General features: G+C 36.0%; 2 protein-coding genes across 16 annotated transcripts; both read right to left on the bottom strand.

The window, feature by feature from the left end:
* Nucleotides 1-5667: 5667 nt before the first annotated feature.
* On the bottom strand, nt 5668-9785 carry LOC146945514 (isoflavone 3'-hydroxylase). Its single transcript, XM_085743851.1, has 2 exons — nt 8845-9785; nt 5668-6648 (listed from the first exon to the last, which is right to left on the bottom strand). Exons 1-2 carry the CDS (start codon nt 9748-9750, stop codon nt 6034-6036), a joined length of 1521 nt encoding a protein of 506 aa, XP_085599977.1. The 5' UTR covers nt 9751-9785; the 3' UTR covers nt 5668-6033.
* Nucleotides 9786-24026: 14241 nt separating this feature from the next.
* Nucleotides 24027-30086, bottom strand: LOC146945513 (sulfite exporter TauE/SafE family protein 4-like). Of its 15 annotated transcripts, none has more exons than XM_085743845.1 (11): nt 29038-30086; nt 28305-28355; nt 28165-28215; nt 27742-27981; nt 27453-27584; nt 27243-27317; nt 27011-27131; nt 25548-26598; nt 25355-25469; nt 24806-24854; nt 24027-24414 (listed from the first exon to the last, which is right to left on the bottom strand). In XM_085743845.1, the coding sequence occupies exons 1-4, from the start codon at nt 29155-29157 to the stop codon at nt 27745-27747; spliced, it is 459 nt and encodes a 152-aa protein (XP_085599971.1). In that variant the 5' UTR covers nt 29158-30086; the 3' UTR covers nt 24027-24414; nt 24806-24854; nt 25355-25469; nt 25548-26598; nt 27011-27131; nt 27243-27317; nt 27453-27584; nt 27742-27744. The 15 variants fall into 15 exon arrangements, 12 of the variants coding, with proteins under 12 accessions (XP_085599971.1, XP_085599972.1, XP_085599966.1 ...); XM_085743846.1 differs by having other exon boundaries at nt 25576-26598; XM_085743840.1 differs by having other exon boundaries at nt 25355-26598; nt 29038-29157; nt 29785-30086.
* Between the last annotated feature and the right edge of the window lie 35681 nt (nt 30087-65767).

Genomic DNA, 65767 nt, shown 5'->3' with positions numbered 1-65767 from the left:
TTGGGTCAGTGAGGGGAGCCCAGGGGACGGTCCACATCGAGGCCAGAACAACCACACTAATGAGAGAGACGCCACACTCTTACCCAAAACCTTAAGGCAATGGGTTTATGGGTCCTCTTACTTATACCTCTTACTTATAAGTTGTTCAACCTTTACTTTTCTATCCAATGTGGGACATATAACTCACACTTGCACATAACAACACTCCCCCTCAAGTGTGAGTCCATCACTTTATCGTGCTCCCCCCCAGAGCGGAAGCTTTTTACTTGCTTGTATCATTGTTGCTGCACAAGGAGCCACTTGCTGCTTGTACTGTCGTTGCTGCTTTCTACGCAACTGACCGGTGGCCTCGGTCGTACCCGTCATCGAACTAGGGCTCTGATACCACTGTTGGATCAGTGAGGGGAGCCTAGGGGGCAATGGGTTTATGGGTCCTCTTACTTATAAAGTGTTCAACCTTTACTTTTCTATCCGATGTGGGACATATAACTCACACTTGCACACAACACTTTTATCCTTAATCATACAACTTCATAGGTGTTTTGAGTATTTTTGTTGTAAAATCATGTAATTCGGCAAATCAAGACACCACATGATTATCAAGGGATTTGAAGAATGAATATCAATGGCTATTAGAATATTTTTGAAGACAATACAAGTTGGAGAAAATTCATCTCAAGTTCCAAGACATTTGAAGACGGAAGAACGCTAAAAAAAGGACGAAAAAACTGCATAATTCGACACGAGGGGCTGTCTAATGCGCCCCTTCACATTGCACCATGTGCTTTGTTGCGGGAAGAAATCACAGTTTGCTTTGTTTTTAAGTTGGTCCAGTGAAAAAGCCTATATACCATATCTTAACCGAATTACATGAGTTATCAATAAACAGACTCAAAACACCAATTTAGTTGTCTAGTTAGGGGATAAATAAAATTAAAACGACTCAAATCAAAACAATATAAAATGTCCTTTAGAACACGAGTAACTCATCTGAAACTTCTCTAAATTTTCTTCAAATGCTTATTACAAAGCATACATAAAAAATCATATGATGTGTCATCAAATATCCAGTTCGTGAGGAACAAATATGGCTATGTTATGACGAATTTGCATGACCACCTATCATAATCAAATCGATTGAATGCAATGAGGAGAAGATGATTTAAGTAAGAAGAAGGATTTCATGTTTCAAATTGAAGAAGAAGAATGTGGTTTCACAATTTAGCAATTTAAAGATTTAAAAGCAATGATCCTCGATGCCACATCATCTTGCCACTTGCCTATGAAATAATTATTCCTTCCAGATCGGTCTTTTTAGATATGTGCAAAACCTCAATGACCAAAATAACTAACCAATTTTTGTGTCATGAACTTTTTTGGAGTTTTCTTTTGAGTCAGGGAGTAGTCTCACAACGAGGTGCACATTCGATGACCAAAATGGTTGTTTGTCCAAATTTAAATTAATACATATTATTTTAAAAAATCAAAATACAAAAATATTTTTTCAAAAATACTACACACATAGTTTGTCATTACTTGTTTCCTGACTCAAAGTATGAAAATATCCTTTTTGACATACGCTCGTTGGGCAAACATTTTGCCAAATAAGCTCTGAGACGGAATTGATGCCCTATTAGAATTTTTTTTAACAGTAATTAATTGTTAGATTGTTTGAGGTCATAAATTTTGTAAAGTTCCGGTGTTTAATTTAGCGTTAAATATGTTTTCGGTCCCTATAAATATACCAATTTTTCGTATTAGTCTTTTTAAAAAAATTCTTCAACTTTTAGTCCCTAAAAGTTTTTCATCTTCACTTTTGGTCATTCATTTAAAGTAAACTCATGTAGAATGCAAATTTTTGTATAAAATTTAGCAGAAAAATCTTAATATTATAAGAATCTCTCAAAAAAAAAAAAGAATTTTTTTTTAACAAAACATGAATTAAATATGATTTTTTTTTTGCAGTTAAAAAAATCATATTTAATTCATGGTTTGTTAGGAAATTCTAATTTTTTTTTGGGAGAGTTTTTTACAATATTCTACACATTTCTGCACAATTTCATTAAAACATACAAATGCTACACGTAAAAATAAGGATCAAAAGTTGTGATTGAAAATTTTATAGGGACTAAAAATTGAAGAATTTTTTTAAAGAGATTAAAACGAAAAGTTGGTATATTTATAGGAATCAAAAATATATTTAATACTTCAATTTATACCTAAACATTGTGAGTATGGGGCCAGATGGTTATAATTTTGCGTTTGTTAAGGAGTTTTGGTATTTGATCAAAGATGAGGTGCGGATCATGTTCAACCAATTTTATGCAAATGAGGTACTCCCGAATGGTTTGTTGGCTTATTTTGTGGCTCTCATCCCAAAAGTGTCTTCTCCTTTGGAATTAAAGGATTACCGACCTATTTCATTACTTGGAAGTCTTTACAAGCTACTTGCAAAAGTGTTGGCTAGAAGGTTAACAAGTGTGATGAGCTCTATTATTTCACCAACTCAATCGGCGTCCCTTAAAGGAAGGTACTTGGTTGATGGAGTATTGGTGGTAAATGAATTGGTGGACTATGCTAAAAAAGCAAAGAAATATTGTTTGATTTTCAAGGTGGATTTTGAGAAGGCCTATGACTCGGTGGAGTGGAGTTTTTTGGAGTATATGATGGGAAGAGTGGGAATGTGTGGTAAGTGGGTGGCTTGGATGAAGGCTTGTGTGTTTGGGGGGAGTATGTCTATTCTTGTTAATGGAACACCCACGGAGGAAATAAGCATTCAAAGAGGGCTTAAACAAGGGGATCCGCTAGCCCCGTTTTTATTCTTGTTGGTAGCGGAAGGATTTAGTGGGTTGATGAGAAATGCGGTGGATTTGAATTTGTTTGAGGGTTTCCTGGTTGGTGGGAATGGTTTGGTGGTGTCTCACTTGCAATATGCCGATGATACTCTTTGTATAGGAAAGGCTACGGTGGATAATCTTTGGGCAATGAAAGCTCTTTTGAGAGGCTTTGAGATGGTATCCGGGTTGAAGATTAATTTTCTAAAAATCTCTCTTATATGAGTTAATATTCCGGATGTTTTTATGGATATGGCGTGTACTTTTTTGAATTGTAGTAGAGGTAGTCTCCCGTTTAAATATTTGGGGCTACCGGTGGGAGCAAATCCCAAGAGCTTGTCAACTTGGGAACCTATGTTGGAGACTTTGCGAGGGAGGTTGAACTCTTGGGGGCATAAGTACATTAGCTTTGGAGGTCGAATTGTTCTTCTTAATTCGGTCCTTAATTCTATTCCCATCTTTTATTTATCCTTGTTAAAGTTGCCGGTACATGTTTGGAAGAGGATTGTTAGGATCCAAAGAGAATTCCTTTGGGGAGGGGTGGGTGGGGGGAAGAAGATTAATTGGGTTAGGTGGAAAACGGTGTGTCAACAAAAGGAAAATGGAGGTATAGGGATTAAAGATGTTCGAGTGATGAATGTGAGTTTGTTGGCTAAATGGAGGTGGAGACTCTTAGAGGGAGAAATAGCGTTGTGGAAGGATGTACTTGAGGATAAATATGGTCATTGTAAGGAGTGTGTTTTGGGTGGTGGAGCTAATTCTTGGCCGAGATACAGGTCGGCATGGTTGAAGGAAGTGGTAAAATTAGATGATTTTGGTGGTCTTGGTTGGTTTAATGGTGAGATTCGCCGAAAGGTGGGGAATGGAATGAAGACGAGTTTTTGGCATGTTCAATGGTGTGAAGGTGGGAGTTTTGCTCACAAATATCCAAGACTTTTTTCTATTTCTAGTCAAAAGGAGGCGTTGGTGGGGGAAATAAGGGTGGTGTCGGAGGCGGGATGGACTTGGAATTTCATTTGGAGAAGGAGGCTCTTTGTTTGGGAGGAAGAGCTTCTCATTAGCCTCATGGAGGATTTGGAAGGTGTTAGATGGTCAAATGAGGAGGATGTGTGGAGATGGAATTTAGAAGAAAAAGGCTTTTATTCGGTGAAATCGGCATACTTGAAGTTGGAGGGATTGGTGTTGCGAGAAGAGTTGTGGGGAGAAGAGGAGAAACGGGTGTTTGCTAATATGTGGAAGAGTTTGGCTCCCTCTAAAGTGGTTGCGTTTAGTTGGCGGATGTTTCTTAATCGGGTCCCAACTAGAGATAATCTTGGGTTGAGAAATGTGTTACCTCCGGATGCGTCTACGTTGTGTGTGATGTGTAATGCGAAGGAGGAATCAACGCTTCATCTTTTTTTACATTGTGATGTAGCGAGTTCGGTGTGGTTAAAGTTGATGTTATGGTTGAATTGTAGGTTCCTAACACCTCCTAACTTCTTTACCCATTGGGAGTGTTGGAGTGTTAGGGGAAATTCCAAAAATTTGACTAAGGGATTGTGGTTAATTTGGCATACTACTATTTGGGTTTTGTGGTGTAGGAGGAATGACAAGATTTTTAAGGGAAGGAATTTGGAGGTGGAAGAAGTGGTTGAGGAAATTAAAGTGTTATCTTGGAGATGGATGTTGGAAAGGTTGGATACTCCATCTTGTCTTTTTTATGAATGGTGTTGGAACCCAAGGTTTTGCCTTGATAGGTAGTGGAGGGAGGTGGTTTTTGGGTGATTCTTTTTTGGTGGTTGGCTGGCTGCAGTTGTGCTTGTTTTTGGCGGTTGGGGTTCGGGTGTTGCTTTAAGGTGGCAGCACCATGCTGCTGTCATGGTGTGCAGTGCCTTGTTTCTTCTCCTTGCTCCTGTTAGTTTCCGTTTTGGCTTTAAAGGTGGCGTTTTGATGCTGGTTTTCCTTCTGTGTTAGTTTGTGTTAGGGGGTAGGCAGTTTTGCGGCTTCTACTGTTGTCCTTGGTTTCTTTCGGTCCCTTTGAATATTGGTTTTTTGGGTGGTGAGGTGTGGGTATGCATATGGCCCACTTTATGTATACTCCTGCCTCATTCTTCAGGAGGGTTCCTTTTCTTTCTTGGTTGGTTAATTGTAGGTGTTGACGCAGGGGTATGCATGTGGTATGTTCACTTGTATATGTTCGCGTCATTACTCTTCTAAGTTTATGGGTGGTTTTTTAAAGGGGTTTTTGTTCGAGCCGGTGTTACTAAGGCAACCGATTTCCCCTTCTTTGTATTTTTTTCTCCACCCAAGCTTATTAGTGCTTCTTGCACGGGTTTGTTGGTTAATAATATTTTGCCGATTAAAAAAAAAAACCATTGTGAGTATGTGACGAGTATCATCGCTATAGGTGAAATAGAGCGGTGTGCCTAGTTCATATCTATAGGGAGGTCAACATGGTAGCATAATAGGCTAAGGTTAACTTTTAGGTTATTGTTAATTTTACGACTTTGTAAGATAACTTAAAGTTTTGCACATCCTTTTTAATGGCGTTAGAATTTTGTCCAACAACTTCATTTCATCTTTAATTACTTCACATATAAAAGTAGAGTTCCCTTAATTTTTTTATATAGTTTTTTTTTTTTTATAAAAGTAGAGTTTTCAAAATATGCGTTGATATAATAGTGAGAATCTCCTCGTGAGCTTAGCTCAGTTGGTATGGACAATACATAATATATGTAAGGTCCAAGGTTCAAAGCCGGACCATCACAAAAAAAAAAATAATACCAAGAATCAATGATAATAAGAAGAAAAAAAATGCACTAGAAACTTAATAAATAATATCAAAACGAACCAATTTAAATATATAATGTTTATTTAATTCTCAAGAGAGTATATTTTGTAACATAAGATAATATAAGGTAGCTTTCTCCTCAAGTAAAGGAGAGCATAATATAGAGGGAGAAAAATAGAGTATAATTTAATTACATATCATTATATCGTCACACAATTTTTATTAGCTGCAAGATAAGTCATCACTGCATGTAACCAAAAAAAGGCATCACTTCATCGATGAGTGCTATAGAGACTCTTTTTCTAACCCTCCCTTTAACATTTATTCTTTTATTAAAAATGGATTACATATAATATGATGAGACTTACATGAGTTTCACTTAATAGGAGAGCGAGTGTTAGAAAGTGTACTAGAAACACATTGTTTCTATCATTTCTCACACTTCGTTACATCATTGGCTATAGGTAGTGCTTTACACATAGCCCTTAATGGTATCTTCATTGGCATGGTAATTCCTTTACCCTCCATCATATCAAGTTTTTCCTCACTCTCTCTTTCCCATTCAAAGCATTGGATCAACAAGGCCACAGTGAAGCCCACAGTACGTTGGGCCAAGCTTAATCCAGGACAAGCCCTTCTTCCTAACCCAAATGCCATCACTTTGTTCACCTCCCCTTCTTTTTCAAATCTCTCGGGTTTAAAACTCAAAGCATCATCCCAACGTTTTGGATCTCTATGAATACTCCAAACATTGGTCAATATTATAGTATCTTTTGGAACATTGAATTCTCCAATGGTGCAATCCTCTGAAGAATAATGTGGCAAAAGTAGTGGTGCTGGTGGATGCAATCTAAGTGTTTCAGAAATTATGTTTTGTAGGTATGGAAGTTTTGACAAATCTTGTTCATCTACTAATTTATTTTTTCCAATTTGAGTGTCTAATTCTTCTTTTGCTTTCTTTAATACTTCTGGGTGATTCAACAATTCAGACATTACCCATTCTATTGTCACTGCTGATGTGTCTGTTCCAGCAAGAAGCATACCCTACAACTCATTTGAAGTTATTTATCAGAATTTAATTTAACAAATTAATAAGCTTAATAAATTTCATGCATTCTAACATACTTTGTCAAAAGAAGGAAAAACAATATTTCTTAAATTCAAAAGACAATGAAATGTTGACAATATCGCACCAATTTCGTAATTGAAGACTATTTCATTCGTCTATGTCACTTTGAAAATTTCACATAAACTAAGAAATTGTGTCATTTTATAAAAATATTTTTCATTAAAGATATGTGAAAGTAAATAAATGAATTGAAGAAAGATAAAGTTTTAAATAGTAAATGGCAAAATAAAAATTAATGTTTCATTAATAATATTATAGGATGACAAACATTAATTTTTTTTTTTAGTCACACGAAATGACAAAATCATCGTAAACTCACATACACAAAATGGAGGTGTCGGGATTCAAACTCCGATCATGACATCCGGCCTAACAATTTTGCAATTTTTACCAGCTGAGCTAAAACTTATAGAGCTATATAAACATATTTTACTAAAATGACACATAATTTGGATGGACAGATGAGTAATTTTCTTATTGAAAAGGATATAATATTCAAAGTAACTCGAAAGTCGAAACCTTGACTACTCAGATTTGTTTGTGTACTCGTGGTTGGTTATGATTGAAGTATAGAACGTCAAAAAACAATCCGAGTTATAGCAAATAAAATATTAATTATCGATAAAAAGCTAACTAATTTTTGTTTTTTGAAAGAAGGATAAAAGCTAACTATGTTAGTGTTATACTGATGTTATGTGGACAAAAAAACAATGATACTTTGTCAAAAAAGGAAGAAAAAGAAAGAGTTGTTAAATAACAAATACCAAAGACAATGAAATGTTGACAATATCGCACAAATTTAGTAATTGAAAATAACTATTTTTATTTAAAAGTATATAATATTCAAAGTAACTCAAAACCTTGACAAAAAAGATTTGTTTGTGTGTAATCGTGGTTGGTTATGATTGAATTATAGATTGTCAAAAAGACAAAGATTGAGTTATAGCAAATAAAATATTAATTATCGATGAAAGCTAGCTGTGTTACTTTCTTACTGATTTTTATTTTATTTTTAAAGGACTTTCTTACTGATGCTATGTGGACAAAATAATATACATATATTTAGACATCACATATTCTCTTAACACTCATTCAATAATTTATTTTATTTATTTATGTCTTGATCTTTTCATTACATTGTCCATCTATCACATTACTTTTAATATTTTTTTCTTTCTTGAGATGCATGCATATTCTATGAAATATTCACAAAACATTTTCTGACATAAAAAACAAACATTTCTATTCAAATAAAAGTTTTTTTTGGTGCTACGCTTGGTAATTTAGAGTTCGATCAAGGCCAAGATGTAGGTAAAGCTTGACTAAATATTGTTCTATCTATAAATTATACTCAGATTCTCTTGAACAATTCGTTATTTGGTGAAGTTCATTAACCAGTTAAACTCATTTGTTCGGTTTAAAAGATTTTTTTTTACTTTCATCTTGTTTTTTCCTGAGTAACGTTATTTGTACAACTATTTTGTGACAATTTTTAAGACAAACTTCTACTTGTCTCTTCTTACTTGTCAAAAACAAGAGAAAGTAAGATGAGGAGAAATGAGAGTTAAAACACAATGAGTGTATGAAAAAGAGAGTTGTACAAAAATTGTCAGAAAATAATTGTACAATATCATTTCTCTTTTTTCACTTTCGCCTTATATCTCAATCTCAATATATATTTTTAAGGAATATTTGGATACTCTTAACTTTTCAATTGTCATCTTGTCACACCACTAATTTATCTCATTTATCACATCATTTTCTCTCTATTTATTTTTCTCTATCAATGTTGAAAGATAATTTTTCTATATTTTAATTAGATTCATTCTTACCTTTACTCAAAAAGTTCCTATATTTGAGTGTGAATTTGCTTCACTTATCTACTCTGTTTATGAGAGATATAAAAACACAAGTGACAAATTAGTAAGATGTATTTCAATAAGTGGACCTCTCTGATGGCTCTCATTATCTTCCTTTCATATTTATCTCCTCTCCAATAAATAGATAGTAATAAATGGTAGATAAACTAAGTAAACATGGCATCTCTTGTAAAAAAAAAAAAAAGTAAACATGACCTCTATATTTATGGACGAAGGTAGCCGATTAATTACCTGAATTAGACCTTTGATTAAATGATCTGAATAATACTCAGGTTGTGATTCACCAAGCTTCAAAAGATGATCAATCATTGTACCTCCATCACTACGAATATTTCCTCTGCGATGTTCCTCAATGAGTCCCTCCAAAAATGCATCAGATCTTTTTGCAATCTTCTTGCACCTCTTTTCCAAATTATCAAGATCAAAAAACCTTAACAGAGGCAAAAAATCACCCTTATTATTAGCACCTAACAAAGACATAATCTCACTTATTATCTCCCTAAATTGTTTAGCTTCTTCAACATCTGTCACGTCTCCATCATCTCCATAATACCTTTTTCCCGATATCATTCTCATCATAGCATTAAACGTCATCTCTGTTAGTCTCGATCTCAGTTCCACTTTAGTGAAACCGAAACCTTCAGAGACGACGTCTTTGAGAAGCTTTTGTATAAGTCTATTTGTTTCGTCTCTTCGAACTCCTAAGAAGGAGTTAAGACGATGGTTAGAAAGAACATCAATGGTTGTTATACGACGTAAATTACGCCAATGGTCCCCATAAGCAGCGGAGCCTAGGGTTGTGTAATTGTAAAAGATGTATTTTCCGGTTAGAAACCGTGGTCGGTTCGCTAAAATGATGTCATTTTTGGTGAAGCATTCATGGACTAAAGACGGGGAAGAAACAACGACAACTAGGCGTGAACCGAACCAAAGTGAAAAGATATCACCATATTTTTGTGATAGGGTTGTGAAGGTACGGTGGAGAGGGTGCTTTAGGTGGTGGAGGTTACCAATTATAGGAATTGTTGGTGGACCTGGTGGAAGGTTTTTTAGCCTTCTTGATTGGATTTTGAGTAAAATTTTTATGGTTATGATGAAGGATAGAGAAAGGAGAGAGTAGTAGAATAAGGGTGACATTTTTTTAACACTTTGTGTTGGTTGGTTTTTGTATTAAAGATTTGGAGAGATGCATGTGTATATATAAGATGTGAGTATGCGACGTGTGCTTTTTGGCAGATATTATTATATTTTTGGCAGATATTATAAGATACATCCTTTCCTGGCCGGGTGTGCATATGGCCAGATGTGCAATAATGGAATCTTGCCGGCATCTCGATCACTTATATTTTTGTCCTTACTACGTTAACTTTTTTTTTTTCTTTCTTTATTTTGACAAAGTCCTTACTAAGTTAACTTGTTAGTTATTTTCGATAAAATAATAATATTATTATTTAAAATTGGAAAATTTTAAGATTTAATGAAGGAAAGAAAATTGAAAATATTTGCAATATGTGAATGTAAGTGGGAAACTTGATTTGTGACTAACACAACAAAGAATTAATGCAAATGAGGTGATTAAAGGAAGGCAAACGTCTCACCCTCTTAGATAAATATGTGTTCCTCATATCTACCTAGTTATATATCCTTTAAGTGGGTAATACAACAATTTTGAGGTTGTTTCATTATCAACCTCCACAAAGGCCATTACCTTTCTCATTGTTGGAACATTGGTGTGATGGTGAAAGAAAAATTGAAAGATTAAACATCAAGTTTTGATCTAATATTGTGTGAATTGAAAAAATAGAGTGTGGGGTTCCACATAAAATAGAACACACATAGTAGTGTTTAAATTCAGTATTTAATTTTAAATACTTGATAATGATAAAAATAATAGTAATTATTATTTTTATTCGTGAATATAATTTCCCATAAATTTAGCTTATGGTGGTTGTGATAAGAATAAGAATAAGAATTAAATTGAATTTCTTATATTTCCTTCATTCAAATCCATTGAGTTTGTTTCCTCCACTTTTGTGGATTTGTTTCTTTTGATCCTATCCACAAGTGTTGTTGAACTGATTAATGGATAAGTTCCCTAGAGTAACTGTTGCCGCAATTTTTGCTAAAACAGTTACAAAATCTCTATATAAATAGAGGACTCCACTCAGTTCAAAATTCACACCAAAGAGTTTCTATTGAGTTGTCGAGAAGTCCTTCTCTCTTCTCCCTCTAGCTTTTATTTACGAGCTATTATTCTCTTCATCTCCTTTTTTCTGTTCCTTCGGAATTAAGAGTGTTCTTAATTAAGACATTAGTCCTTATTCGGTATAATGTCCCATCGGAATTAAGAAAGGTCTTAAAAACATAGTCCCTTCGATGATATATGTCCCTTCGGAATAAAGAGTACTTTTAAGATCATAGTCCCTATTTGGAATAACAATGTCCCGTTGAAATTAAGAATGATCTTAACGGTATATAAATATTATTTTAATATTTTTCTACTTGAGGAGAAATAAAAAGATGGAATTGGTAGAATTGCCATATTTGAGTGGTCGTAGTACCATATTGATATTTTGGAGAAATTAAAGTTAGAATCTGAATTTCAAATTTCTATTGAATAAGACTGAGTTGACTCAGACTTAAAAGAGACTTGTGCACCATGCATTCTTGTGGGGAAAAGACCGCGCCTTTGATGGTATGTGTAACAGCCCGATTTTCGCCAGTTTTATTTTATTATTTATTATGTGTGTTATATGTGCTCTTATGTGATTATTTGCCTCTGTGTGTATTTTTGGTCGGGATTCGTAGAATTCGGTGTAGAAGGGTATTTTAGTCATTTTGGACTTAGGGGCATTTTGGTCATTTTGAGGGCAGTGGCAATTTTGTAATTTTGCAGAAAGTTATTTTTTTAGTGTTTAGTGGAAGTTATTATTTTACCTAGTTACTAGAGAGGGTGTAGTAATTATTTTAATTATCGTTAAGTGACCGTTAGTGTTGTATTTTACCGGTAAGTGAGTAGTAACATTTTTGAGGTTGAATTAGAAATGGGTTAGGCCCATTAAGATTTGTGAGATGAGCCCATTAAGTGAGCCTTTATAAACTAATGTTGGTGAGAAGAGATAGGGTTACAACATTTTCATTTCATTTCATTGGAGAGGAGAAGAGATAGAAACTAGAGAGAGGAGCAAGAACAAGGGTTAAAGGCAAGAGGGAGATTCACCATCTAGGAGCTAAATTGAAGCTTGAATTAAGGATTCTTGGTGTTAGAGGTAAGGGGGTTAGTCTTTACTCATAATCACTTAGTTGTAGCTTCTACCCTAATTCTTTACTTAAGTGCTTATTTGAATAATTGATTATTGTGGAATTAATTGGTAAATTCGTGCTTGTGTTTTGATGCAATGTTTGGGTATGTAAATGGAATGATAATTGAGTTGTTGATGATGAAATTGCAAGCTTAAATCATGTACATATGTATGCTTTGTGTTTTGCCCAAAAATTGATTGTTGTTGTTGTTGTTGAGAGATGTTGTTGTTGATGAATTATTGATGAATTTATGATTGGTTGTTGTTGTTGTTGAATGATGGTGAGATCACGATTATATGATGTAGTTGTTGTTGTGCTATGATGTTCTCATCAATTTATGCTTTGGGTGTTGGTGAAAGTATTGTTGTGATTGAATTGTAGTGATTTTACAACTTTTGTGAAAATGGGTTGAAAATGAAGAAGTTTGATTTTGATGATGTTGAATGAGTTAAGGAAGATTGTTAGAATGGTTAGGATGGTATGATTTTCTGTTTTAATCACTTGGCTTTGGAGAGAAATCATTTTGGAAAGAAAATGGGTTTTTGGTTAAAAGTCATTTTAAGAGCTTTTACAAAATAAGTCATTTTGGGATGAGTTTGATTAAGTTGTTTTAATGTTGAAATGTCAAGTTTTCAAGTGTGGTTTGTATGGTCTAAGTGTTAGGAATACATTGGCGAAAATGGAACTGAAATCGGATTCGAAAACAAGATTTTATGCACGAAAACGTAAAAATGCATTTTGCTGTACTGGTGGAATGACACGACCGTGTGTCTGGATGACACGACCGTGTCAGAGTCTCCTGTAAGGGATGACACGACCGTGTGTCCTGATGACACGACCGTGTCAGTTCTGCAGAATCCCAAAACATTGTTTTTTCGTATTTTTGTGTACTTTTAAGCATGCCGATGGATTCCAAACACCTAGCCTTATTCAATCAATTTATAATTAAGCTTCTAGGAGTATCATAGCTTGGATCTAACTTGGTTTTGTTTTTGAAATGAATTGGTTTTGCAAAATCATGCCAAGAGACGAACTTCGTGATTTTTGGGAATTCTTCATGTGTGGCCGATGAAATACTTATGTATCCTCTACTGCACCTATAAGTGACTTGTGAGAATACATGGCATAGGCAATTGAGTTTGTAGGATTGGTTTTGGTTCATAACTTCTATTATTTTTAAAATGGTGATTTTGGAGACGAACTTAGTAGAAATGAATCTTGAAGGACTAAAGTCTTATGAATCTTTTGTGAATGGTCACATATGATTAAATAATTGTGTTTGAATGATTGTGGAAGGTTGAGAATGATGCTTATCATAAATTGTTGTGTTATTCCATTTTACTTGATTTATGTGATGTAAATGGAAATGAATTGCGAGCCGATGTTGATGTATGTTGATAATTAAGATGAGGATGATGTTGTTGGTTGTTGATGAATATGATGATGATTATGTTGATGATGTTGATGTATGTTGATGAATCTTATGTGAGTTGTGATTGTTGAATGTATGGGCATGATTCTTGATAATGCAATGTTGTTGAGTTGTTGAAATGTAAAAGGAGGTGTACTTTTACATTGTTTTGATAGTTGTTATGTTGGAGTTGTGCATTATCGAGTCATTGCTATATGTCCATGCATCATACCATGTTGTTGTTGTTGTTGAAATGTAAAAGGAGGTGTACTTTTACATAGTTGTTGTAAGAGGAGGTGTACTCTTACATGTAAGAGGAGGTGTACTCTTACTTGGATGTTTTTGTTGCATCCATTGTTGTTGATCTGGTACCACATGCATATATGTGTCGAGTATAGGCGCATTGCATATTGAAATGTTATCTTGTTGTTGCATGTGAATGGTGAATGTTGATGATAAGTGTGTCTGATGAATACATACTTGTGATATTTGGAATTGAATGGTTGATGAGTTGTGACATAATTGAATATGTGACTTGGTGATTTTGTGTATTGGTGAAATTTGGTGAATGTTGTGATTATGTGGATTGGTGTATATGTATATTGGTGGATTTTGTTGATGGTTGTGAAATAAATGCTCTAGTTGCATGTCTTAGTTGTTGTGCTTATACACTTGGTGAATCTATTTGATGATAATTGGTTGGATGATAATGATGAGGTGAGAATTGTATATGTATATACTTAAGATGTGGTGATTTCTTTGATGATGATGATTGATTTCTTGTAACTTGAAATGATGAATTGTACTCGTTGAGTTAAGCATGCTAAATGAGTAATGAGGTAAGTGATGTGATCATTGATTGATGTTGATAAATGATGAGCTTTTATTGATGACTTGAATAGAGGTTGATTATGCATGCTATGATATAATAATAATGTGATAGCTTGAGATGCAAGTAATGGGGGATGTTAATCATATGATGCTAGTATTCTAGGAGGGGTGGTTATGTATATGTGATATGTATAAATTCTTGAATACCATGTTTTTATATGTGGATTATGATTAATGTAATGCTTACCCCCAGTGGTTTCGACCGCCTACCTGTCTGTATGGATGGGTAGACGTTGTGCAGGACTAGACGCTTGGTGAGTTTGCTTGTTGGATGTTTGGACGACGGGAGCTTTCTCCGTTGTCGTGTCAGTGTCGTAGTATCTAGGCTCTGATTAGGCTTAGCGTCTATTTGTTGTTTTGGATTCTGTTGCTATGTTGTTGCTATTGTCCACTTGTCGGATTGAAGTATTTTCATTTGAGGATTTATTGACCATGGCATGTATATGTTGAAGTTTATGATTTGAATTCCGCTGAGATCGTTGAGATATTATATATATGCACGATATTGTTGGGTTTGTTTTGAGACGTAGCATCTATTTCTAGAATATTTCTGATGTATTCGCGCGTTTTACCGCTTAATAGAAATAGGGTGTTACAGTATGTTCAAAATTAAATTCTCCTTCTATTTTATTAGTCGTGTGATTTTAATATTTGACATATTAAAATTTATCATGTGAACAAACGTTTAATTTTAAACTTGAGTAATTTGAAATTAATTCCAAAGTTATACGATTAGACAACTTTATTTTTTGCAGTCAAGATAAATGAACCAAAAGTTCATATAAATCAGTGTTTAGAGAATTTGAATCTCTAAACTTAATAAATTATGATATGTGCGAACTTGATGGCACATAAACTAGAAATGATAAAATAATATTTTATCATATTTATTGATGATTGTGAATTTTGAAAAATAAAATTGATAGACTTGATGTGTTCAATTTCTATAAACGAAAATTGAAATTTATGTCGGATAGAGTACCCAAGTCTAAGAACAAAAATTCTAATTAAGAAATTTTAGAAGAAAAGACAACCCAACTTGTCTTATTTTTGAATATGAGATTGTCTGGACTATATTTGGATTCTGGACCCCAAGAGAGTTGAACTCACTAGTAGAGCCTATGAATGTGTATTCATTGAGTATGCTATAAATAGCGAAACATATAGGTTTTATGACCTAAATGCTAAAGTGATCATAGAATAAAACGATGTTGATTTCTATGTAAATATTTACCCCTTTAAATAAAGAATAGTGGGCCACTAGTGAGGCGCTAGTTGGAGCACGCCATTAGTGGGGGCAAACTAAATTCCCTTTTTAATAATAAAATTAAGAACTAGTGGGGCACTATATCTGATCACATTACAGTAATCAGAAATAGTTGTGAAAACATCGTACAAGGTGTTATAGAACCTCGAAGAGGTAAGAAAGCAAGAATTGCTAAAGAGTATGAACCTTATGGTTTATACATTGGAAGAAGATCCATTAAGCCTTAAAGAAGTTATATCCTCATTGGATGCTGAAATATGGCAAGAAGCACTAAACGATGAAATGGATTCTCTAGAGTCTAACAAATTATGACACTTGGTTGACTTGCCTCATGGTTGCAAACTAATCGGTTATATTTCGATTTTGGGAAAAAGAACTAAAACCTAACGGTGTGGTTTATAAATACAAGGTTCTCCTTGTAGACAAAGGTTTTAGACAAAGAGAAAAATATAGACTTCTTCGACACTCATTCATCAGTCACTAGAATCATATCCATAAGAGTACTAGTCCCTTTAGCCGTTGTTCATAACTCGATAGTATTCCAAATGAATGTGAAAGTTGCCTTTTTTATGGTGAACTAGAAGAAGAAATCTATATGGAACAACCTAAAGATTTTGTGATTCATGGACAAGAAACACATGGTTTGTTAGTTAGATAATTCTTTGTATGGTCTAAAACAAGCTCAGACGGAATGGCATGAAAATTATAATGATATTGAATGAGCATGAAGTGAATGAAAGTGATAAATGTATTTACAACAAATATGAAAATAATATTTGCATGATCGTATGTCTCTATGAAGACGACTTGCTCATATTTGGTTTTAAAGATTCTTGGTTTCAAGATTACTAAATCAGAAAAGAGAACTTTTTTGATGAATCTCACAAAGTTGAGAAGATGTTATGAAAATATAATTATTTGACTGTAAACTTGCAAGCATATATTATGATCGAAGTGTAAGAACATTTGAGATGGTGTAAAACAAACAGAATATACGAGCATCATTGGCAGTCTTTAGGTATGTCATTGAATGTATTAGACTCGACGTTGGCCACGTCGTGAGACTCTTGTTCAAGTTTACTAATAGACGGATGAGAAGCATTGCCACATTATTGAAAGAGTCATGAGGTGCCTTAAGAAGACTATGACTCTAGAATTACATTATGAGGAGTAACCTATTGTGCTTAAATGGTACAAGATATAAAATAGAACATCCTTTAGATGAGTATTTAGCGACCAGTGGCTACAAATTGAGCATCACTGGAGGAGTTGTTTGTTGAAACAAATGATATTGACTCAGTCCACTATGGAATGTATCTGGGATGAGAACACTAGAGAAAACTAGTGAAGAAGCAAGTTGATAAGATGCTTGCTAGTTGAGAACCCTTAGTGGGTGAAACCGTTACCAGAAGTGTTAATTACTTGTTATAGTATTGCATCTATTACAAAATTGATAATCGTTACCACAATGGTAAGAGACGATAATTAAGGCACAAACACAAAATAATTAGAGAGATCTAAAGGAACGGTTAAAGTATATCATGCACATACTTATGAAGAATTAGTTGATCCTTTGACGAAAGGAATAACTAAGAAAGTCTTAAACACATCCAATAGGATGGGACCAATGAATAAAGATCACGAGTGATGGTAACCCGACCTACATGACTGGAGATCCCAAGAAATAGGTTCAATGGGTAATAACAAGTCACAAGTGATAAAACATGCTATGATAAAAGTAAGAAAGCATGATTCCTGCAGTGACAGAAGGATGAGATAATAGAAACTCTTAATGAGATATATACTCTATGTTGAGTGGAGTACATAGCTACAAGAGTACTCTTGATAGACTCACCTATACGAATGTGGAACTGAGGCCGGTTCCTACGGAATTCGGGGTAGAATACCTAGAGCGTTCGTTAAAACTGGGATAGACATGCAGGACCATAAACGCACGGGCTTTTAGAATACACCTTAGGAAAAGGTTTGTGTGTGGGTTCTATCTCTGAGATAGAGTTCAATACTGTAAGCAACTCTTGTTAAATTGGAATATTATCCGCTATGCAAAGGTTCAAGTTGTAGGCGACACCTTTGTTTATTAGCAACCTTATAGAAACTTTTTGACGTTATTATTGAAACCATTTTTTATAATTCAATTGGGGGATTGTTGGAACATTGGTGTGATGTTGAAAGAAAAATTGAAAGATTAAACACCTAGTTTTGATCTAATGTTGTGTGAATTGAAAAAATAGAATGTGGGGGTTCCACATAAAATAGAACACACATTAGTAGTGTTTAAATTCGGTATTTAATTTTAAATACTTGATAATGATCAAAATAGTAGTAATTATTATTTTTATTCTTGAATATCACTTCCCATAAATTTAGCTTATGGTGGTTATGATAAGAATAAGAATAAGAATTAAATTGAATTTCTTATATTTCCTTCATTCAAATCCAATGAGTTTGTTTCCTTCAGTTTTGTGGATTTGTTTCTTTTGATCCTATCCACAAGTGTTGTTGAACTGATTAATGGATAAGTTCTCTTTTGATCTTATCCATTAGAGTAACTGTTGCCGCAATTTTTGCTAAAACAATGACAAGATCTCTATATAAATATTGGACCCCACTTAGTTCAAAAATCACACCAAAGAGTTTCTATTGAGTTATCGAGAACTCTTTCTCTTTTCTCCCTACAACTTGTGTTGACGAGCTATTATTCTCCTCATCTCCTTTTTCTGTCCCTTTCGAATTAAGAGTGTTCTTAAGACTTTAATCCCTATTCGGTATAATGTCCCTTCGGAATTAAGAAAGGTCTTAAAAACATAGTCCCTTCGATGATATATGTCCCTTCGGAATAAAGAGTACTTTTAAGATCATAGTCCCTATTTGGAATAATAATGTCCCATTGAAATTAAGAATGATCTTAACGGTGTATAAATATTATTTTAATATTTTTCTTCTTGAGGAGAAATAAAAAGATCGAAATGATATAATCACCATATTTGAGTGGTCGTAGTGCCATATTGATATTTTGGAGAAATTAAAGTTAGAATGGTGGTAACACCATATTTTGAGTGGTCTCAGCATCATAACAGAATGGTAACAATACCATATGAAAGTGGTTTCAGTATTAAAGAGTGATCTTAGTATCATATTAAAATATGATACTAAATCTCGAACGAGTTTCAACAGTGCAGTAGTTAACCGCACAGTTGTAGCTGGACTTGGTTTATCCTGGAGGCGGCGTGGTTGATAGTCTGCCTTGCACAACTTTGGGTAGTGCCACGAAACGTCTTAAAGAGAGCGATCTGATCGTGACTCAACTTAGTGACAACTTCGGTAGATATTCTTTTATAAAAAAAAAAAAAGGAATTTGGAAATCCAAAAACAACACTCACCCATAAGATTCTTGCGCGTCCTATTTGGATTCTAAAATCTAAAATATTTCAACGTATTTTTAAAGGTTTTATGGGGTTTTTATGCAGTTCGGATTCTAAAATTCAAACTGTATAGGCGCGTGAGAAACTTATAGAGTGGATGAAGAAACGGTCATTTACAAATATATATAAAAAACAATTAAAACCAATGTATTAAATTTAAAGACAAAATATATTTTTAATCCTATAAGTTACAATTTTTTAGGTTTGGTCCTTACAAACAAATTATTCAATTTTTTGTCTCGATTTTTTAAAATTTTACCAAAAAAAAAGGTGTTTTTAGTCTTGGATTTCATCTTTATAACAAAAAATTAAGGACTAAAATTAAACAAAATCTTAGGAACCAAGACTTCAATGGATTCATCATTTGTTAATTTTTTTTATTTCGTTGTGTTTTTTTTAATCTTTCATGAATTTATTAAAAAAAAATCAGATTTTTTATTTATTTTGGCAACCAAGACTTCAATGGATTTCTGAAATTTATTTTTCAAACATAAAAAACATTTTCTTATACTATTATTTTAAATTACTTTATTTCTTTGATTTTTGTGTCTTATATATTTCTTTTGTAAATGCTTCTCCATTACTTTTGATTCAAATAGTGTCATGATTTTCAACATCACAGGCATTGCTTAGGATTACTTTTTTTGTTTTTTAAAAAATGCTTGTGATTACTTTTTGATAGCGAGGATTGTTTGAATATGGATTGTGCTTGAAATGTCAAAACCTCAAACATCACACTCACTTGAGTATTCTTTCTCGGAATATTCGTCCTTCAGTGCATATACTACTCCTTTTATACATCGACAATTAGTACGGATTATTTCGACGAAAAAATATCTTTATCCAACTCTTCTCTATGCGTACCCTTAAAAACATTTACCAATAATTTAAAAATTTGAGTATTCTAATCTTCTAATTTTTAAAAGATGGGTTATCCATCATTTTTCTAAATTTAAGTATCTTTCTTTGTCAATTTCAGCTGCTTTCGAAATTATGTCCAAGTTCTAAAATTTAAGACAATAGTAAAAACAATCAGGACATGAACAATTAATGCATTTAATGAAAAATATTCCGACTTAACATAAGTTTCTATTTAAAATGGTTTACATAAATCAAATTGCACAAATCAACAATTCAAATATACTGCATTATTCTATTTAGGAATTCTATTTAATCCTTATATTTTCACCGCTATCCTTTCTTCTCCAAAATAGAGATAATTTTTTTGTCATGTTCGTCTTAATTTTTTAGTTCTTTTATTGTTTTTTTTTGTTTAATAGTTGTTCTTTTACGTTAACCACATGTCATATCTAGAAAAGAAACTCAAAGGTTAGTTTCAAGGTTTGTAGTTCGAAGGTTCCATATTTTTTTTAAGGTTGATATTAATTATTATATTTTGTCTGTATTTTTAATCTTTTGTTTTAACGGGTGTTTTCATTTAAGCATGTTCCAAATCTAGAATAGAATATTAAAGAATATTGTAAAGTCATGAGTACGAATATGATATCTTTCATTTAAGATTTGTCTTAATATTTTAGGTTTTGATATTTTTTTTTTCATATTTTTCTTCTTTTTATTTTAGGGATTTGTTTTTATGTTTTTGGCCTTAAACAAAATTTTAAATTATAATACATTATTTATTTTATAAACTAAAGTATAAGATCTTACTAAATAGAACATTATTTGTGTAAAAAAAATATAGAATGATTATAAAGTGGTTAATGGATCCCATCAAATGACAAATTGGTCAAAAGAGCTTAAATTCGATTTTTTGGTGGAATACTTTTCGGTTAAGATTTACTTCCTGGTCGAACTTCAGAATACTAGGACCCCTACTTTGTATGCATTGAAGGGTTTACAAAAAAAAAATCTATACACCCAAAAGAAAGAAAAAATATCCCTTGAATTAGAAATAATAATTGAAAATTTCATAAATAGATAATCTTTTATAATCAATGTAATTTATCATTTCATTAAAGGTGCATCGTCAAGAATTTGTATTTCAATGCACAGAGAAATTTGTGTTTCTAATCAGTAATTGATGATTACTTTTGATTGGTAACTTAAATTCCATTTAATTGGCAAATTATTGCTAATCAGTTTTGAATTTTCTCTGGACTCTAAGAGGGGTATTCACATCCTATAAATATATAAGAAACAAAGGTGAGAAGCCATGATGTTTAGGTAAACTCATCTTGATTAAAAAAAAGGGAGTTCTTTGTCTTTTGATTACTATCACGATATGTTTTTTCCTTTTTATTTTTCCTTAACTATTCTTTTATGTTTTTTTCACTTAATTTTTTTTATTATGATCATGATTTGCAACCATGAATGTCAACTCAAATGTCGCAGTGTCATGATTTCTAACATCATAGACTCTACTTGGGATTATTTTAGATGTCGAGGATTGTTAGAATGTGTCTTGTGACTAAAATGCTAAAATCTCATGAGTCACACTCATTTGAAATGATCCTAATGGATGTTTGAAGTTATCATTAATTTGTTGTTTTTAGTGTTTTTTTACTAAATTAAAAGTGTTTCATGGTAAATTTAATTTTCGATTTTGATTTTTTATGTTCAGGGAAAGTAAATTCAAGCAATAGCCAAAAAAGAGGCTCACATACATGTTTGTAAAACAATTGAGAGAATGTGTTGTTAAGTACACGTGAGAATGACAGACTATTAGTTAAGAGACAACTTCAAGATAGACAAAGTGCATGACACTAAATTTAGAAGGGTTGACAATAATGATTTACCGTGAAATTTGTATCATTTCACTCCACGGGTAATTGATATCTTCCAAGACGAAGATGATCTCTTTGATGTATGACATGAAAGTATCTGTACTAATGTTCACTGATCCTTGAGCTCTACTCTAATCCTGATAAACCTCTGAAGCAGAAAATAATAAAATAATTTAAATGAATGAAAACAATAGAATAAAAAAATCACTTCACAGATATGTGTATTCCCTTAATATACATACATTTTGACATCTATTTTACTTATTTTTTCAACAAATATTATTAGCATAGATTAAAAAATATAAAAATGAAAATCAAAACAAATTTTCCGTGCTGGGCACGAGTTTCAAACTAGTTGAATTTACATGACAGATGATGCTACCTCTCAAACCACAATGTCCACTCACTTCACAAGAAAGTACACATCAACCAACACCAAATTGAAGTGTTGAACCGTCATTTGATGCACCTACTCCCACACCAAATGGTACTATGGAATTTGATAATAAAACTAGTTACAAACCCGTGCTTCGCACGGGAATTAACTACTTTTTTGACAAAATATTATATCGGACGGATAGATTGCGAAATAACAGATAATTATAAACCATAACACAATATTTAGAGTACTCCTGCATCACGGGTTAGAAAATGAAATGTTCAAAACGGCTTATCACGATTAACAAATGAAAACGTTAAGGACTTTTTTGTAGAGAGAGATACAAAGCAAGTTGCAGCAAAGACAACAATTGAGAAGGCTAAACGTGCATTGAAAAAGTAGTGGCTTTCAACAATTCAATAATGTAAAGTTAATTTAGTAGAATAATTGTGAATTGTGTACTTGATCTGATCCACCACCCCTGCACTATGCAGAGTCAATCTAACCTCGTGGGTACCCACTATACGGGTACTCGTGGGTATTTAGGTATCCATGGGTACACATGGAGTTTTGAATTTATTTATTTTTTGGTACAAATAAAAACTTTTTTTTAATTACCAAAATACCTCAACTTTTAAACATCCATACATAATCCGTTCAAAATTTCATAAATCATACATAATCCATAGGAAATTCATGATTCTTAGATAATATATATGTTTTATGATGTGAATGAAGCGGAAATGGTAAACCTAATAAGATTGAATTAAAAAAATTTAAAATAAAAATAGGTTATTATTGAGGATTTTTAGGTGGGCGGTAAAATTTTCTTCAATATGGTAACAATTTAAGTAATAAGATATGATATATAAAGATATTTTAGTAATTTACTTAATTTATTATCAGGTATGGGTACCCGTGGTTATAGATACAATCAAATCCGTGTCTGTGTCCATATAAAAATGGGTAGTCAAATACCCGTTTATTATACCCGTTGATACTCGTTTAGCTACCCGGTCCATGCCCGTGATGGATTTTACCCACGGGTACCCGTGGGCATTTAGAATACTATGGTTTTGAAATTCTTTATTATATGTTTGAATAAGTTATAATTTAGAAAATCTGTTTATTACTAAAACCAATTCGTATTTGCGCTCAGGTTTCTATTCTTTTTAATAATGTTGATACAATTTATCTAAGAACATATATTAATGTTGCAGATTAATAACTCTAAAATGATAAACAGTCAAAGTTGCACATTTATAAACTAAAAAGGATCATTACATCTACTAATGCGGGTGGGGTTCCAGAAGTGGACATCGATCCAACCGAAAAACTTTTTTGCTATAAACTTTTTAAAGTAATGAAGGAAATTTGTTCTAAAGGAAAATATTATTATTCCAAAACATTGGAAAATGTATTATACTTGGCATCCTAGTATGATAGCAATTCCAATCCACATGGTATTATTCTTATAAGGTGTGAGAAGCTATAAACTATCTACAATCTTCCACATGACTACCATGTCACATGAATGAGTATGTTCAATAACAACAAATAATTCAATTTGCCAAACACTTTCTACTGAGCTAATAATGGACAAAGTAAACTCTCTTTTGAAATATTGAATAACCAAAAGCATGGATAAAGAGAACTCATAACTTCCATGAACAATTCATAAGTTCATGTGAACCCCTCTGGAAAAAGTATCAATCCACAAAGGTTCTTCAACTCCTTCTTCCAAAGAAAATAAGCTTACAAAATCCTTTCACCACTTTTGAAGAGTTCTCCTCATCATTTATCCATTTCTTCCTGTTGTGGATTGATTCTTGCATTGCTTCGTTACTCGGCGAAGGAGTAGAGATTTGAATCTCTGAGACTTTAGGTGAGGTAACATTACTTTCTTCTATTTCTTGATTCACCTTAGAATTCACAGTATATATTAATGGTTTGTTAGGTAATGCAGCTGTAGAAGTTGTGATCATGTTAATATTATTTCGAAGTTGGTTATTATCACCACGAAGTGAAGTTGTCATTGAAATATTATACAAAATATACATGCCAGAATACAATTTCCAAAAGATTAGAATATGAGTGAAAATGCAAACTTCATATTCATAAAAAAAAAAAAAAAAAATAGAACATTTACATGAGATTGGAGCATTTTCTTTTGACATTGTTTTCAGCCTTCTTGTTTTCTTAACTTGAAGAACATTTTTTCTAAGAAGTCTAGCCTTTGCTACTTTATTTTTTCTCACCCCATCTTCAAAAATCAAGTGTTCCTTTGACCACTGATGATCCATCTTAAACCGAACTTTGTCAAGAATTTTGATTCCAAAATCTTTCCCAAGCCATTTTAATATCTGCAAAGATACCATAACCACAACCACTCATTGTTGAGCAACAATTGACTATAATTAATGAAAAAGCATGCAACAACAATATAGTGACACCTAAATTTTGATTGAAACTACTTATAGTTGAACAAATAGAACCCCAAGGAAAGCAAGAAATCAGATATGATGCACAAAAATCAAACGAAAAAGCAAGTCCCTGTTGCGATAATTGATAACTAATTATTTATGTTAATACCTGCCTTGGTTATTCTTGAACCCGTCACAAATTCCTTGTGTAGGTAGAAGTTACATTCAACTAAACATTATTCATTCTAATTGTGTCATCACAAATCAAAGGCAAAATCACTTCTCATATTGTTCAGTAGGTAGATAGATACCAAAGAAGGTGGGATCATACCTAAGGTATCATATAAAGGAACGCAACAAAGTCCATGAGCATTGCAGGTCTGAAATTATCTTAAAATATGTAAGAACATGTTGAGTTAAAAGGATAATAGAAGCTAACTTAGCAACACTGAAATTGATCACCACTATTGGTGACAAAGGATGTCCAAGAGAGAACAATCACATTCAAAACAACATTTCATATTCCCTCCAAACAAAGGTTAGTTTCAAGGCGGCTGCCTAGCACTTCCACCTTATTTCATCTTCAATTGATCCACCAAGGTTGAAAACACTCATATTTAAGTATGATTTCTGCAAAATAGTGCAGAAAATTTTTCCTTGCTAGAGGAGACAAAATGTGAGAGTTTAGGATCATAAAATTATAAGTTATCTAGCATCATGGCCTACAGTTTTGTTAACTAATCATCCATATACTTGTATAATGACCTAAACCACTTGTCACTTTTGAAGTGACTCATTTTTTAGACTTATTATCAGAGCATAAATAGCTTTGTTAATACGCTTTTTTACTGCAAAAAGTGATAAAAGGTCATTTATTTACCTGCATTGTGATCCCTCTTTTTCATGCTGGCCTGAAAATTTAAGGCACTAAAATATATAATTTTGATAAAGTTGTATAGTCCATCACCAAGGATTAATGCAATGGAAATAAAAACCTGCATCATGAAAATAAAGAAAAGTTAAGACTTAAAATGGAAGAGAAAAAACACAACTCAAATCAAAGAAGTTCTAACAGAGTGTTCTTAAGTTTTTGTTTATTACTCTTCATGATGTTTCTTTGTCTCTGCAACATAACATACACATTGATGAGAAGATAGACATAAACTTGGAAAAACAGCTTCTCAAGCCGATTCATAACTCAAGTTTTGGATTACCTAAAGTCAACCATGTACCTTAAAATTCTGTGACAGAACAGCTGTGTTTAAATAGCAACTGGGACATATAGGCAAATTATAAAATTATGAAATTAAACATGAAGAAACTACTGTATGTCCTCTTTCAAACGCAACTGGTCCCACTAGAAAAGGAGTTTCCAAGCTTAAGATATTAACTTTCTAAGCTGACTGACGCAACATAACTTGTAAAATCGAACAGCTCAATTCATAAAATCACTATAAATCACATAACCAATATAAAAATATAAGACTTGACAGTATTAAAGTAGTAAAAGTAAGCTTTCCAATCTAATTGGTTTCGCAACCACCAGATTCATATTTATGCAGGCATATATCAACTGTGTGCACAATTATAGGACATAACAAATTTTAGAGAATAGAGATACATTTGAACTTATACTCTTTGAAAAATGAAAGCATGAATTATATCACAGGTATGTTACAATCATAATTTGCACTTTTATATTATCTAGTACTAATCATAATTAAGCATGCTCAACTGTTTTGCATACAAACAAAACATCATCAATTTTATCACAATCATAATTAAGCATCAACTTTTTCAAAATACAAAGGTAATTAACCCAATTCAACATCAAAGGCATCAACTTTTGAATAAAAAACCTTCCTCCAACTCTTCCCGGATGTGGTATTCTAAACTTGGTTAAAGACTGCAATATAAAGCAACCATGAATTTGTAGGTTTCACAGTATGAAGTATCACCTTCACTTTATTGTTCATAATCTAATTTAGAACAACTTAGTTCTTAGCTACCTCAAAGGGTCCAAGACCAACACCTAGATATGCCTTGTAGGTGGAAGCCATCAAAGCTGCCATTCTAACTATTCCATGAACAATAGTAACTCGTAATCTTCGCTCCCTCTCGTAGCTGAAAGCAGGAAAGAAAAGATGAAAAATAGATGAACTATGAGTTAGCAAAGTGATTTATAACCAAATTAACCGATTTGGAAATTAAAATATTAAAAGAAATAACTATGCATAAATTTTGTAACATCCTCAATGGCATCAAACACAAAAGGCAATAGATGAGTGGATGCATTAGTTAAACAATAACAACCACTGAAGAATGAAGCTAAACGTAAATTTTGCACAAACTTTCAACTTAGGGTGTCAAATGATCATAAATTCCCTGACCAAGATACCAAAATTTGACAGCAAAGTACAATCCAAATAATTTTTTTCTATTAAATTTTTCAGAAGTAATAGATGGAGTTCCTGAAAGGGAATATGAAATGGGACTTTTCTGGTTCTAATCAAATTTGAAGGAAAATATATAATACCCTATTGTGTTGTTGAATCATAGTAGCGCATGTTTTCTGGAAAAGGGCACACGCCTCTCTGTCAAACATCACCAAGGTTGCACTCTCAATGTTGTCAATCACCCTTATCTTGATAAGAAACCTGCAAAATGGATTATAAAAAGTTAAAAGCCTCAACAATATAATCATGTTGGTAACAGATATGTCAAAACAGTGTCCTAAAATCATGATTTTTCTTAGTTTGGATCATTACCTTGAAAACACTTTAGTGACATGCTTATCGCATTTCTTGCAGAATTACATCTGAGAGTCTGGTATGACTGCTTTGCTGCATGAGCAAGCAGTGTAAAACCAATTTTCAGAGTTCAAAATTCAAATCCAAATATAAGCTAGTTGATTGTGATTAAGTACTGAACAGTAATGAATCAGATCTCAAAATAATAAGTTAATATAGTTTTCATACAGTTGAGTAGTCGTTAAGACCCTGCAAGGTTCTTCTCTGAGTGTTCAATAAAAATTTCTCCACAGGCTCTAACTGAGCATTCAACTGAGTTATACTCTCAAGGGGGAAGGCACATCAGCATTTTCAGAAATCCTAGCATAAAAAAAACACTATACTTATGAGTTCATTTAACAACACTTATACTTATTAAAAATATAAAATCTAATTAGACACAATCATGAGATTAATAACTATTCCTCGTAGCAACACCATCAACACATGTGGGATTGAAAACCAAGAGGGTGCATACCATCTACATATTGGTAATAATTAGGAGAAGAGGTCTGAAAATAAATCCACCTCCAGAACCAAGTAAGCCTCCAAAAATTCCACCTACAATACCACTCAATCCACAAAATGCAAGTGATGTAGCACTCCATTCCATTGATGCCTCACATATGTATTTTAGGCTCCCTGTGCCCATCCTCATTTTGTGATCCTTGTGCAACTTGAATCCTTCAAAGCCAAACACCAAAAATGCAATTGGAAACTGAAACAAAAAATGGACATGTGTATGGCAATTAGAAAAGTCTAACCACATTGCATTTATAGAGTTTTAAAAAAGGTTTGTGACCGCGATTCTTTGCAATATCAAGAATCATGATGAGACTGGAAGTCCGCGACCATTACTGCGATTCATAATATGTTTGGTTATGTAATTTTGTAATCGTACCTGCAAGCCGAAGAACACCCAATACCATACACTGCAGTCCTCTACATCAGTCTGCAAACCAACAATAAACTGCTTATTTTAAAAAGCAAAATAAATAAATAAAATTAATAGAACTCTTAGTGAGTGAGAGGGAAACTTACCTTGATGATTTGAATTAAGAGGAAAGAAAGCCAAACAGACAAAAGCATCAACTGAGAAAAGGGAATATTAGAGTTTGAATTGAACATTAGTAGCTAATACAAACTTAATTCTACACAAAGTGTTTAAAATTATATCCAAACATGTTCCAACTTACATCTCATATATATTTCTCAGTGAGAAGTTCAGGGCATGAAAAAACTAATTCCTTCATTGTTAGCCAGGACATTAAATTCTTTCACCAAAATTTCATACATGATTTAATCACCAGCATTTGTACTATGCAGTACTTTCACTAAAAAATATATTCATACTAATTGTGAATGTTAACTTGTATGTCCAATGATCATGTTTACATGACATAACATATAATTCCAGAAACTAATAATAATTCATGAAAAGTAAATTACCTCTTTTTTATTCTAGGATGGTTTCATCCAAGCTTTTGTTCTTGGTTTCTAGATTTTCAAGGTGTCACGTATAGTGTTTATTGGCATGGTGTATCATATAGTGCTTGTAGAAAACTCCCATCATTGCATAAGTGGGACAAACGATTGGGCGATATCAAAACATTAGAACTATGGTTTCCAGAATTTGGTTATAGTTAATTGAATCAAATCTCAAGAAGCACAACACTATTACAAACTATTATAGGATCCTTTATAAAAAAAATTTTATTAAGCTATTGTGTTGAGCAGAATCAAGTACAAATTAGAAACAAAGAAGAATTCTAACCATTAACAGGCTTGCTCGCGCTGCCTTCACTAATCCCTTTACTACTTTGCATCTCGTTGCTGCTGTTATAGCAACAATCAACAGGAACGGCTTGTCCAGATCCAATCCATCACGTGTCATCTAACAAACAAAAAACTTTCCTAATTAGCATAACTTTAATTGTGGCTAACATTCATCCTAGAATAAAGTGAAAAGGTCCAAATTTTGATGATAAATGTAAGGAAAAAAGCATATTGGCGTTCAGAACAAATAAACATGTAGTCACTTGTGGCAAACTGGGTGGTGGTGGAGCATTAAAATTCAGAGATGATAAAGGCAGATTAGTAACTGGTGTTCCAAGCACAGATGATGAAAAAGGATGAAAACAGAAATACTGTGGTTTAGACAATTTGGATACTTAGTTTGATATGATTCAATTTATATCCTTTGCATAATCAACAAAACAAACCAATAAACACAATCACCAAACAACAAAGACAAAAACAGAAATTTTCAAAACATGAACCAACAAACAAAAGAGCAAACCGGAATCACCCAAAAACAGACCAAAACCTCAAAATCTAACCCTAAAATAATAAGAACAACTCTCCAAAAACATGCAACCAGAATCAAGGAAAAATCAATCCTCTAACATTCAATCAAACACCCCAATCGCAGAAAAGAATAAGAAAAACACATAAAGGAATTTAATTAAAGGAAAAAAACAAAACCCTAACATGCAATCTGATAGGAAAAAAAATAAAACACCGTTGTGATGAGAAGAACTTATCAGAGAAGATGATCATGGTGGCGGTTGGTGTTTGATTGGAGGTCTGAGACCGGCTCAGAGAACGACGACGGTGACGGAGAGATAGAACCAGAAGCTGATGAACGATTGTTTTTAGGAAGGGGACGACCGGACACAAACCTGCGATATGGAACAACCAAAGAGAATTATACATGCATGGAGGCGCCGCCGTTTTTCGCGACGGTGGAGAATGGTTTTCTCCCTTTCTCCTCCTGTTCCCCCTTTCTTCTCCCGTTCCCGTTTCTCTCTCCCTTTTCTTTTCTCCTGTTTTTTTTTTCTTTTCACATATATATAGGCAGGGGAGTCCAATTAATTAATTTACCAAAATGCCCCTCAGAAGGGCCCCTCAGAAGGGCAAAATGGTAATTTCAACGGACATTCATTTTCTTATTTAGTTTAGACAACAAAAAATGGTCCATCCATACTCAAAAGTCCAATATGACAACATCTTAAAAAGATCAAAGTAGATGAAAGATATGGAAAATACTTGGGTGACATTATGTCACCGTCACATTAAATCTGGACCACACAAAGGTGTTGTGTTGTGTGGCCCTGATGTGTTGTATGTGTTGTGTAGCCTAGATGTTGTGTGACAATGTGTGTTGTGTGACCCAGATTTAATGTCACGGTGACATAATGTCACCCAAGTGCTTCCCGAAAGATATAGGGCTAAACGTAATCATTGTAGAAAATTGCTGGGTGGATCATCAAGTGATGGAACATCACATTTACGTGAACATTTACTCATCTACATCTATCTATCTATTTATATACATACATAAATACATACGTATATATACACCTTTGTAAACTAGACTTGACTCATTCAGAGACGAAGCTAGAAAATTATGTCGAGAGTGCAAAAAATATAACACGTAATAGATAATATAAATACAATAACTAACTTTGACTATTAATAATTGTAGGGTTTAATATAAAACTGCATACCATATATCTTACAAAAGAAAATACACACGAAACTATAGAGTCATGAAAATTATGTTGTTATTCGATTATTTATTTGTTAAAACTCTTTCATCATTTTTTAATGACTACGCGATATCATTTTCAATATAAATAGTCAAAATTTCAGCAAGAAATTCATATTTCATGTACTATGAAATCTTATTTTCACTAACATTGCGGTCATTTTATTGGGTTGAGATCCTCTCCATTTACTAATAAACATGGCAGTCTCTATTACTAATATTTTTCAAGTAAATAAATGATATAAATGCACACATTTCTAAAATTTGATACATTAATCAAATATTTATACACAAAAACTTTGGTAATGGAACAAATGAAAATACTAATAAATGGAGAGGAGAGATGTTGTCGTTCAGTCGCTTACGGTTTGGTTTTGTTTAGTCGAGAATAATGATAGACATTGAGCCTATGCTGCTTTGAATGTTGAAATTACTACTAGATTATTTTTTTTACTGCTTCTTTATCGAGCTTAAATACTTAATGATGCTATCCTTTAGTAGTTCTACACTTCAAATTTTAAATATACCATGAACAAGTGACACCTTTTAAAGAATAGTAGTCTTAATAAAATATTACTCCTATTATACTATTTAAGGTTAAGAATTGAGGTGGGTTGCATTGATTACACGTACTATATTTTTTTGTTTAGTTGCATGAGAGTAATATATCTTAATATAGAGGATAAGTAGCACTATATGAAGTGTTAAGAGGAAACAAAGTTATTAAAGGAGGTGTCCAGCCTAAAGTTTTTAAGCAAGGGGACGGAGCCATATTCAAGAGGGAGGTGCAGTCCAATGTGGTGCCCCGCTAGGGAAGAGAGCAACAACTAGCAGCTACCATGCCTACCCAACGGTAAGAAGGACATATTGTACTTGCAAAAGTACGGTAAGAGATCCTAGAGTTAAGAATCGTATGTTAGGGTTTAGACTGATGGTTAGATGCCTTGAGAATGCTCTCTATAGTGGTATTTATAGCCTGCTATGGCCTTGGGTTTTGGTTGCTTGGTTCCTAAGCAACAGGGGTATTTGTGTATTTTAGGCGGCTTCTTAGAGGTTTCTAGAAGTTTAGAAGGGCGGTGCCCTAAGGCGACGTGCCTAGTCCTCAATGGCCCTTCCGGAGGGCGCCTAAGCTCTTTTGGAGGTCTCAGAGCCTTTCCAGAGGGCTTCCAAGCCCTTGGGATTACTATGATGGTTCACGGCCCCCCAAGCACATGTCTTAGGACAAGGCGAAGTGATAAAGATGTGAGACTAGCCCTTCTGAGGGGCATCAAGTCTTTAGGAAGGTACATATGGTCCACAACCCCCCAAGCACAAGTCTTGGGACAAGGCGAAGTGATTGGCTTTAAGAAATCAGGTTATGCCGTGCACTATTTTGGAGGATCCTCCTAGGGAGATCCGGGAGAGTTCTGGAAGCTCCGAGGATACACGTGTGACTTGTGTTTAGAGTACTCCCCTAGGACGGTCTTAAAATGTTTTAATAGCCCCTAAGGGTACATGTATCATGCATTACTGGTCCATGTAGCCCCCCAATCATGAGTCTTGGGACAAAGCGAGATGGTTTGTGAGCGAAATGATGAAAAGCTTAGTGACTGGTTTTCAGTTTATGTATGTCGTTGGGCGCTGTTGTCCCAGGGATAACGCCCAAAGGCGGCGTGATGTAAATTGTTTGCGTTGGCGTGAACATCGATTCGCAGGGCATCCTGTTCGCATCCGAACGGTCTGTATTCCGCGACTCTTCGAGGGTTACCACGTGTCCTAATCCTGCGATGTGTCCCCACTTACCAACGTCTCAGACACGCTTCTCGAGGCGGCCTTCACTCTTCTTTAAAGCACGTTTGGCTTTCAAACATTTTCATTTTTTCATTTCTTCTTGTCTTCTTCTTCTTCTTTAGTTCTCCGTCTGCCGTTCCATTCGTTCGTAGCTCTAAAGACTTTCCCGCTTAGCCTTTCACAGGTATTATTTGCCTTCCCGTCCTTTTTCAATTTTTGTCCTTTCATTTTTTGATTCTGTGCGGTCATAATTTTAGGGGGAATGGTTCTGATCAGAGAGTGTGATAAGGAGGGAAAACTGATTTACCCCACTGATCCAGCTGAAATGGATCAGTTGAGGAAGGAGTGTTTGAGACATGCCACTGGGTCGGACGAGATTATTAACTGGGATACTTACTATTTAGGGTTACACGGAGAGGATTTGTTCAATGATTTATCTAGCGAATCGAGTGTTAATTCGGGTAGTGATAGTGATTGTGTGTTTCTGTTTGCTACTTCAGGAACAAATTGTAGGAAGGACGATTGTCGGGACATTCGTCCATTTCGGAAACCTTCATTTGGATCCCTAGAAGGGGGTTCGTCATTTAGGTCGATAGAAATGGTTCCTTTCGCCGAAGAATTGCTTGTGGAAGACTCGTTGTACGTCGACGTTTCTGCCTTAGACTTGTTTAGGAGCAAGTTCAACATCTCTGCCACTGGTTGTGATGAGGATGTGGTGTTGTTGTCTTGCGACCCTGATGAGCGAGTCTGTGATCAAGAGATGGCGGGCGAGGGCGACGAGTCTTATTTTATGTACACCTCCATACTGGAAGAGTTTGGCGTGAAGATTCCTTTCACGTGTTTTGAGATGGACGTGCTGAAGTACCTTAACGTGGCGCCTATCCAAATTCGCCCCAACAGTTGGGCGTTCATTCGTGGTTTTGAGATTTTGTGCAAGTCTTTGGATCTTGAGCCTTCTGTTAGCGTGTTCTTTTGCTTCTATGGTACTAAGGATGTTAATAAAGGAACATGGATTGTTATTTCTGCTTATGCGGGAAAGAGACTTTTTCCTCAATATGGCTGTAACTTTAAAAAAGAATGGCGTGACACCTTTGTTAGAATACAAGGAGCACCGGGATGTTCTACTTCATCAGTGCTGGTGACTGGGGAGCCCAAGTTTCCTCTTCGATGGATGAATGACCCTCTAGCAGTGGGAGGATGTGATCTTAATGCCATGTCCCCTTATGAGCGAACCCTAGTTCCCTTTTTTGAGAAGGTTCCTCTGAACAACATTCATGAACTGTTGAATAGGGAAGGTGATGTTACCCGCCTGAAGGCTTACTTGCGTGAGTGTCTCTAATAGTTTTGTTTTGTTATTCTCTTGTGCTGTTTTTCAATTTCCTTTTATTGAACTTTGCTTGTCTTTTGCAGAAGAGATGTTGCCTCTGACTGGAGCGGAGATGAGAAAATATCTGGCGGAGTTGGGATAGAGTAAGAATCCAGAAGGCTATGTGTTGAGTAATCTGGCTGGTATGTCGTTGAGGAGACTGAAGAGGAAGGAGTCGACCTCTAAAGGCGACGTTGGAGAGGGTAGTGTGGCGATAGAGGATCTGGAAGGTGCTGGTGATGGAAACACACATGTCCAGGCTGACTCTCCTTTACCTAAGAAGGTGAGGACCGGTAAAGGAGCAAAAACTGGTGGGAGTTGCCCTTCGGTGAGTAGCGATGTTGGCGGTACTTCCCTGAACGATGTAGCTGTGGAGTCTTTCTGGCATTCAGAGTTCGATTTCCGACGGTATGTTATAATTTTTTGCGTTTTTGTTTGATTGATAGGACTTCTGTACAAGTAAAAAAAAAATCTCGTATGTATACTTTGTTGAGTTTGTTCAAGTTGGCTTATCCTGGCGTGGTTGTTGGCGTTTTGTAGGTATATGTCAGAGCAGGTGCCTTTTGCAAATGTTGATGTCGATGACGGGGTGAAAGCTAAGTTTAGTGACTTAGTTGCGGATGCTGGTACGGCCGCTCTCCGCGTCTTGCTAATGAGTCATGCGATGGAGTTAAAGTATGGGATGGTGGAAAAGAAGCACCAGGATGCTTCAGAGGATGTTGAGAAGTGGAAGCACAAGTCTACTGGCCTAGAAGGGCATTTATCAGATGCACTGAAAGAGAAGAAAGTTGCGGAGAAGGCTTTTGAGGAGATGAAGCAGGCGAAAGAGACTGCAAAGAGGGAAAGGGACAAAAATAAGGCAGCCTTGGAAAGATCCAACTTAGCTGTGGAAGAGGGGAGGCGGGCTTTAGCTGTTTACTTCGAAAATGGTTTCAAGCGAGCGTCGAAGCAGGTTCTCTTGTTTAACCCTTATTCAAAGACGGACGAGCTCGACCCGTTCAAGGTGATTGTTGGTGGAAAGGTGGTGGATGACGAGTGATTTGCTTTTGTAATTTATATTTGGCGGCTCTGTGAAGCGCCTCTTTTGAACAATGTGTTACTTTTGATGCTTTTGACATTCCGTTCACAACTTTGAACTTCCATTTTATTCTACTTGCTAAGTTAAAAAACTTTCGCTTTTATTTCTTTTGATATAACGCTATTCGATATTAGTGTGAGTCTAGACTTGTATGTTGATTTGCGAGGTGCCTAGTTGATTTGCAGAATCTAGATAAATCGGTCACCTTGGTCGTCTTGAACCTTAGTCGTTTCTGTGAAGTCGAAACCCCGTCAGAGCCTTTCATGAAGGTTGACGTTTAGGGCGATTTGTAGATTCATTATAGCCCTTCGACCTTGGTCGTCCTAAGCCTTAGTCGCTTCGGTGATGTCGAACCCCTCCAGAGCCTCTCATGGAGGTTGACGTTTCAGGGTGATTTGCAGATTTATGATAATATGGCGATTTAGTCAGGTCGAACCCCGCCAGAGCCTCTCATGGAGGTTGACGTTTCAGGGCGTTTTGCAGATTTATGATAACTCGACGACTTTAGTCGTCCTAAGCCTCCCTGTGACCTTAGTCCTTTTTAGGATGGCGAACCTCGCTAGAGCCTCTCGTGAAGGTTGACGTTTAGGGCAATTTGCAGATTTATGATAACTCGGCGACTTAGTGGTCCTGAACCTCCCTGCGACCTTAGTCGTTTCAGGGATGTCGAACCCCGCCAGAGCCTCTCATGGAGGTTGACGTTTAGGGCGATTTGTAGATTTGCAGATTCTGTTGGTGTCGAGCTCCGCCAGAGCCTTTCGTGAAGGTTGACGTTTAGGGCGCCTTGTTGGTTCGTCAATTTTTAGACTGTGTTGCTTACTTTTGAGTTTTCGTTTTCGTGTTGCCAGAATTTTGTTTAATCGATTTCTATCTATTCAAATTGGCAGTGACAAACAATACAATAAGCAGTATAGGTACGATCATATTTGAAAAAGGAGAGGGCGCCTCATTAAAAACTCCTGCCCTTGTAGGGGAAAAGAGTGCTACCCTGACCTTATGTTATTAATAAACAAATGAGATAATAATAGTCACAGTGGTGGCTTTATACCATCCTTATTTGAAAACAATAAATCATAATAAGTAAATAACAAACAGAAAATCAGCTATAGTAGTGGCGTAGATTAGCTATATTCCAAGTGTGAGGGACAACTTCTCCATTTAATTCTTATAGCTTCTACGCCCTATGGGAACACTTTTCCCGGATTCTGTATGGTCCCTCCCAGTTAGGGAACAACTTTCCTATTCTTGTTGGGGCGACAACTTGTTTCAAGACTAAGTCGCCTTCTTTCATCTCTCTGGGTGTTACTTTAGAGTTGTTGCGGCGAGCTGCTCTTTGTTTGGCAGTGAATTCCCTTATGTGAGCTTGCTCTCTAACTTCATCGATCACGTCAATGCTGACCGCCAAACCTACTTTGTTTGCTTTTGTAGAGAAATAATTCATGAATTCATTTTTCGTGAGTTTTCAAAGTATAAAAGAATTTTCCTGCATACAAAAAATTGTCAGGCAGACTATCAAAAGATTCTATACCTTCTTCTGAAAAGTATCTCGTCGCCAAGTCGGGGTATCTATTTCCACAGGGAGCATGGCGTCCGCGCCGTAGACCATTGTGAACGGTGTTTCCTTGATCGTAGAATGCGGGGTCGTGTGATAAGACCATAATACTTGTACTTATGTTGGCCAATATTGCGTTTACATATGAGACGACCATATATTTAAACAGTAGCTTATATATCGAAGTAATGAAAACTTTAATTTGTTTAAAAAAACGGCACTTACCTCATGGAGCTGTTCTGCCCAAAGTCCTTTGGCGGCCTCTAGCTTCTTTTTGATCCCGTTGAGAATGACTTTGTTGGCCGACTCAGCTTGTCAATTAGCTTGTGGGTGAATCACGGAGACGAACTTTGTTTGTATCCTTAGGTGTTTGCAGAAGTCGATCACCGTTGAGCTTGCAAATTAAGTTCCATTATCTGATACTATGCATTTGGGAAGGCCAAAACGACATATAATCTTCTTCCAGTAGAACTTTTTGACCCTCTCAGCTGTTATTTTGGCGACTGCTTCGGCTTTGATCCATTTAGTAAAGTAATCCACGCCTACTATGAGAAACTTCAATTACCCTATGGCGAGAGGGAAGGGCCCAACAATGTCGACCTCCCACTTATGGAAAGGCCATGGAGAGTAAACGGAAGTCAATTCCTGAGCCGGGACGTGTTTCTTATCTGAAAATCTTTGGCATTTGTCGCATCTTCTCACGAAATTGGAACTATCTTGAAGCATGGTGGGCCTATAATATCCTGCGCGGAGAAGTTTTGCTGCTAATGCTCACCCTCCAATATGGCTGCCGCACACGCCCACGTGTACTTCCAGCAGTACCAGGTGAGTCTCGTCCTCGCCCAGACAGCGCAACAACGGACTCGTTCGTCCTCGTTTGTAAAGTTTTCCCGAGATGATGACAAATTTTGAAGCCCATTTTCGGACTATCTGTTCTTCTTCGTTGTTGACGGGCGTGAATGATCCGGTTAAGTATCTAAGTAGTGGCTTCATCTAGCCTTCCTTGCCTTCGACGACGAGGTGCACCTCTCCAATCTTGGTATTGACTGTTGTGATTACCTCCTGAATCACAGTTCTGTTGTTACCTGGTCGTTTGGTACTGGCGAGTTTTGCTAATAAGTTTGCTCTGGAGTTCTGCTCTCGTGGCACGTAGACTGCTTCAAAGAAAGTAAATCTTTTGGCAAGATCCTGTACTTTAGCCAAATACTTGATGAGTTGAACGTCTTTAGTTTGATATTCGCCTATGATCTGACTTGTTACTAGTTGGGAATCGCTTTTTGCTCTTAAATTCTCGACTCCCATTTCTTGTGCTAAAGTCATCCCGGCGATTAATGCTTCGTACTCAGCCTCGTTGTTGCTTGCTTTAAATTCGAACCTGAGAGATTGCTCAATGAGGAGATCATTTGGTCCTTCCAGTATCACGCCTGCTCCGCTGCCTTTCAAGTTGGAGGACCCATTTACAAACAAGAGCCATACGTAAGGAACCTCCTCTTAGGCTGGCGAGGTGAACTCTACAACGAAATCTACCAGAACTTGCGATTTGACACTTCCTCTTGGCACGAACTGAACGTCATACTCCGAAAGGTCTATAGACCAAGCTACCATACTTCCCACCAAATCCGGTTTTCCAAGGACCTGTCTGATGGGATAATCTGATTTGACGACAATTTTGTGGCTTTGAAAATATGGACGGAGTTTTCTTGCTGTTGTAACTACAGCCAGAGCCAGGCGTTCTATCTTCTGATATCGCAGTTCTGCTCCTTTGAATACTCTACTTACGAAATAAATTGGATTTTCACCCGTTTCGGAGTCTTCCACCAAGACTGTGCTCATGGCGTTTTCTGAGATCGCCAAGTACAAAAAAAGGACGGCGTGTGCACTTGGGCGTTGAAGAACGGGCAGACTGTACAAAAACCATTTTATCTGCTGAAAGGCGTCCTCGCACTCTGGTGTTCATTCGAACTTCTCCTTCTTTTTAATGGAAGCTAAAAAAGAGAAATCTTTATCGCCGGCACAGGATAAGAAACGAGATAAAGCTGCCAGCTTTCCCGTTAACTGTTGGACCTCTTTGACGTTAGAAGGGCTTCTCATGTCGATGATCGCTTGACATTTGTCAGGGTTTGCCTCAATACCTCGCCTTGTTAAAAGGAAACCTAAAAATTTTCCCGCCTGCACTCCAAAAGAACATTTTGTTGGGTTCAGCTGAATTATGTACTTCCTTACCTGGCCCAAAATTTCTTTCAGGTCATCTGTGTGGCTACGCCCTTCCTTCGTCTTTGCCACCAGTTCATCAATATACACTTCCAGATTTCGTCCTATTTGTTGAGAGAAAGCCATATCCATAGATCTTTGAAAAGTGGCTCCTGCATTTTTGAGACCAAAAGACATGACTTCGTAGTGGTAATTCTTGGTATTGGTCATAAAGTCTGTTTTAGGGGCGTCGAGAGGATCCACCCTTATTTGATTGTAACCCGAGTAGGCGTCCATGAAGCTCAGGGTTTGGTATCCGAGGCGTTGTCGATTAGGTGATCAATATTTGGGAGTGGGTATGGATCCTTGGGGCATGCCATGTTCAAATCGGTGTAGTCTACGCACATTCTCTACTTCCCGTTTGCTTTCTTGACGAGGACGGTATTAGCTAGCCATGTGGGATATTTTATTTCACTGATAAAGCGAGCGTCTACCAGTTTCTTCACTTCTTCATCTACAACCTTTCTTCTTTCCTTGCCCGTCTTTCTCTTTCGTTGCACGACTAGCTTTACGTCAGGTTTGATGGATAGGTGATGGCAAGCGATGTCAGGATCCATTCCCGGCATTTCAGAATGGCAGCAAGCAAAAAGGTCTAAATTCTTTTGCAACAAGTCAATAAGGGTGGTTTCCTCCGCGGGGTTTAGGGACGTACCTGTTGAGACAAAATCCTTATTTGATGTTTTAAAGATTACAAACATATTATATTTATTTAATATTGTTATCTACTAATTCATTTTGTGAGAATTTGTTTCATGAGAATAATCTGAGAACGTTCTGGCAAATACGATGAAAATGAAACAGTACATCAAAAGTGAACAAGTCTGCACAGCAAGAAAGCATGGCAGAAATGTAACATTGAAAGATGTCTCTTGGGCCCAAATATGAGTTAGATCCATTTGGAAGCTAAAGGCCCATTAAGAATTAAATATCTCATGGAAGAGAGCACAAGGCTTATTAAAGCATGACATCACTAAAGCAAAAGGACATGACATAAGCAGAAGTGGGCAACAAGTTATACAGCTCATTACAGCTGGTTCTCTCATGCGTAAGCAAGCAACAGTGCTTTCAAAGCCAGGCAAATCAGACAGAACATTCTGAGAACGTTCTGGCTATTTTAAAGAAGAAAAGAGAAATCAATTGAGACTTTGGACAGCTATCAAAAACGTGTCCAACAGCTCTATTTTATCCCTTGATCACCAAGACACTCCTCACCTATAAATACAAGGGCCTTTGAAGGTTATAAGCAAGAGTTTTGCAAGCTAATATCTCTCTAAGTGAAAATCATCACTACAAACAAAGCTCTTCGCAAACAAAGCAAATTCCAAGCTCTCTCACTATATCTCTTGGATCTTCTCTTTCGAATTTGCTATTGTAAAACTCAAACAAAGAATTGAGTATTTATTTGATCCAACCAAATCTCATTATACAAAGTGTGTTGTATTTCTCAAAGTCTATTGGGCTTAATAGTTTTGAGATAGAAAATTCCAACCTTTATTTTGCTAGTGTGCAAAGAATTGTAGAAGCCTGCTGAGGTTGATAATACAAGTGTAACGGACAGATCTGGTGTGATCAAGATCTTATAGTGCTAGTCAGAAGTTTCTGTTAGCAAGACAACTATAGTGGATAATCTCACACGAGGTGTGGGGACTGGAAGTAACCTGGTTTGGTGAACCAGGATAACTCTCCTGTGTTATTCTTCTTTCTCTCTCTCTCTCTCTCTCTCTCTCTCTCTCTCTCTCTCTCTCTCTCTCTCTCTCTATTTAAAGTTACACAACACACACACACACACTTTATCACATTTATATTAATCTCGAGAACATTCTGGTCCAAGATAAAACAATTGCTTAAATATTTAACTAAAGTTTAAAATCAGCATATAATATTGTTTTATCATTCTGTCATCATTCTCCAGAACATTCTGGTCCTTGTTAAAATAATCTTATATTTTAACTTAACATCATTTTTCTCATTCTGCTTATAATCATTCTTTAGAACATTATGTTTTGATTAACAAATTGTTATATACTCTAATATTGTTGAACCAACGTACACCAAGAATATTCTTGAGTATATAAATCTAAACTTAACTTTCAGGAATAATTTTTAAAAGGGTCACAATTCAACCCCCCCCCCCCCCCCCCCCCCCCCGCCCTTTCTTGTGACATTTATTGCTACTTCAATTGGCATCAAAGTCCGGGCTCTACAAAAACACCTAACAAGTGTTGGAGGAAAAGATTCAGGAAGAAGGCAATGTCAAAAGAAAAGTATATACCAGAAGGTCTATCATGCACAAGACCACCATTCTTCAATGGAAAGAACTATTATTTCTGGAAAGGAAAAATGGAACTATTCCTCAGATCCCAAGACGTGGATATGTGGAAAATAATTACAAATGGAAATCACATACCTATGACAACTGATGCAACAACAAAGGTAGAAACAATTACACCAGAAGCATCATGGTCAAAAGAAGATAAAGAAAAATTACTCCTCAATTCTAAAGCTCCACTCTTTCTATCATGCGCACTAAGCATGGAAGAAAGTGAAAGAGTTGACGAATGTGATACTGCAAAAAAGGTTTGGGACACTCTAAAAATCCATCATGAAGGAACCAGCCACGTAAAAGAAACAAGAATAGATATCGGTGTAAGAAAATTTGAAATCTTCGAAATGAACGAAGATGAGAACATTGATGAAATGTACTCCAGATTCACATCTATTGTGAATGAATTAAGATCACTTGGAAAAACTTATACCACTCATGATCGGATAAGAAAAATATTAAGATGTCTTCCAAGCACATGGAGACCCATGGTAACTGCAATCACACAAGCTAAAGACTTAAACTCTTTAGCTCTTGAAGATCTCATTGGATCATTAAAAGCTCATGAGACGTTACTTCAAGATGATAAACCATCAAGGAAAGGAAAGATGGTTGCTCTCAAAGTATCTCAAAGTGAACAAGAAGATGCCATTACACAAAGCGAAGAAATCAAAGAATCCAATGAAGAAGAAAACATCCAAGGAGAAGCAGAAGACGAACAAGCTCTCATCACAAAGAAGATTCAAAGAATGATGAGAAGAAGAGATCAGATAAAGAAATACTTTCCTAACAAGAAAGACAACTAAAAAGGAGAAATTGACAAAAGTCAAGTAACCTGCTTCGGATGCAACAAACTAGGGCATTACAAAAATGAATGTCCATTAAACAAAAAGAGTCAGAAGAAATCTCCCTACCCAAAATCAATGTTTACATGGGATGATCTTGAAGAACCAAAAGATGAAGACACTGAAGCCAACATGGTTCTAATGGCGAATTCAGAAAATGAAGAGGTAATTCTTTTTTACCAACCTCAAGTATATAAAGAGTTAGAAAATAAATTTGATAGTCTTCTATTTGATTCAAACTTTTTAACAAACAAATGTCACTCTTTACAAAAAGAAATTTCTGATTTAAAGGAAGAGAAAGAGAAACTTCAAACTTTGAATAATGATCAAAAGAAAACTATTCAAAGTCTACAAGATTCTTATTTTCAAGCAACTGAAAAAATAAAAGCTTTTGGAAAAACCAAACTTCCTAATAACTCTAGGAATGAAAATCTTATTCTTAAAAGAGAAGTCAAAGAACTTAGAAATGATCTTTCACAGTTTATAAAATCAACAGAAACATTTCAAAAAATTGTAGGTTCACAAATGGCAGAATTTGATAAATCTGGTTTAGGTTTTAATCAAATTTATGAAAAATGTCTTATACCACAAAAATTAAAATGTTCATTCTATAATAAACAAGGACATCATGAATCTGTCTGTTTTCGTAAAAAGATAAAACAAGAAATTAAAGTAGAAGAGTCTATCTCAGAACATTCTCAAGAACATTCTTCTTCATTAAAAAGAATAGAATGCTCATATTGCAAAAGAATAGGTCATCTATGTTATACCCTAATTTTGGACCTAAAAATACTTGTTCAATTCTTCTTTTCTTGCATTATAAGTCATCTGATATGTCTCTGATCAATTGCATCTTTCTCTGCATTTTATTTCAATGTTATTTGCAAAATTCATGAAAAAGGGCATTTTAGTCATTTCCTGTGTTAAAATTTCTTTCAATCTTTTAAAAATTTGTTTAAGTCCTTTCAAATAGTGTGAATAAGTCTTCATTTCAATTCTATGTCAAAATCCATTTTAAAAATTGCACTTGGAGTCATTTTGAGTCAGTTTTGCCCCTAGGGGCATTTTAGTCTTTTCATGTGTTAAAGCCCTGTTTAAATTCTAAAAATTGTCTCTGAGTCTTGTATAAGTTCTTGCTTTAATTTCCTGTTAAAAATCCATTTTAAAATTTCATCTGAGTCATTTTAGTCGTTTTAAGCCTCCAGGGGCATTTTGGTCATTTCATATAATATTTCTGATTCGTTTTAATCTGCTTTGTTGTTTTTAATCGTCTCGTTTTACGTTAATTTTCAATTTACTTTTTTAATTCAATTTTAGTTTTAATTTTCATTTTAGTCCTCGCACTTTTGTTATTTACATTTTAATCCCTTTTAAGTTTGTTAGAGTCCAAGTGCCATGTGTCCAAATGCTATTGGTCCTTAAGAGTTTGTTACAAGTCTAGTGCCACATGTCTCATTCCAATTGGCCCAAAGCTTACCACATCATCTATAAATGGGTCAAAGTCAAGTCAAAGTCCACACATTCAATCATTATTCACAAAAATTCATAAAAAAATCACAAAACAATTTTTTCCTCTTTCCCTCTTTTCTTCCTCACGTGACCTTTTTTCCACCACCATAACCACTTTTTTTCTCCACCACTCCACCACCATAACTAACTCACTCCACCACCATAACTAACTCACTCCACCCTCCAAACCACCACAACAACCTCCTTCTTTCACATTCCACTACCACCTCCATCAAAACCACCACAAAACCACCACAACAACCTTGAATCCTCCATAACCAAACCTTCACCATCACTTTCAACTAACAACAATCATCATCATCATAATCCATCCATTTTCGTTTTCCTTTACCACACAAACGTTCAAACACAAAGCAAAAGCCAAAACCGAAATTGAAGTGAGGAAAGAAGAAGAAAGAACGGTGAAGCAAAAGGAAGTGACGTGAATGCCAATCGAAAATCAACAAAGGTACATTCAATTGCAAATTTCGTGACTGATTTTGGTAGATCTAGCATTATTGAGTGTTGTTTTTCGAAATCTAAATGTGAATTTGAAACAAGAACGAGAAGAGGAATAGTTTGGTATAAAAAGTTTTCGAATCGGAGCTCGCCGGAATCCGGAGGTGTCGCCGGAGTTATGAATTTTCCGGCAAACCTTTGAAGTTTTCGGCGAGGCTTTGTGAAGAAGATGAAGATTATGATATGTTCTTGATTTTGTTTTCATAAAATTTGAGAGAGAAGAGAGGATTCACGTGGCCTTGGCTTTAAGAGAGAAGAAATTTCCTTTGTTTGTGGTTTCACTGTCACGTAAATCTCTTTTCTAATGCTTGCCATTCCATTTTATCCCATGTGTGCTAGCCTACGACCTTACCATGCGCCTTCGCGTGTTTTGATGGTTGGATCTTGGATCTGATCCAACTGGATCGATCCAACGATCCTTGTACCTCCTGTTGACCCATCTTTCCATTCTTGACTGGGCTTGGGCCTTATCTGCCTACAATTTTCGTTTTTAGTAAATTTTGTGCTATTTTCACCCCGTAAATTGATTTTTACACCCCTGCGCACTCAAAAACGTTTTAAAAAAATTCCTAAAAATTCCTATAACTTTCTTTGTATTTTTTGATCAATTTTGACATGTTACATGTCAAGATTGATCAAGAAATACCGGAGAATTATTTTTTGTTTGGGTTTAAATTGTTTCTTTTAATTTTTGTTGAAAAACCTTGTTAAAACCTTGTTAAAAACTTGTGAAAATTTGGGTGAGCTTTATTGCAATAATGCCGATTGATTTAGGATTGTTTCTTGTGAACTTTGAGTGCTGGAAATTGATGGGGGAATACATGTGAATTTGTGTGTGATTGGTGTGGTGTTTTGGTCATATTTTGTGAAGCTTTTTGCACGTTTCAATTCCAATACTTTGGCTCATGATAATTGGTGTTTGAAGAGTGATTTTGGGGCATTATTTGGAATATTTGGTGCTGTTTGTAGTGTATGATATTACTTTCTTATGTTGTGATTTGTTTGAATATTACTATGTGCAAAATTAGTGCAAAAATAGGTCTAAAGTATACCAAAACTTTGGAAGCTTGATGTGGCCTTGTGATTTTCGTGTCATATGCTGAAATAAAACCCTTTGGAAATTTGCAAGGACATGAAAATTATAGGTCATGATCTTGCTTTCATATCATGGTAAATTTTAGGCATGTCTTTGCCACTTTTTAGTGCTAAATTCTCATTGATTTGCTTAATATTTCCTTGCTTATCTCTTCTATCATTTTGTGCCTATCATTACTAACCCTTTGTTCATTGTTTCATAAGCATCTCATCTCTTTCTCCACTTTTATTTCTTGCATCTTAAGTTTCAATTCCATACAAAAATTAGAATGTAAAGATTTAGGAATTCTTGTAAAATTTTACTTTCATGCATTTAATTTCTTGGCAAAGAGGCCATAGAATGTATCTAGGGTATGATGTAAAGGACAATGGACTCTAATGATGTACACCGACACAAGCACTGACACATGCACACACACCACTATAGCTAGAATATGCATGTTTAGATGTATGTTTAGGATTGTATGTTTAGATGTATGTTTAGGCTTTATACTTAGAAAAATCATTTTCCAAAAAATATGAACAAACTTCACCCAAATCTTTTTCACAATAAACCTTGGGGTCAAAACCCCATTGATTTTCCTTTTCATTTTCTTAATCAAATCTCAATAAACTTTAATCATACTTTGACTTGTTTTTGCAAATAACTAATCAAACCCCACTCTTTTCTTAAATTCTCATGCCCTTGAGGCCTCTTTTCTCTCATTCTTCAAAATTCCAATTTTCAAACTTAAAATCAACCAACAAAAACAAAAACATTTTTGGAAGAGAACTACGGTGGATTTGATCCCTTAAACGGGTACGTAGGCAAGGAACAAAATTCCTTCAATTCAAATAAAATAAAAATCCAAAAACATTCTTCTCCCTCCAATTCTTCATCTAGTAACTTTTAGGTGTAAATAACATTTTCAAATAGCATTTAAAAATAAAGCGCGCGCGTAGAAATTAAAGACGGTTCCTATAGGATACTATAGTCGTTATGGGTGCCTAACACCTTCCCGTAGCGAAAACAACTCCCGGACCTCGATTCTCAAGGGTTTTGCTTACTTTTTTCCCTTCCCAAGAAAAAATAAGATATCACCGGTTTAAAAGGTTCAAACGTAATCAATGTTTGACACCCGAAAACCAAGATAAAACAGCTGGCGACTTCACTGGGGATATTCGAGAGTTACGCCTAGTCTTTATTTCCACGCTTACGCTCTTTTTACTTGTTTCTTTTACTTGCTTTCCTATGTGAATAAATGTTTAAATTCTTGCAAACGTGTGGGGTGAGAATATCAAAAGTCCTGCACCCGGGCTGAGTGAACTTAGGATTTAGGAGGGATATAATCGACAATTCATTCCGGGGGTTGCCTCGTGTTTTGGATTATGCGATCAATCCCACATAGCTGAGGCATTTTGGGGGTGATGTTGTCGGCGCGTGTTGTCGCGTTTAGGCACTTTACTTCTAATTGTTCTATGACGCTATGAACCGTTGATAACCAAACCCATCCATGGCCATTTTTCTAGGATGTAGTACGGAGGCTAAACCGAGTGTTGTCTCGAGATTTGGTCGTCACGCGATACTACACTCAATTTAGACCTTCCACGGATAATCATGGAGCGAGTGTTGTCTCGTGACACCGTGATATACGTCGGAGAGGTTGCAACTTGGGAACCTTTTTAGAACCCGGTTACTATTATCCTAAAACCCTAGTTTCACCGGACGCCGTGTCCACCCATAACTCCTCGACTTTGAACTTCAACCCACCATGTTTTCTCCGAACTTGAACATAATCATGCATTCATGCATACATGCATACATGCATAAACTTTTTCCATGCATTTATCGGAGGACTTAGACAAGTCATCTTTTGAACATCACGGATGTGAACACCAAGTGATACCATCTCAACTAAACTTCTAGTTTTGCTCAAGATCTTCAAATAAAACCGTGTTTCTCCGTGATGTTCACAACCACTTTGACAAGTCTTCTGACAAAAAAAAAGAGTCTTTTTGCATTTGCATATCATGCATCATATGCATCATTCATCGATCACAAATGGCTTCCCGTGCTCATTGTCTCCTGGTTCTTCTGCCGCAGTCTGAAAAGTGGCTCGTGCTCGCAAGATTCACCAACCAGATAGAGTTCATCAGACAAGGTTGTACAAGAGAGGAAACATGGCTAACCTTGAGGAAGAGAATGCCAGCCCCTCGGGCCAGCCCATTGAAGAGTCTAACCTGGACGAAATTCTGCGGCTTATCAAAAAGAGTGACTATAAGATTGTTGACCAACTGCTGCAAACTCCGTCAAAGATATCCATCTTGTCTCTGCTCCTGAGCTCAGAAGCTCACAGGAAAGTGCTGATGAAGGTACTGGAACAGGCTTATGTTGATCATGAAGTCTCTGTGGATCAATTCGATGGAATAGTGGGTAACATCACTGCTTGCAATAAATTGGGGTTTGGTGACGATGAACTCCCCGAAGCAGGGAAACATCACAACTTGGCTCTGCATATCTCAGTGCACTGCAAGTCTGACATGATATCCAATGTGTTGGTGGACACTGGATCATCCTTAAATGTAATGCCTGAATCTACACTGAGACAGTTGAGTCATCATGGAATTTCTCTGAGGGGAAGCAGCTATTTGGTTAAAGCTTTCGACGGATCTCGCAAAGATGTTCTTGGGGAAGTAGACTTGCCAATTACCATTGGTCCGGAGACATTTCAGATTACTTTCCAAGTCATGGACATCAATGCTTCTTACAGCTGCCTCCTCGGAAGACCGTGGATTCATGACACTGGGGCAGTCACTTCTACTTTGCATCAAAAGCTCAAGTTCATGAGGAACGGGTCCGCTGAAGGGACGTCATTTCAAGGCTTGACTGTTGAAGGAGCGGAGCCTCGAAGAGCTGGTACTGCTATGGCTTCACTGAAGGACGCCCAGAAAGCTGTTCAAGAAGGGCAAGCTGCCGGCTGGGGCAAAGTGATTCAGATTTTGGAAAACAAGCGTAAAGAGGGCCTTGGATTCTCCCCAACCTCTGGTGTTTCAACAGGAACTTTCGACAGTGCTGGGTTCATCAATGCTATTACTGAAGATGCTGCTAAGAGTAGTTATGTGCCTACATTTGTTGTACCAGGAGGCACCGTGAGAAATTGGGAGGCCATTGATGTTCCTTTAGTCATGCATGCTTCCATGTAATGTGTCTTGTTGCTCATGTTTCTCTTTGTTTTCAAAATAACAATCCTTTCGCTCTGCCCAAGGCGAAAGTGATATCATTGTAAGGGCATGTTTGTTTCGGCATTGCCGTTATCAATAAAAGTTGTCGTCTTTCTCACGACTCTTTGTTTTTTATTTTTTAGTGCCTTTTTCTTGGAAATAATGGTAATGCCAGAAAAAACCAAAACATCTGTATTTTCTTATTAATTTCAAAAATCTGCATGAAAAAACTTTTTCTAAAAATCATCCCAATCATATTATGCAGATTGAACCATAATAAACCCGTTGAACACAGTGACCCTATGGTTCCTCCAAATTTTGAATTCCCTATATATGAAGCTGAAGATGAGGAAGATAATGAAGAGATACCGTATGAGATCACTCGACTGCTTGAGCAAGAAAGAAGAGCCATTCAGCCTCACCAGGAAGAGATTGAGCTTACCAACCTGGGTACTGAAGAGAACAAGCGAGAGATCAAGATCGGTGCAGCACTTGAGCCAGAAGTGAAAAGGAAGATTATTCAGCTTCTCCATGATTATCCAGATGTCTTTGCATGGTCTTATGAAGATATGCCGGGTCTAGATCCCCAGATTGTGGAACATCGGATACCGACAAGACCTGAATGTCCTCCTGTCAAACAGAAATTGAGAAGGTCTCGTCCAGACATGGCTCTTAAGATCAAGGCTGAAGTACAAAAGCAAATTGATGCGGGCTTCCTCATGACAGCTGAATATCCTGAGTGGATTGCCAACATCGTACCAGTACCAAAGAAAGATGGGAAAGTTCGGATGTGCGTGGATTACAGAGATTTGAATAAAGCTAGTCCAAAAGATAACTTCCCATTGCCTCATATTGATGTGCTTGTTGACAGTACTGCTCAATCCAAAGTGTTCTCCTTTATGGATGGTTTCTCTGGTTATAATCAAATACGAATGTCTCCTGAAGATAGAGAAAAGACGTCCTTCATCACTCCGTGGGGAACGTTCTGTAACAAAGTGATGTCGTTCGGCTTGATAAACGCTGGTGCTACCTATCAAAGGGGTATGACCACTCTGTTTCATGATATGATTCACAAAGAGATTGAAGTATACGTTGATGATATGATTGTGAAGTCAAGTGATGAGGAGCAGCATGTTGTGTATTTGAAAAAGATGTTTGAAAGACTGAGAAAGTACAAGCTGCGGTTGAATCCTAACAAGTGTACATTTGGTGTAAGATCTGGAAAGTTGCTAGGCTTCATTGTCAGTCAAAGAGGCATTGAAGTTGATCCTGACAAAGTCCGAGCCATCAGAGAGATGCCGGCCCCTCAAACTGAGAAGCAAGTCAGAGGTTTCCTCGGACGTCTGAATTACATTTCAAGATTCATATCTCACATGACTACTACCTGTGGACCAATCTTCAAATTGCTCAGAAAGAATCAGCCTGTTGTATGGAATGATGAATGTCAGGAAGCTTTTGATAACATTAAAGAATACCTGTTGGAGCCACCTATCCTTGTCCCGCCAGTGGAAGGAAGGCCTTTGATTATGTATTTGTCAGTGTTAGATGATTCAGTGGGCTGTGTTCTCGGTCAGCAAGATGAGACTGGTAAGAAAGAGCATGCCATCTACTATTTGAGCAAGAAGTTCACCGACTGTGAGACTCGGTATACAATGCTTGAAAAGACTTGTTGTGCTTTAGCATGGGCTGCCAAACGCTTGCGTCATTATATGGTGAATCACACAACTTGGTTGATATCCCGAATGGATCCAATCAAGTACATCTTTGAAAAGCCTGCTGTTACTGGAAAGATTGCACGTTGGCAAATGTTGTTGTCTGAATATGATATTGTGTACAAAGCTCAGAAAGCAATCAAAGGAAGTGTCCTTGCTGAGCATCTTGCTTGTCAACCTCTTGATGATTACCAGCCAATTAAGTTTGATTTCCCTGACGAAGAGATTATGTATTTGAAAGCGAAAGACTGTGAAGAACCACTGATCAATGAAGGGCCGGACCCCAATAGCAAGTGGGGATTGGTGTTTGATGGTGCTGTTAATGCTTACGGTAAAGGAATTGGGGCCATCATTGTAACTCCACAGGGGCACCACATTCCTTTCACCGCTTGAATAACTTTCGAATGCACAAACAACATAGCTGAATATGAAGCATGCATCTTGGGCATTGAAGAAGCCCTTGATCTGAGAATTAAGCACCTTGACATCTATGGAGATTCTGCACTTGTTATTAATCAGATAAAGGGTGAATGGGAGGCTCATCATGAGAAGCTAATCCCTTATCGCGACTATGCAAGACGTCTATTGACATACTTTACCAAGGTTGAGCTGCACCACATCCCTCGGGATGAAAATCAGATGGCTGATGCTCTTGCCACCTTGTCTTCCATGTTTCGTGTCAATCACTGGAACGACGTGCCCGTAATCAAGGTACAACGTCTCGATAGACCCGCTCATGTGTTTACCATTGAAAATATGCCAGATCAGGCTGATGAAGATGTGAATGATAAAAAGCCGTGGTATCACAACATCAAACAATTCTTGCAGAATCGTGAATATCCACCTGGTGCTTCCAACAGGGATAAAAAGACTTTGAGACGATGGGCCAGTAAGTTCCTTCTGGACGGAGAAATCCTATACAAGAGGAACTATGACATGGTCTTGTTGAGATGTGTTGACAAACAAGAAGCTGAGAAGTTGATGCATGATGTACATGATGGTACCTTTGGGACCCATGCTTCGGGTCACACCATGTCAAGGAAACTGTTAAGAGCCGGCTACTACTGGATAACCATGGAGCGTGATTGCCATAAGCATGCTAAAAGATGCCACAAGTGTCAAATTTATGCTGACAAGATTCATGTGCCTCCACATGCTCTCAATGTTATCTCTTCCCCATGGCCTTTCTCTATGTGGGGCATTGACATGATCGGAAGAATTGAGCCAAAAGCTTCCAATGGACATCGTTTCATTCTAGTGGCAATTGACTATTTCACTAAGTGGGTTGAAGCTGCTTCCTATGCAAATGTGACCAAGCAAGTGGTAGTGAAGTTTATCAAGAATAACATCATCTGTCGATATGGTGTTCCCAACAAGATCATCACTGACAATGGTTCCAATCTGAACAATAGCATGATGCAAGCTTTATGTGAAGAATTCAAAATTGAACATCATAACTCTTCTCCTTATAGACCTCAGATGAATGGTGCAGTTGAGGCCGCTAACAAGAACATCAAGAAGATTGTTCAGAAGATGGTCACTACTTACAAAGACTGGCATGAGATGCTACCTTTTGCCTTGCATGGTTACCGTACTACAGTGCGCAGTTCGACCGGGGCAACTCCTTTCTCTCTGGTATATGGTATGGAAGCAGTTCTCCCACTGGAAGTGGAGATTCCATCTCTTCGAGTGATCATGGAAGCAAAGTTGACTGAGGCTGAATGGTGTCAAAGTCGGTATGATCAATTGAATCTGATTGAAGAGAAACGTATGGATGCTATGACTCATGGACAGTTGTATCAAGTGCGAATGAAGAATGCTTTTGACAAGAAAGTCCGACCTCGAGAATTCAAGGAAGGCGAACTCGTATTGAAAAGAAGGATAAGTCAGCAACCCGACCCAAGGGGCAAATGGACACCTAACTATGAAGGTCCTTATGTTGTCAAGAAGGCTTTCTCTGGTGGTGCTTTGATTCTTACACACATGGATGGTGTGGAGCTTCCAAATCCTGTTAATGCCGATATAGTCAAGAAATACTTTGTCTAGAAAGAAAAGAACAGCGTGGTAGGTCGAAAACCCGAAAGGGCGGCCTAGGCAAAAATGCGCTTCCCGGTGGGTCGAAAACCCGAAAAGGCGATCCAGGCAAAAGTTAGGGACAAAAAAAATGAATATGAAAGAGCTCGCTGAGATTGTACGCAACTCAGGCAAGAATGAGTGCCTCGATGAGCCGAAAACCCGAAAGGGCGGTTCATGCAAAAATGAGGTTGATAAAAGACAAGTAACTATATCCGGCAAATCACCATCACCCCTTGGGGCATCTGCAACTGTCAATGATCATCTTCATCAGAAGCTTCTGTACTTGTGAATTCAAAATTTCTATGAAATGTAGCGGTCATCGTGTTCAATGTATCACCAACCAATAAAATTACCATTTTCCAAGCTTTGTAAATCCGTGGAGTCATGCCCTTGGCTGACTTTCACTCTTCTACATCAATTTGAGCCTTTCTATTGTTTGAAATTTTATTGTCTTTCTACTTTCAATGCTTTATACAGAATATTTTCTTTCTATTTGATAATGCAAAGTCTGAAACAAACATCTTTGAAAATTGAAGAATCTTTTCCTGTCTATTTTTGAAAGCAAACCTGAGCAACAGGGTACATTTCAATGAAACATGCATGAATGAATGAGTGTCAATGTCTATTTCAATACATGTTACAAGCAGGTTACTCCCCGGGATGATCTGTGGTCAATGGCAAGAATGAAAAAACAGAATGAAAATGAAAAATGGAAAAAATACAAATAAAAAGCTCGCTAAGTTGAAAACCCGAAAGGGCGGCTTAGGCAAAAATGAGCACCCCGCTGATTGACAACCTATGAAGGCAATTCAGGCAAAAATGGGGCAATGAAAAGAATCTATTCCCCGGTGAATCGAAAACCCGAAAGGGCGGTTCAGGCAAAAATGGGGTTTGAAAATAAAAAATGAAGAGAATATTGAAAAAGCATTGACCACAGATGCGAACATCCAATGTTTACCCAGCACAGACACGCCTAGCAACGGCGACCTGTATCCAAGAACCTTCCAAGGGTCCTCCTTTACAAGTTTTATTGCCCTCAGCCATGGTTTTGATACGTCTCTCAAACGACGGTTTCTCCAAAGAGGTTTTCCCCTGTGAATATGTCGCAGCACGAGCCACTACGTGCCCAATCTTCCAGTGTCTTGTCTGCCTTTGTGAAATTTCTCTGCCAAATTGCCAACCAATCATGCATCTCAAGCATTCATACATGCATAATCATGCATTATATGTGCTCATACATCCAATAATCTTGCTATACCATACATACATGTTGCATATTCAACTGTCAGCTGTCAAATGTCAATGTCAAATGCCAATGTCAATGTCAATGTCAATATCCAATGTCAATGTCAATATCAATGTCAATGTCAAATGTCAATATCCAATGTCAATGTCAATGTCAATGTCAATGTCAATGTCAATGTCAATGTTAATATCCAATGTCAATGTCAATGTCAATTTCAATTTCCAAGCCAATGTCAATGTCAATGTCAATGTTAATGTCAATATCCAATGTCAATGTCAATGTTAATGTCAAATGCCAATGTCAATGTCAATGTCAATGCCAATCCAATGTCAATGTCAATGTCAATTTCAATATCCAATGCCAATGTCAATGTCAATGCCAATGTCAATGTCAATGTCAATGTCAATTTCAATTTCCAAGCCAATGTCAATGTCAATGTCAAATTCAACTTTCAATTCAAATCAATGTCAATTTACTTTTGGACCAACAAAAGTGGTCATGTCTATTTTCAAATCAAGTCAATGACAATTTACCCTCAATTGGTATTTTGTTAAACCGGACTTTCAATTTGTATCTTGTTACTGGTCAAGTGCAAGGTACAATCCAAAAAGAACCACTTGTACCTGCTTATATGTCTATGTTTCCGGTCAAACGGCAAGTTCGATCCAAAGAACAGTTTGTACCCTTTGCTTATGTTTTGTTTCCGGTCAAACGGCAAGTTCGATCCAAAGAACAGTTTGCACCTACCTACATGTTGTGGTATTGATCAAGTGGCAGGTTCGATCAGAACAGCTTGTATCTACCCTTTGTTTGTATCTCCGATCAAGTGGCAAGTTCGATCCAAAGAACAGCTTGTATCCGTTTCCCGTTTGTATTTCCTTGGTCAAGTGGCAAGTTCGATCCAAAGAACAGCTTGTACCTATTTTTTGTTTGTATTCTCTCGGTCAAGTGGCAAGTTCGATCCAAAGAACAGCTTGTACCCGTCTCTTGTTTGTATCTCTTGGTCAAGTGGCAAGTTCGATCCAAAGAACAGCTTGTACCTGTCTATTTGTTGCCCGTTCTTTCTACCTTGATGTCTATAAATCCCTTGGTGGTGTGACACAGCCCGTAGATTCCGGTTCGATTGTCTTGCATTCATAAATGAAATATTGCATGACATTCATGTCTTTGAAAATCTGAAAACGTATTTTTATGTCCAAAAGCAGTGCAAATGTTAATATTTAAGTATCTTCGTCCCGTCAATTCTAAGACTTCGTCTCTTGACTCCCCGGACAAAGAAACTTAAATAGGGGCAACTGTTATACCCTAATTTTGGACCTAAAAATACTTGTTCAATTCTTCTTTTCTTGCATTATAAGTCATCTGATATGTCTCTGATCAATTGCATCTTTCTCTGCATTTTATTTCAATGTTATTTGCAAAATTCATGAAAAAGGGCATTTTAGTCATTTCCTGTGTTAAAATTTCTTTCAATCTTTTAAAAATTTGTTTAAGTCCTTTCAAATAGTGTGAATAAGTCTTCATTTCAATTCTATGTCAAAATCCATTTTAAAAATTGCACTTGGAGTCATTTTGAGTCAGTTTTGCCCCTAGGGGCATTTTAGTCTTTTCATGTGTTAAAGCCCTGTTTAAATTCTAAAAATTGTCTCTGAGTCTTGTATAAGTTCTTGCTTTAATTTCCTGTTAAAAATCCATTTTAAAATTTCATCTGAGTCATTTTAGTCGTTTTAAGCCTCCAGGGGCATTTTGGTCATTTCATATAATATTTCTGATTCGTTTTAATCTGCTTTGTTGTTTTTAATCGTCTCGTTTTACGTTAATTTTCAATTTACTTTTTTAATTCAATTTTAGTTTTAATTTTCATTTTAGTCCTCGCACTTTTGTTATTTACATTTTAATCCCTTTTAAGTTTGTTAGAGTCCAAGTGTCATGTGTCCAAATGCTATTGGTCCTTAAGAGTTTGTTACAAGTCTAGTGCCACATGTCTCATTCCAATTGGCCCAAAGCTTACCACATCATCTATAAATGGGTCAAAGTCAAGTCAAAGTCCACACATTCAATCATTATTCACAAAAATTCATAAAAAAATCACAAAACAATTTTTTCCTCTTTCCCTCTTTTCTTCCTCACGTGACCTTTTTTCCACCACCATAACCACTTTTTTTTCTCCACCACTCCACCACCATAACTAACTCACTCCACCACCATAACTAACTCACTCCACCCTCCAAACCACCACAACAACCTCCTTCTTTCACATTCCACTACCACCTCCATCAAAACCACCACAAAACCACCACAACAACCTTGAATCCTCCATAACCAAACCTTCACCATCACTTTCAACTAACAACAATCATCATCATCATAATCCATCCATTTTCGTTTTCCTTTACCACACAAACGTTCAAACACAAAGCAAAAGCCAAAACCGAAATTGAAGTGAGGAAAGAAGAAGAAAGAACGGTGAAGCAAAAGGAAGTGACGTGAATGCCAATCGAAAATCAACAAAGGTACATTCAATTGCAAATTTCGTGACTGATTTTGGTAGATCTAGCATTATTGAGTGTTGTTTTTCGAAATCTAAATGTGAATTTGAAACAAGAACGAGAAGAGGAATAGTTTGGTATAAAAAGTTTTCGAATCGGAGCTCGCCGGAATCCGGAGGTGTCGCCGGAGTTATGAATTTTCCGGCAAACCTTTGAAGTTTTCGGCGAGGCTTTGTGAAGAAGATGAAGATTATGATATGTTCTTGATTTTGTTTTCATAAAATTTGAGAGAGAAGAGAGGATTCACGTGGCCTTGGCTTTAAGAGAGAAGAAATTTCCTTTGTTTGTGGTTTCACTGTCACGTAAATCTCTTTTCTAATGCTTGCCATTCCATTTTATCCCATGTGTGCTAGCCTACGACCTTACCATGCGCCTTCGCGTGTTTTGATGGTTGGATCTTGGATCTGATCCAACTGGATCGATCCAACGATCCCTGTACCTCCTGTTGACCCATCTTTCCATTCTTGACTGGGCTTGGGCCTTATCTGCCTACAATTTTCGTTTTTAGTAAATTTTGTGCTATTTTCACCCCGTAAATTGATTTTTACACCCCTGCGCACTCAAAAACGTTTTAAAAAAAATTCCTAAAAATTCCTATAACTTTCTTTGTATTTTTTGATCAATTTTGACATGTTACATGTCAAGATTGATCAAGAAATACCGGAGAATTATTTTTTGTTTGGGTTTAAATTGTTTCTTTTAATTTTTGTTGAAAAACCTTGTTAAAACCTTGTTAAAAACTTGTGAAAATTTGGGTGAGCTTTATTGCAATAATGTCGATTGATTTAGGATTGTTTCTTGTGAACTTTGAGTGCTGGAAATTGATGGGGGAATACATGTGAATTTGTGTGTGATTGGTGTGGTGTTTTGGTCATATTTTGTGAAGCTTTTTGCACGTTTCAATTCCAATACTTTGGCTCATGATAATTGGTGTTTGAAGAGTGATTTTGGGGCATTATTTGGAATATTTGGTGCTGTTTGTAGTGTATGATATTACTTTCTTATGTTGTGATTTGTTTGAATATTACTATGTGCAAAATTAGTGCAAAAATAGGTCTAAAGTATACCAAAACTTTGGAAGCTTGATGTGGCCTTGTGATTTTCGTGTCATATGCTGAAATAAAACCCTTTGGAAATTTGCAAGGACATGAAAATTATAGGTCATGATCTTGCTTTCATATCATGGTAAATTTTAGGCATGTCTTTGCCACTTTTTAGTGCTAAATTCTCATTGATTTGCTTAATATTTCCTTGCTTATCTCTTCTATCATTTTGTGCCTATCATTACTAACCCTTTGTTCATTGTTTCATAAGCATCTCATCTCTTTCTCCACTTTTATTTCTTGCATCTTAAGTTTCAATTCCATAAAAAATTAGAATGTAAAGATTTAGGAATTCTTGTAAAATTTTACTTTCATGCATTTAATTTCTTGGCAAAGAGGCCATAGAATGTATCTAGGGTATGATGTAAAGGACAATGGACTCTAATGATGTACACCGACACAAGCACTGACACATGCACACACACCACTATAGCTAGAATATGCATGTTTAGATGTATGTTTAGGATTGTATGTTTAGATGTATGTTTAGGCTTTATACTTAGAAAAATCATTTTCCAAAAAATATGAACAAACTTCACCCAAATCTTTTTCACAATAAACCTTGGGGTCAAAACCCCATTGATTTTCCTTTTCATTTTCTTAATCAAATCTCAATAAACTTTAATCATACTTTGACTTGTTTTTGCAAATAACTAATCAAACCCCACTCTTTTCTTAAATTCTCATGCCCTTGAGGCCTCTTTTCTCTCATTCTTCAAAATTCCAATTTTCAAACTTAAAATCAACCAACAAAAACAAAAACATTTTTGGAAGAGAACTACGGTGGATTTGATCCCTTAAACGGGTACGTAGGCAAGGAACAAAATTCCTTCAATTCAAATAAAATAAAAATCCAAAAACATTCTTCTCCCTCCAATTCTTCATCTAGTAACTTTTAGGTGTAAATAACATTTTCAAATAGCATTTAAAAATAAAGCGCGCGCGTAGAAATTAAAGACGGTTCCTATAGGATACTATAGTCGTTATGGGTGCCTAACACCTTCCCGTAGCGAAAACAACTCCCGGACCTCGATTCTCAAGGGTTTTGCTTACTTTTTTCCCTTCCCAAGAAAAAATAAGATATCACCGGTTTAAAAGGTTCAAACGTAATCAATGTTTGACACCCGAAAACCAAGATAAAACAATCTAGAATTAAACTGTTTTCTCAAGATTAAACATCTTGAGATTTATGAAACTAACCAAAAAGGACCCACATCTTCATGGGTACCTAAGGAACCACTAACTCAAAATGCAGGGATCCTCACAAGATGCAAGAACAAAGCCATGGTACTTGGACAGTGGCTGTTCTAGACACATGACCGGGGATAAACAATGCTTCATCTCCTTCGTAAATAAGGAAGGAGGTCTAGTAACCTTTGGAAATAATGACAAAGGACAAATTAAAGGTAAAGGTATTATTGGTAAGAAAGACTCTGCAAAAATTGAGGATGTTCAATTGTTGAAGGTTTAAAACACAATCTACTAAGCATAAGTCAATTATGTGATAGTGGATTTGAAGTTGTTTTTAAACCTAACATATGTATAGTAAAACACACATCCTCAGGTAAGATTTTCTTTACTGCATCTAGAAAGAAAAACCTATATGCTTTATACTTAGATGATATTCCAGCTGAAACCTGTTTTATGATTCTTGAAAAAGATAAATGGATTTGGCACAAAAGAGCTGGACATATAAGTATGAAAACTATTTCAAAAATATCTAAACTGGATCTTGTAAGAGGACTTCCAAAAATTGATTTTGAAAAAGATAGAATATGTGAAGCTTGTACAAGAGGTAAACAAGTTAAAAGTAGTTTTAAAACAAATGATTTTGTTTCAACCAAAAGACCTCTCGAACTACTTCACATAGATCTATTTGGTCCTGTTAGAACCGCCAGTCTAAGTGGAAAACAATATGGTTTTGTTATTGTTGATGATTTTTCCAGATATACTTGAGTTTTATTTTGAAAACATAAAGATGAAGCATTTGAAGCATTCAAAACTTTTTGTATATTAGTTCAAAATGAAAAAGAATCCAATATCATTTCAGTAAGAAGTGATCATGGAGGAGAATTTGAAAATGCATACTTTAAAAACTTCTTTGATGAAAAAGGATTTTTTCATAATTTCTCATGTGCAAGAACTCCACAACAAAATAGAGTTGTTGAAAAAAAATAGAACACTTCAGGAAATGGCAAGAACAATGCTAAATGAATCCAACGTAGAAAAATATTTTTGGGCTGAAGCCATAAATACTTCTTGCTATATCATAAACAGGGTTTCAATTAGAAAAATTCTAAACAAAACCCCATATGAACTCTGGAAAAGTATAAAACCTAACATCTCATATTTTCATATTTTTGGATGTTATTGTTATATTTTAAATGATAAAGAAAATCTAGGAAAGTTTTATTCAAAATCAGATAAAGGAATATTTTTGGGATATGCAACAAATTCCAAAGGATATAGAATTTATAATTTGAAAAATCAAACCATGGAAATTAGCATGCATGTTATTTTTGATGAGTTCGATGATTTAATAATCAACAAAGAAGACGAGGGAGAAATCTCTCAAAAAGAAGGTGATGACATTTAAGAACATTCTCCACAAGTTCTTCCAAGAAGCTGGAAAACCGTTGGTGATCATCCTCCTGAACAAATCATTGGAGATACATCTGATTGAATAAGAACAAGACGATCATTCATAAATAATGATGTCAACATGGCAATGATCTCTCACATTGAACCAAAGAACATACAAGAAGCAATATGTGAAGAATCATGGGTAAAAGCCATGGAAGAAGAACTCTCTCAATTTGAGAAAAATGAAGTATGGAATCTTGTTCCTAAACCTCAAAATCAATCCATCATTGGAACAAGTTGGGTATTTAAAAATAAACTAAATGAAGAAGGAAAAGTTATCAGAAACAAAGCTAGATTGGTAGCACAAGGGTATAATCAACAAGAAGGTATTGATTACGATGAAACTTTTGCTCCGGTAGCCAGGTTAGAAGCAATTAGAATTCTTCTTGCATATGCATCTCACAAAAATATTAAATTATTTCAAATGGATGTCAAACGTGCCTTTTTAAATGGATTCTTAAATGAGGAAGTTTATGTTCATCAACCTTCTGGTTTTGAGAACACAAATAAACCTAATCATGTGTTTAAACTCACAAAAGCACTATATGGTCTCAAACAAGCTCCTCGAGCTTGGTATGAAAGGTTAAGTACATTCTTAATCAAAAATAATTTTTCTAGAGGAAAAATAGATACTACTCTTTTTAGAAAAGATGACAAAATAAATTTTTTAATTGTTCAAATTTATGTTGATGACATCATATTTGGTTCAACAAATGAAAAAAATGTGTGATGATTTTTCCAATCTCATGCAAAGTGAATTTGAAATGAGTATGATGGGAAAATTAAGATTCTTTCTCGGCTTACAAATTAAGCAAGAATCAAATGGCATTTTTATTTGTCAAGAAAAATATATAAAAGATCTTCTCAAAAAATATACAGTAGAAACTCTTTAATTTAATACTCGGTAAATTAATAAACTCTCTAAAATAATAAATTTGTCCGGACCCGACTTGGGCCAATGTAAAAAATTGAAAAACTCGATAAAATAATAAGATAATAATTTTTCGGGAGATCCCTTTATAATTTTTGGTCCCAAGAAAATCATAAATTAATAATTCATAGAAACTGAAAAAAATATATTAAGAATACATTGAACACATTTGTTCCTCTTGTTTACATTTACTGTACTTCAAAAGTCATTATTGATTTCCAATGCATATGAACACAATAGTTACTAATTTACGTTGAGTCCCAAGGTTCGCTGCAACGTAATTCTAAGAGGCATAGACTAATTTTCCTTTTTGTTTGGTATGTACAGTATAATTACTTAAAAACTCTTTAAATTAATAATTATTAATTTATCGATAAATTAATAACTCTCAAAATTAATAAATTTCTCCGGTCCTGACATTATTAACTTATAGAGTTTTAACTGTAAAATGAATGAAGCCAAAATAATGGCAACTCGCATGCATCCAACATCTAATTTAGATAAGGATGAAAATGGAAAAACTATTTCTGAAAAAGAATACAGAGGTATGATTGGATCTCTGTTGTACTTAACTGCCAGTAGACCAGATATTGTTTTTGATGTTGGTTTATGTGCACGTTTTCAAACTTCTCCAAAAGAATCTCATTTAACTGTTGTAAAAAGAATCTTTGGATACCTAGTAGGTACTACTGATCTTGGCCTTTGGTATAGCAAAGGTTCTTGTTTTGATCTTATAGCATACTGTGATGCTGACTATGCTGGAGACAAAATAGAAAGAAAAAGCACAAGTGGAACATGTCAGTTTCTTAGGAGTGCACTTATAAGTTGGTGGAACATGTCAGTTTCTTAGGAGTGCACTTATAAGTTGGTCATGCAGAAAGCAAAGCACTATTGCTCTGTCAACTACAGAAGCAGAATATATGTCAGCAGCCAACTGTTGTTCTCAAGTTCTCTGGATTAAAAATCAACTTGAGGATTTCTCTATAAGGTACGCAAATATTCCAGTATTTTGTGACAATACAAGTGCAATAAATTTATCATAGAATCCCATTCAACATTAAAGATCAAAGCATATTGAAATTAAACATCATTTCATTAGAGATCATGTTAATAAAAAGGAACTTGAATTAATTTTTGTTGATACAAAAAATCAATTAGCTGATATCTTTACTAAACCTTTAGTTGATGATCACTTTAATTTTATTAAAGAAAAATTACACATTATTCAAAATCCTTGCAAAAGGTCAAAATAGGAAGAGTCTTCTCTTCATCAGAATGTACTGAAAACATTCTTGAAAGAAACACCCTCCAAGACAGACTTGAGGGTCACGCCTCAGCCATGTCCTCTCAACATAGCTACTATTTAAGCTAATCTCTAGGTAGAAATAAAATTACCAGGTTCAAGAAATTTTTCCCTCTCTCCTCATTAAACCACTAAAAGTCACTTCTCACCTTTTTCCCTCTCCCAAAACCGGTTTTCACTTTCTCTCTCTAAAACTTCCCACCCTATTCCTTCTTCAAACCGTCTCAACTTCTTCTCTCAAAACCTCCACCATACATCATCTTCTTCACCACAAATGGCAAGAACCAAGGGTGTTGGAAGTTCTAACCCAGACCAATCCTCTCCTCTTTCACCATCTCCAACTCGCTCTCCCTCTCCACCATCTCCTCCGACGAAACCACCATCATCCCCCTCATCACCACATTTCGATTTAACTCCACCACCAACCAAGGAAACCACTCCATTCGAAACTCCACCACAATCTCCGCTCAAAAACTCCACTGAACCAACCATGCAAGATGGTTCTCTCACCACACTGGAAAAAACTCCATCGAAGAAAGATGAAGAAACTGCATTCATCCCTGACCCATAATCCTTCCATCCTCTCGTGATGGTCGTGTATGTTGAACCACAACCAACATCTGCCAACATCAAACTCAACCCACCAACAGAAGCGGTTGAACAACAACAAACCGCTCCTCAAGAACCTTCAAATCTGAACAAAATGGCTCCTCATCTTAGGAACGCCACCAAAAGGAAGATGCCTCCAAAGAAGGCTAAATATGCTCCTAATCCAAGACCTAGAAAATCTCTAAGGCTTCGCTCTGCAGTTGGAACAAAGAAAACCAACAGCGTGGACACAACTGTCCATGAAATCTCTGATTCAGATGAAGAAACTAAACCACCTACCCCTTTGGTTGAGAAAACTCCTTCTCCTCTTAAGCCTAAACCTAAGAGTAGCAAAAAGGTTTCAAAACTTTCTGTCATGGCTTCTATACCAAAACCAAAGCCTAAACCTACTGTGAAGGACAAAGGAAAGCAGAAGCAAACTGTTGAACCAGATCGTTCTCTAGAAGGTTCTTCAGAAAGTTCTTCAGATGAAGATGACAAACTTTCTTCATATTATTCTCCAGAATGTTCTCCAAAGCGCAAAACTGCTTCAAAACCAAAGAACATTAAAATCTCTCAAGGAAAGAGGGTACCCATGTTTGATCCAACAAAGAAAAAGGATTTCAAAGAGAAATGGGGAAATAGGTCGATTGGAATTGGAAGGTATTATGACTTTGTCAAACTGGAAAATGACAAAGTTGTTCTTAAGGAGTATGTTGATGAGCAAGGCTGGACCAAGTTCCTACAGCTTCATAAGAGACATTACCCAAAGCTCATTCAAGCTTTCTACTTCGTGGCAGAAGTCTACCCTGAGGAAAGCCTTATTGTGTGAAGAATCAAGGATGTAGAGATTCGTCTCACTCCACAGGTAATTGCTGATACTCTTGGTATCTCAAATTCTGGTCAAACTGTCTTTGGTGATGACTGGTTTGAAAAACTTGAAGTCAATTCTGAAAATGTTTACAAACTCCTTTTCAAACCAAATATCACTGAGTTAGTTTCTTCGAACCTTCTGCCTAAACCAAAATTGTTCCATGGCATAAGCCAACATTGTGTATTACCAAGGAATGAAAAATTTCAATATGTCAGTCCAAATGATCTTTTGGTTATGTATCATCTCTACATGAAAGAGAAATTGAGTCTGCCTCATATTATCATTCACAATATGATAAGTGTCATTCAGTCTCGTAACAAAAAATCGTGTCTGCCATATGGAATGGCTCTCACTAAAATTTTCATTAAAAATCATGTTCCTTTTTAGGGTGAAAAATCTATCTTTGAGTATTCTCAATTCACCCGAAAGAATCTGAGTCACATGAAGCAGGAACCTGATGTTGAGCCTCAAACTGACCTTAAAAGAAAGAGGGAAGATGAGTCTGCTCTGCAAAATCCAGTTCCAGAAAATGCTTATGCTGAACACTGCATCCCTCCAGAACGTTCTCCTGTTATGGAGGAAGATCAGGAATTGCTTGCTAACTCTGGCAACAATTCGTCTTTTTCAAATGTCAAGGCTTCTGAAATTCTTCAAAGCTTCACAAAAGACCCCCCAGTCACAAAGTCATCAAATTTGTATATCTCTCTACAAAAGCATGAATACTCTGCTTTATTCCAACCTGACTCAGTGGACAAACTCCTTGCTCCACAAGGTTTTGATTCATCTGTTCAGATGGATTCTTTCAAGTCTCTTCAAACTAATCTCACCTTTCTCTCAAGATTCACTGAGCCTCCTTCAATGGCGCAAAGGATTGTTGAGCACAATGAAAGGCCAACAAAAAGGTCCAAGGTTGAGGGGTTAACAACATGTGCGTTCCTATCTTTGGCGATTTTATGTGCGATCTGACATTGTTCCTTTAAGCTTACCTATCCCTTAAGAAAACACCTAAACCACCGCCAAAATCCTTATTTTCCATCATGACCACCGTATCACCACCACCCAAACTCATCATCAACAATTGGCCTTGCCTTCAAACTCCACCGATTTCACCACCCAAATCTCCCTCTCATCCAGAAAACACCCAAACCAGACAACAAAAGACCTTTGCTCAGGCTGTAAGCAATATCTGTGACATTCCCTTCAGTCAGTTGCCAAAACCTTGCCTTAAAGGTGACCGTAGGGCTATTTAGATTCCTAATGATGAGTATGAAGCAGGATTGGAGGCATGCAAGCACAACTTGCAAGGAAGAATTATTTGGCCTAAGGGTTCAAACCCTATTTCTATTAAAAACTTGAAATCCAAGCTATCAGTCTTGTGGAAAGCTATAGGCAGATGGGGGGTTACATCAATTGGAAAGGGATTCTATGAATTTTTTTTTCATCTGTGGAAGACTTGAGAAGGGTTAGATCCATAGGGTCTTGGAACTTAAGCCCTGGAATTTTGAAACTGTTTACATGGAGCAAGGATTTTAGCCCTAGTCTCCAACAACAGTCTACTACTCAGGTATGGATACGCATATATGGGCTATCACAAGAGTATTGGCGCCAGAAAATTCTTTTTGCAATTGCCAGTGGGGTTGGTACACCAATATGCACAGATAACATCACAAGTAAGTCCATGATGGATAGGTCATTTGGCCATTATGCTAGAGTTTTAATAGATTTGAATTTGAATGAAACTCTGTGTCATAGAATATTGGTAGAAAGAACAGGCTATGCTTTTTTTTGTTGATGTGGAGTATGAGAATTTACCGGATTTTTGTAGTTATTGTAAGTGTACTGGGCACTATTTTGAAATATGTAAAAGAAAACCAGTTGAAAATAAGGATAATGGTCAGAAGAACCAAATGAAAAAGAGTGTTCATGCTCCAGTTTATGTGCCTAAGAAAAAGAAAGAAACTGAAGTGGTGATACTGGACGGTTTTGCATCAAAGGAGAGGAATAGAGAAGATGTTCAACTAGAATTGGAAGTAAATGAGGAGATAGCAAACAGAAGCGCTGTGCAGAAAGCTTTACCTCAGAGAAACATTGAAGCTGACAACAGGACACCAAGTAAAAATCCAAGTAAAACTGTTGTAGAGGATTCTGGAAGCACAACCGGTTCAGAATTCGTTGATGCCACTCAAATAATTAACAATGAGATTGTTAATTCAGAAAACAATGAAAGTGTAGACGATTTAGAGGAAAATTCTGATACCGAGGAAAGTGAAAAAGATGATGCTCATGAGATTGTGAGGAATGACATTGATTTTTTAAAACAATCTTGGGCAAATCTTGCAGAGATGGAGGCCAATGACGGTGTTTCTGAATTACATGAACATGTAGCTGTTAACAGACCTGAAGTTACTATGGGTAAAAGAT

Source organism: Medicago sativa, chromosome 2 (genome assembly GCF_051527215.1).
Source record: "Medicago sativa cultivar Bolivia chromosome 2, Bolivia_mono, whole genome shotgun sequence".
Lineage (NCBI taxonomy): Eukaryota > Viridiplantae > Streptophyta > Magnoliopsida > Fabales > Fabaceae > Medicago > Medicago sativa.
Note: the sequence above shows the minus strand (reverse complement) of the source record. Positions and strands in the feature narration are given on the sequence as shown.

Bases quoted from the DNA above. Each gene is read 5' to 3' on its own strand.
- LOC146945514 (XM_085743851.1), bottom strand. From the start codon at position 9,750: ATGTCACCCTTATTCTACTACTCTCTCCTTTCTCTATCCTTCATCATA. The intron at 6,649-8,844 runs GTAATTAATCGG...AATGAGTTGTAG, and splicing joins TAATCAAAGGTCTAATTCAG to GGTATGCTTCTTGCTGGAAC.
- LOC146945513 (XM_085743839.1), bottom strand. From the start codon at position 29,157: ATGACACGTGATGGATTGGATCTGGACAAGCCGTTCCTGTTGATTGTT. The intron at 28,356-29,037 runs GTTAGAATTCTT...CCCTTTTCTCAG, and splicing joins CGCGAGCAAGCCTGTTAATG to TTGATGCTTTTGTCTGTTTG. The intron at 28,216-28,304 runs GTAAGTTTCCCT...GTTGGTTTGCAG, and splicing joins TCTTAATTCAAATCATCAAG to ACTGATGTAGAGGACTGCAG.